The following is a 72,089-nucleotide window of genomic DNA, read 5'->3' on the forward strand; positions in this document are numbered from 1 at the left end:
TAAAGTACATAAAAAAATCCTTAATACAAATATTACGATATAACACAGACAATACATTAATAAAAAATAGTAATTTTATTACCTCGGTTTCGTATATTTCTCTGGCCCATGAGTCTTTGTATCCAAATAGAAATTTTCCTCCATCCGCCGGTAGCCCAAGGATTGTGCCTGCTGGAATACCCTTCTTCTTCAAGTGCTGAGGGACAAGATGTGATGCTTTCTTAGCAATATCCTTCTTTACACCATCTTTTCCTTTTTTGGCTTTTTGGGTACCACTTGGTTGTCCTTCTTCTTCTACTCTTGGCACTGGATCAACTGGTTCAATTTCATGGTGGGGTGTAACTTGTGGAGCAGTTGGTTCTGCACTTTGTTGAGCGGCTTGTTCAACACTTGGTTGCACCCCTTGTTCACTGCCTTGTTGTTCTACACTTTGTTCAGCACTTGGTTGCACTCCTTGTTGACTGCTTTGTTCTTGTAAGATTTGTTGAGCACTTGAATTATCTTTGGCACTCCTTTCCCTCCTAGCACTAGATGTCACTTTCTTCCTCCTTTCTCGACTTTGTCTAAACAACAAAGAAAGGAACAATATTTACAAACTATACAATCAGAAGACAAAGTATGGAAATATAACCTGAATGTACACATTCGGACGTAAGAAGACACATACTGTTCCCAAATACAAAACAATTGAAAGCTAACTAAACATATTTACAACCGAATATGCATCAATTGGAGTTCAGAAGCTCTAAATTTTTCATCCTACACAATCGGAAGACAAAGTACACAACTATAACCCGAATGAACAAATTCGGAAGTAAGAAAACACATATTTTTCCCGAATGAAAAACAATCGGAATATAACTAAACATGTTTACAACCGAATATTCATCAACTGGAGTTCAGAAACTCTAAAATTTTATCCTACACAATCGGAGGTATAAAACATTATATTGTCTTCCGAATAAATACTGGCCCCAAAATGGGATTTTTCCTATATCAGAAATTTTGAGATTTTTTCAATATATATATATATATATTCGGTAATGAGTGTACTTCTGAATACTATGTGTCTACTTAAACATATTCGGGAGCCAAAAAATTCATTAAACTACCGATTATTACCAGTTTGTATCCAGAAAGATATGGCCAACAATATTCGACCGATAACCATCAAATATTTCTCCCGAATACTGTCGATGTTCTTGAGAAATGAAGAACACGACTACATTCGGAAGTAAATAAGCATGAATATCGCCCGAATCTGGATAAATAACCGAAAACCCTTGAATTTTTTTTTCTCGATTCCTCGAATTAAAGCGAAGTAAACCCCAAAAATGATAGATTCTTACCTAATTGGGGCCATTTGAAGTTGACGAAGTGTTTGACTATCGGAATCGCAACCACCGACTTCATCGACGGGTACTTCTTCTTCGCGTTCTTCTTCATTTGCAGCAACAATTTCTTTATTTCTTGCTAAAATCCCAATCTTTGGATCGATACCCCGAGCAACGTTTTTGGTTCTAGGTCTGTGGGTTTCATTTCCCTTATCCATTGTTTTATAAACGAATAGTTTTGATTTTACGATTCGCGGCGATGTTTCGGTTGAACACAAGAACGAGGGAAAGTTTTTTTTTCTTCCACAATCGGAAGATAATATGAAACTGGAAGAAGAAGAAGAGTTGAAATGAGTAGAATTTTTTTTGATTTGGTTTTTATACAGTTTTACCAGAAGGGCATTTATGTAACTTCAATATCATATAGGGTACCCCTTAACTAGAGTCTTTGGCTGGGTATAAATTGAAGACCCCTAAATCCTTTCGGGTGGCCCCTAAAAACGCGAATGTGAAAAACTCTGATGTGAGTAGTTTATCTTAGGATCATCAGAGAATACAAGAACTTCTTTGGAAGATGAAAATTTCTCCTGAGAGACTTCAATGTCACCCTTTTTCCTTTTTGAGGAATAAGTCAAATCAGATTTTATAGATTTATCCGTATAGGATATTACCAGTTGATTTTTTGTCATCAAAGAATGTCATCTTTTAGCTTTTTGACAGATTTGGAAACTGTCTTAATCTCAGAATCATATGAAATCCTTAAGGCATTGTATATGTCTGAAGCTGATTTTGTTTGGAGCTCAGTCCTTTTTTCTTGATCCAAGCTTTTACATAGTTTCTCTTCCAAGGATAGAATCTTCGTGGAAGATGTGATCTTGAGAGAGTCTAATTCTGCTTTCAAGGTAGTCATATCAAGAATGAGTTGATCATTTTCAGCTTTCATGCAACACAAGTCTTCTAGAATCTCTCCTTCTCTTCCTAGTGCAAGAGTAAGTTCAGTTGCACATGAGAGAAATTGTTCACTTAGTTCATTTAGTTGTGATGTTTTTATATTTGCACAATCAATATATTCTTAATCATTATGAAAAGATTTTTCAGAATCTGAATCATTGATCATGATTACAGGGCTTAACTTAACCTCTTCTTGAGAATATTTAGACATATTTTCAGAAGAGCAAGTAGAACTTGTGGAAGAATCCCCTTTTAAACATTTGCTAAAATTAAACCCATTAAGAGACTTGCCCAAATCTTGTGACACGTTAACTGAGTCTATTTTTGGTTTTACTTTTCCTTTTTGTAGACTCATATCTTATAGGTTGGATCACACCAAACACAGATTGTTAGATGTTTTCGTGTTTGCCTGCTCTGATACCAATTGAAAAGACGAGGTTACCCAAATACACCTATAAGTCCTCTTTCGAATGTGATCGTCTATGGACAGAGTCGAGAGAATACAACAATTCGGTCCATACTTCCTGTGATCGTCTATGGATATGAATTCTAGACAATACAACAAAAATTTTACTTGTGTGATTGACCATGGATACAAGATCGAGATGATACGATAACAAAGTGTGTACTTGATAATAGGTTCGGAAATAACCAAAACTCTATAGGATCAATATGAATTATTACGGAGTTAGCATACTTGTGTATTTTACTTAATTATAATAACAATTATAATGCAGAAAACAAAGTAAAAGACACAACAAGATATTGTTAATGAGGAAACCGCAAATGCAGAAAAACCTCGGGACCTAGTCCAGTTTTGAATAATCTCAAAATTAAGCAGCTATACAAAATCTAATACCAACTTCGTATAGTTGAGACCAAGCAGACTACCCCTAGCTACTTAGTTCCCTCAGTATCCTTGCGCCTTCGACTTCTAGAGTCACGCAAGTGAGGATCGTATTCCAAACATCAAAATTGATACTTATGTTTGGACTCTGATCAATCTTGCTAAAAGATAATATGAGTTGTTGACAAAGGCTTTTATGTTTAATCTAATGAACTACTTTGTATGGTTAGATAAATCTATCCAATAACTACCGAATAGTCCAAGTTTAGATTTGCAATCAATCGATAAAGATCTCAACAAGAAACTATTTCGATCTCACGTAACTCATCAATCAGATCTATCAAAGATAAACTGATTCTAGTTGGATCCCATCCGATCAAGGTTTGTGCACTAAATCCACAAGATACGAAAACTAATAATAATTTTCTTCGTCTTCAAATCTTTTATTGCCTTCAAATCCTGCACAACAACAATTGAATCCTCTTGTGATCAATCAAACACAGAACGGAGTCTGTTAACAATGGATTATCACAAGATGTCTTTCGATCTAACAACAGTTATAAAGATCCCGTTGATACTTTGATCCAGTCTGAGTGAATCTTATATCATAAGAGAAGATTCTCAAGAATAAACAAACTAGGTGCAATCAAAGTTTCAACAAACGTTAGTCAATCAAATCAAATCGAAAACTAATAACACTGCAATTATCTAGTTTCCCACCAACGGTACTCGTAGAGCTTCTTGATCCCACATAAGTCTTTAAACGAGCGGTCGTAAGAGATTTCAATTAATTAGAATACTTTCCTCTCTGAATAGACGACTCCACCAGAAACAACAAGAAATGAAGTTTTCCTGGCTCTTAGGATGGTTTGGTAGAAATGCAAACTTAGGTATTTACAGATCAAGGTTCTTTGGAAAAAAAGGAAATTCCAAAACCAAAAATATTCTCAAGATATGCATAAAGTACCTAATTTCAATTTTCCTATTTCCACTTAAATACCAAACCTATATTTTCGAAAACTCTCATAGAAAACTTCTATTATTAGTCTAGCACATTAACTAATAATATTTTCCAGAGGATATGCTTTAATTGTTGGTAATTAAAACATATATTATGAAAATCACAATGAAATGCTTTTCAATTTTTCAGACCACGGATTATCTTGAGTATTAACGAATATCTTTGAACAATAAATGATAAGAGTTAATGCTAGTATTCAAAGTATGTTGAAATCTTTACAACAAACCCTAATTTCGAATCTACACAAGTTCATGAAGAAAATATGTAAATCATGGAAAATCGGATTTGCATCTTGGAATCGTTCTACCACAATTCCAAACAAGTTTAGTATTGGTCCTACCAAAATTCCAAGATTACTATGTGATCGGTCATACCAAGTCAGAATGGTTAGTTGTGATCGGTCATACCAAGTCACATACATGGGTTCAGATCGGTTATTCCAATCACATGGATTGGTTCTACCTAAACATGGTACCTACTTGTTTGTTATTGGTCATACCAGTCACTAGGATCGGTCATACCAATTACAAGGATCGTCAATAACCTCTTATGATCGGTCACACCAATTACCAGAATTTGTCACACCAATTACAAGGATCGATCATGCCATCTCATGGTGATTACTTAGGATCGGTTATACCAATTACCAGAACCGATCACACCAAATCATAATTCTAGGTAATGTGATCGGTTATACCAAGATACATAACCTGAGTTAAGATCGGTTCTACCAACCCACACATATTGGTTATCTAAAGAATATGCAATGAATAGTCGGATCAATATTCCTATTGATTTCCTTTCAATTCATGAAACAAGTTCACGAACTTAGTTCCTTTAAAAATGTAAAACATTGTTTCCTAGGATGAAATCTTCACCATAAACCCATATACATAATCATAAAACTAAATACAAGATTATGTTGATGTCATATCTACGAAGTTCAAAAGATGAGTGTTATACTTCGTAATATAATTCCTTAATACTATGACCATACTAATATGATCATGTCTATCCACTAGAGTATTATTTATATACAGCTTCGTGTGTTATGTTTTCAATATAGCATGACTTGAAAGATAGACTTGAAAGATACGTTAGGAACAAAAACAAGTTCAACTTAATATTACTAACCTCAAGTTGAAGGATGATGTCGTCGTTGTAGTCGTTACTTCTTCTCATTCTTCAGGTCTTCAGAGTAATACTTGTAATCAACATTCCTAGACTTTCTAGTCTAACCTAAACGAAGTTGACTCTATTACTTAATCAAGCGGCTCTAGATGAGTTTTGATACTAAAATATGACAACCAAACTTGACATACCAACGCTTGGTGGATTCAACCGAGTTATGCTCTAACATACATACATATTAATATTAAGCTCTTATGTGCAGAACTATTTTAGGAACTTAAAAGTGTGTGTGAGATTTTTTACAATCTTTTTATGATTTGTTAAACTCTTTCAAAGGGAAAAAGATTCGTGAACTGTTTCATCCAAAGGGTAACACTTCAGTTTGCTACTTTGACTCAATTTTCAAAAGTTCTTACATAACCACTCTAATTTTTGGAAATACCTTGTTGAGTTTACCTTTGAATACCACATACTTGAGTGGAATTTTCTTATTCAAGTCATTCTTGCAATAAAGCATGTCTCCAATGTCTCGCAAAAACATGGATAATGCTATTGGTAATGATTGCAATGGTATTAGGTCAAAAGGGAAGAAGAAAGGAGCTCTTGTTGGATATGAAGTTGAAAATCCTAATACTACTGAATATCATCCTGAAGTAAACTGCCACTTTGCTTATGATAATCAAGAAGAGATGATTTCTGCTAATGTTGTTTATGATTTTCTAAAACAATTTAAATAAGTTAAGATCCAACTTGTTGAAGCCTTGAAGGGTCAAAATATGTTAAGAACGAAGTTAAATATGTCTCATCTGACCTTTTTCTCATGAAATATGATGCCAATGATCTCCTCAATGAAGATAAGCAAAGTTCGTGGATGATATTGAAGACAAACTCAAAGGTCTCAAAAGTAATGATGTCTCCTTCAGCGGTTACTAATTAGGTTTTCCTTTTTGTTTCTAGTTAACTCCTTGTAGGAATTTTATTCTTATTTTTTTAAGGAGGAACACTAGCTTTTGGAGTAGCCTATTTATATGTTCAAAATTAACTACTTCAAATATTATCATCTTATAATGATAAAAGTTTGTTTATTTAAATTTTATTTTGAGGATGATTGCAATACCTAATCTTTATAGATTATTATGTGTATTGCTTATTTTGTGAGATTTGTTTTTTGTTATCATATTTTTGGTGATTAGAACGGATATCTCATATGTTCTAATAGGTTAATCTCTCAACTCTTTGTGTCACTTTCTAAAAAAGGCGTAAACTATTTTGAGAATTGCAATATTGATCCTCCAGCGATTACGCTTTCTTAATATATTGCAAGGATTCCATAAGATGTTCTTAGTTGTCGCATTTCCTCCATGAAATTGTAACTGGCAGGGAATAAGATCGAGAACGTTAATCTTTACGTCCGTACATGGCTAGAGAACATATAATTATTATGTTGAGTCATATCGCTACAATTATGCTCTTTGTTCGTAACTGGCCTAGAGAATAATTTTTGTCGATGATTATTTTTCTCACAGCAGTAATGTTTATTAGTGCCTCTAACATTAAGATCATTGTTTCTAACTTCTTTGTTCGTAACTGGCGAGAAGAGAGAAAATTATTTGGTATATAAATTTACTTGTAAATTTGTTAATATCCAAGAAATCCTTCTCTTATTGTTAGAGAAGGGTTACTGATCATGTTGTTCTTTTGGGAATGATATTTAATGGGGGGAGTTCAATTTGAACTTGTGCTTAATTGATATATCTTTGTGTGGAGTGCGGCTGTGGAATTGTAGGAGATGATTGTACATTTATCTCTCCTTGATGAAGACGCTAAGTTTACTCAAAATAAAAAGTTGATATGTTATCTTTAGTCTCGATAACTCTTTTGTGTAGTTCGTTACGATCCCTTGTTTTTCGCCTTTGCCAATTTTATTGATAAAAAGGGGGAGAATTATTTACTAGTACTCTATTATAACATATGACTTTTCGGAGCATTATGTAAGGAGGAGTGGATTAAAAGCTCTAGGTTTTGCTTATTATGCAAAATAGGTAACTAAAGACTAATGGTGGAACATATCACCGTAATATTGCTTCAAATTTTTGGTACAATTGGACTTTGAGGTAGGTGACAATATTATGCACCGATGTAATAACCATTGAGTAGTCTGACTTTGATATTCTAGAAAATCTCTAAACGAGTATCTCATAAGATGTTATCTCTAAGGATCTTCAACAATAAAGGTGTTGAAATGATCATATGTAGAACCATAGAAGAACTTGAAGAACAAAGAATTCAAGACGGCGTTGAAGATTCAAGAAAATCAAACATGATAGATTTTGAGCTTAAAGGTTTATTTATTTTCAATACATATGTATTGATAGTTTTGTCACTAAAATTAATAAAGGGGAGATTGTTAGAGAACTGCTCGGTCGAACTCGCAATTTTTTTTTATCTCAAGCTTGTTATCAACGTTAGTTACACAAAACTATATCTTGATATCAGACATCACTGGATATCCCTCGAAGATTAAAGACTGGAGATCAGATGAAGACATTTGGAGAACTTATGTGAAAGCTGAACCATCCTATTTACTCATGGTATTTACCATTATATCTTGTGAGACTAGCTTATGATTTTAATAGATTTAATATTGCAAAGAAAAAAATTCATGTCAAGCTTGTTTTCATAAATCTCTCGAAATACGATTCAAGTAATGGATATTCTAGATCTTTAATGATCTTGGTTAAGAACAATTTATTGTTCATGAACTATTTTTGTTTCAATTTTATTATTTGGAAATTACCCAAGCAATGATATTTATTATCTATGGAAATTGGGAATGTTTCGAATTGTTTAAAGGGTAGGTACGCATATCCAGTACGTGTACCCTAAGGTTCTGAGTTTGTGAATGGAAAGGAGGTACGCATAACGCGTACTTCTGGGATTTTGTTTCGTTAATGGCTAAGGGTACACATACCCAGTATGTGTACCCAAACGGTCGGAGTCGACGGACTGGTCTATAGGTATGTGTACCCCTACACATACCTACCCAGTACCGAACAAAGCAGATGCTCATAATCTATCTTCACAAATATATATGTTAGACATTGCTACAACTCTCATAAACACTTCTAAGACAACTTTATTCACTAAATCAATATGTCTTTGTGAATCATGGTTTAAGTCTTGAGTGTTGAAAGTTCAAAAGGCATATTTTCCAACATAAACTATCATTGTACACGTTCCAGAATCATGTGTCATATTATATACTCTTCCATGTAATTTCAAGGCGGACTTATCACGTGCTTACATGAATTCCTAATAAGAATTTCATACAAACTGAAAAAGTGTATGCTTGAATCTCAAGTTTTCTTATCTTGAATTCAAAGCTACCTAGAGCCTTAAGAATCTATAAATAGAGAGACTCTTGCAACATGATTTCTCAATCCATAACACTTCTTGTGTCCTACTTGCGAAGTTAGAGTCGTCCCTTATAACCTAGGTTATTGGTAAACCGTATTCTAGGTTATGACTTAAAGACTTCACTTAGGGATTCGTAAAGCCATGTCAGATATCTTTTACCTGACAGTTCTTGTATTATGATTTTGTTCTTATTGATTGTGAAGGCTTCCGTAATCTCAAATCGGGAAAGAGATAGATAGAAATCGCAAAGTTCTCTTCACCTCAGACTTTGCGATTCCTCAAGATAGAAATCTAAACTCTTCTTCTTTGATTTATTTGGATTGTTCTTGAGAGGTGGTTAGTAATCCAGGCTTCTCAGCTAACTAAGTGTAAGTTTTCCGGATTCGTGAGGTTTGTTGGGCTTTATCTAGTGCAAACAGATTAACAAACCTAGATCGAAAGATCAAAAATGGAAATCAAATAGGCTTATTTGTTAGAGACAGATTGGTATCAAAAGTATTCACTTAGGTTGAAGCAATTTTTAGGCCGTAAAGGACGTCTGAAAGGCGAGGGTACCCAAATATACCTCAAGCTAAAACTTTTCCTACCTATAAGTCCTTTCTCCGAAAGTGATTGTCTATGGACTGAGTCGAGAGAATACAACTAATCGGTTCCCACTTCGTGTGATCGTCTATGGATACGAGATCGATACAATACAACAACGAAGTATGTTTACTTAATATAAAGGTTCGGACTTAACCAAACACAATATGATTGCTTATCAAGTAAATAGGAATTAACGTTTGTGTAATTTACTTTAATTATAATAAAACAATTATAAAGCGAAAAATAAAAGTAAATGACACAGCAAGATTTTGTTAACGAGGAAACCGCAAATGCAAAAAAAAAAACCCGGGACCTAGTCCAGAATTGAATACTCTCAGGATTATGCCGCTACACAAAATTACACCTAACTTCGTATAGTTGAGACAAAGTACCTAACTCTATAGTATACCTAGTTCCGTCTGTATTCCCACGCCTCCGACTTGTGAATAAGTCACGTACTTGGAAAAATCCCTTTGGTTCGTATTCTAAACAGTAAAGGAACAAGAAATCTGTTTGGTATCAACTCTATTCAACCAAGTGATATGAGTCAGACAAAGGCTCTTCCGTTTATCTCAACATAAACTCCTTCGTCGGGTCTAGATCTATCTTATGTTCAATCACCCAAAGGTAATCGGTTAAGATTAAGCCAACAACACCTTTAATCCGAATAATCGTGTTGATGCCGATCTACTCAATTAATCAATCCAATCTACCACAAGGATAAACCGATTATTAATTGGATCCTCTTTTCCCAAACAAGTATTGAGCACACCAAAGATTATAAAACCCAAGTCAGAACTTCAATATCTTCTTTGTCTTCAAATCTTCTTAAATCTTCAATAAACACCTGCACACAATCACTTGAATCTCTTGTGATCAATCATGCACAGAACGGAGTCTGTTAACAATGGATTATCACAAGATCGTCTTTAGAACTAACAACAATCTAAAGATCCCTGCCGAAACTCTAAACTAGTTTGAATGAATCTTATATCATAAGAAAATATTCTCAAGAATAAACAAACTAGGTGCAATCAGATTTCAACCACCGTTAGTCAATCAAATCAATCGAAAGCAAAGATAAACCACAATTATCTAGTTTCCCACCAACGGGTCGTGCTAGAGCTTCTTAATCCCAAAAAAGACTTTAAAACGAGCTGCCTTAAGAGATTTCACCTAATTAGATTACTCTACTCTCTGATAGGAGGCTACACCAGTAACAAAGACAAAAAATGAAGTCTGTTGTTACGAAGGATTAGTTTGCTAGAAAGGAAAACTTCGTGTATTTATAGACAAGGAAGTTTGGACACCAAGGAATTTCCAAAACCGAAAATATTCTCAAGATATTCATAAATGCACAGATTCGGTTTTCATAATTCTTGCAAATGCTCTGTCCAAAAATACAATCGAAATCTCTTGGAAAATCTAATTAGTAAATGCACATTACTAATTCCATAATTTCCCTACAAATTTAAATTAATAACCTTAGTTAAAAGATTCTTAACTTACTTATGTTTCGATCCTGGGATTCTCTTCGCTTAGCCTTTAAGGAATATCTTTGAACAATTATAGAAATAAGCATTCACAGCACGTGTTCAAAGTTTTTCGACATCTTTACTTTGTAAGTTCTCTTTCACACTTACAATCTTGAAACCGATTTTCCACACTTCCAAACAAGTTTAGAATTGGTTCATCATACTTTCAAGAACTATGTGATTGATCAAACCAACATTCAATCACAATCATGGGTTTACGGTTCTACCAAAACAAGTTTCGGTTCTACCTCCATGTGAGTACTACGCATAGTCACACTAGCTTCCCAAAGATTCGGTTGACTAGGTACTAGGATCGGTTCCCCACATATATATGGTATTAAACTCATATGTGTTGCACATGTACATATGATCAGTTCCCCTTTCTGCTATAAACCTTGATGCATCCCATACAAGGATCGGTTCCTTATTGCACTGCACCCCTTAGGTTCGGTTTCATTTCCCTCACTAGGATCGATTCCCTACCCCCAACAAGGATCGGTTCCCTTTCCCCAAGGCACATACAATCCGATCATACCAGGTGATTACTTAAATTGGTTTTACTAATGAAAGTTATACCAATACAAAAGTCAGGACTTTGTGAATAGTTCTACCAAGAACACAACAATTTGTGAGCGTTTATATTCTATCACACATATTGGTTGTTCATAAGATATGCAATGAATAAAAAAACCAATAACTCCCGACAATTTCCTTTTTGGTCCACAAACAAGTTTATGAACTTACTTCCTTAGAACACATGTAAACATTGTTCCCTAGGATGAAATCCTAACCTTATACCCATACATAATCACAATAGCATTCAAACGATTATGGCGATGTCTTATCTACAAAGTTTAATGGTTAAGCAATAAACCTCGTATTGTATTCCTTAATACTCTGTCTATCTAGAGTTCAAATATGCTTCGCAGTTATGTTTTCAATATGCACGACTTGAAAGATACGTTAGGGAATGAAACAGTTCAAGTCAAATATCACTAACCTCAAGTGGAAGGATGATTGTTGTCGTTGTAGCTCCTTGCTTCTTCACATCTTCAAGACTTCGCAATACTTGTAATGTCTCATATCCTGATACTTTCAAGCTAACCTATACGAAGTTTAACTCTAGTACATAATCAAGCGACTCTTAACATGAGTTTTTATTCACTAAAATATGACAACCAAACTTGAAATACCAACGCTTGGTGGGTTCAACCGAGCAATGCTCTAACAACGTCAGCTAAGGGAATCGATTGCATAGAGTCTTGCGAGGTTCAACAGATGTAAGGAGCACGACTGCAGCTGAATTACTCAGAGGGGTAACTCCGTCTTAAATGCATTCCAGTCGAAAGTCTATTAGTAGGCTAGTATCTGTAGCGGCTTAATACAATTTGGTGTACGAAGCTAGATGAGGTCCTGGGCTTTTTCTGCAGGTGCAGTTTTTCTCGTTAACAAAACTTATAGTGTCTTGTGTTTTTTATTTTCCGCATTATATTTATCTTTAAAATAAGAATAGCATAAGTAGTACGTAATCAATCTAGATAGTTTAAGTCCTTATTGATTAAGATCAAAAACAAGTTGTTGAATTCGTATCCTGAAATATAGATTGCATGTTTCTTACTTGTTGGAATTCAGATCCTCTTGATTTGGATATGACTAGATTGATCTTGGATATTGATTTGTGAGATCTTCCAAGGACTCTTACATACAATCAGGTTCACGGACTTTGTGTCTAGACATATTGTTTGTGGAAGAGATAAAAGAAAACTCTATATACATATTGTTCAGGGATTTTTAATTTAGATCTACTTGCAATTGTATTAGGTTTTGTCCATAAAGGTTGTCGAACAAAAAAATTGGTGGTGTACTTGGTACCCTCTCTTTTTGGCAATGCCTTTAGATTTTGTCTTTCATAACAGGATGAAACATCTGGAAATTGACTTATTCTTAGAGAGTTGGTTCACAACAACACGGTGTAAGCATGATATATCTCCATTGTCCTTCAGCTTGGTGATCTTTGTACAAAAATCTTAGCTACTCGTAGATTTGTTTTTCTAAAGAATAAGCTTCGAGTAATTGGGTTTCTAAAGCCTGAGAGAGGATAATATAAGAAATGATTTGTTACAGTATTATTATTCCACTAGTCTGTTGTAACAGTTAACTCTCTAACACTTGTCAGAATCTTGTTGCTTATTGTATCTGTCATTTTTCTCTTTTAGAACTCTTTTAACTATTTCAAACTATAACTATTTAACCGTTTCAAACTCTAACTATAATAAACATTTTTAAGTGTTGTTTTGAAACCTCCATGGTTTGAGGCGTAAGGATTTTATCTAAGGCATATCGATTTCTTCATCTACCCAATAGAGAAAGATAAGGGGTGTTCAAAGTGTATTAAAATACTAAAGTACCCTATACACAAACTTAATAATTCTATTATTTAAAACAAATACAAAAACCTAAATCATTTCTATTAACAATATTTAATCAAAACTTAATTTTTTTTCAATTTCCATCATAATAAAAAACTAAAACCTAATTACGAACAATAATTCAATTCTCTATTTTTTTGGGGTTTTGAAACAATATTTCAGCAACAATCGATTCAAGTGGTTGAGTTAAATCCCTTTAATCCGTTCCTTCTAAGAGATTCATCAATGATTTAACTATAAATCTCTGAAATTTCCTCATCAAATTATCTGAAAATCAACCAGAATCGGTTTATGCGTGTATTAGCGTAAGCCGATTGTGGTTGATGTTACAACGAATCGGTATTTTTTTTACACCTACATTAACCGATTATGGGTTAATGTTCTTCGTGTTTGATGAACATCAATCACAATCAGTTTACGGTAATGCATATATCAACCGATTCGTTAACCATGCCTGAGTTTTTGCACGATTCCTGAAATTTACAGTCGGTCTATGTTCTTTTTACAAGTGCACGAACGCATACTGATTCTGGATTGAGATTTAAAAAAAAAAATCAAACTTTTTACATATTTTGATGATGATTTAAAATTAGTTGATTTCTAAGTTTACATGATTAAACATCAAATAATCACCCGAACTAATTAATCAGAGATAAATTTATCATTAAGTAAAATAGTTGGATAAGGAGTTTTATATTTTACTTCAAATTATCTGTTTTTGTCACGTACTAATCGGCCTCAAATATAATGCCTAAGCGTTGAACTAGGGAAGTTTTGAAAACTTGTAAATATAGGCGTCCGCTGCTTGACCCTTTTGGCAAACAACAATTACTGTTCTACCGCAGAAATGCGAAGGGACCTAGATTCTTGGTATAACTGACGGGTCGCGGTGTGCAGAAGAAAAGTACTATTTTGAGTCAAGCTAATGACTTCTAAAATGTTTAAACCCATGCTTTCATTAATTGTTAAAGAACTTAAAGCATTATATTCTTTCATTAGGTTAACAAGGTATTTGGATTCGTCCTAATTAATTAAACTAATGTAATAAGATCCCAAATTCCTATGCCTCCTCTATGTTTACGTATGTCTGGTTAGAGTGCGTGGCTGTAGGATGTTCCCGCACGATTTACAACTAACCCATGCATCAAGAAACTTGTGCCCTACTTCACACAAACATTCATTCATTTGTAAGTTGTGTTTTGCTCTATAAAACTATGTCGGTTTATGCTGAACCAGTAATGTACAACGTGCAACACACGGAATAGACTTGTACCTTAGTTCTTCCTGAACTCTTTCAATCTACCAACTCGCCTTCACTAATTAATGAGACCCGCTAGAGAACGCGCCACTTGCTTGTATTCTAGTAGTATTATTTTTGCTAACGAAGTTGGTAAGGAAACGCTCAGCTCTATCCGGTCTCTTTGGGTTTTCACGAGATGACAAGAGTTTATGAGAAATATTCACTTGACAAACTACACACTGTCTACAAATGTATGAGAAAATGAGCCACCAGCCTAGCTAGCTATAGGGTAGAGAGAGAGAATCACGAGATGTTAAGAATTCATATGGATTATGGAGTCAGGTGTGGGAATCTCTTGACTTGGTCCTCGTTCGAGGCACAACTCATTTCCATTCTGTAAATAAAATTCTTTTTTGGTAGGATATCAGAATCATCCACATACATACAGTTCACAGTAGAGCCACAACAAGGACTGGACTGAACTTGAAACTGACGCATCATATCATCTTCACTGTCCCTCAACTTACCAAAGTGACTTTTTCCTTCGTTTCATCTTTTAGTTTTAAACACAAACACAGAGTAGTAGTACTGCCCAAAGCCAAAAACCAAATTACCGAACAACACTGCCGTTCTTTGTAATATTAACCTCTACCTCTCGGAAGCCATTATATCAATATACAGTATTATATATGTAGGCCTTGGAAATAAAATACAGTATTAATACACATGTTACTCCTCAAATTCTGTCTCGTCCTACCCTTTGTTCAAGTGAATCAGGGAAAGGAGTCCCCTCGAACTTTGTTTAAGATGCAATATAAAATTTGAGGAAAATGTTTAAATTTCAGGACAAGGTATGGAATGAAATGGCTCAATAAGCAAGCACCATTTAGACCAATTCAGTTACATATATGAAAAGTATACGGACTTTCCCAACACATCTATTGCAATGAGAATATCAGAGTAAAAAAACAACAGTGATATGAACCCATATAAGACACCAATGCGACACATGCATATGAAGTACCAATTTTATGTAACAAAAAACCATATAAGTTCTTCTACTCGTGAACGGTATAACAAAAAACCAGTATGGTTTGGTATATCAAGTAAAATGTACAACCCGCGGGAACTGAAATATAAGAACTAATGGTTATTATAGTGCAAACTTAGCTAGTAAATGATGAAAAACACTTGCTAAATTCATTGAAAAAACAACTAGCGAGACAAGTTAATTCATCTATGTCCTTAAACTGTAACTGCTTGACATTGTAAGGCAACTTGAATCTGCTGCAGCCCTATATTAAGTTTTCTATTCCAAAACAGAAGATAAGTATGCAAAAGCCAGAGATAAATATTAATCAAACTCCTCATCTAACACCTAACGTTAGAGTTTAGAAACTGAAAGCTATCCCCTGATATAATTTGAAACACATTTCTTTTGAGTCACCGAACATTTTGCCTTAACGAAGAGAAAGCCTCGACCGTAGCTTTTAACAATTAACGTCTTTTCTTGCCCGCCTTTCCACCGCTGGATTTTGATGGCGAGGCAACCAGGTATATGAATGAGACCACAATGGTGAGGACAGAAACAAGTGATCCGTATTTTGCCAATAATCTCTGCATGATAAAGAGAAAAGTTTTAAGTACAAAACAAGCATGGTACTATATTAACTCTAAATGACAAAGCTATAATATTCCCCATATGCATGATGTCTGAACTAATTTTCATTATACTACCAAGTTTCATGGGGTGCCCTCATCACGGATAACTCAATGTCATCTCAGTGATCTTACACCACGTAGGGCAGAGTAAAACCCATATCCCATAGAAGTAAACATGTTACTTTTACAGTTTACACCCAGTATTCAAGCTTATATGTAAAGAAGAGGAGTTATCTGGTGCTCAGAACCCAATGGTAGATCAAATTAACATGAGAGGACTATCTTCCATCCCCCCAAAGCCCAAACTATCCAAATAAATCCATTCTGGGTGAAAATGAGGAACAGGTCTCTACACATATCCAGCTACATCAATAAATTTTATCTCAACCAATGGGCAATGATCTGGACTGGACTCTGAAGGAATAAAATTTACAATTAACTATGCTACTGACCAGAGCAGACAAGTTCAAATTTATATATTTTGATTGTTCTTTACATATAAAACAAGAATGTATATTTAAGCAAAGTTGGTATAATTCCTCACCTTTGCCTGAGAATGCGCCCCCACCGAAAAAAGACCCATGGAGCAAAAGATAAAAAGTCAGTCAAATGAAGAATTATGCTTTACTTTTACCTTTTTTTTTAAATGTAGGGGAGCTTACCCATTCAAACTTCTTCTCTGGAGGTCTATCAGCAAGAATTTCCAAAGGCAGGATGGGGGATGAGAACGCCTCCTACAAGCAGACATATTATTATTGAAGTTTATGAGTACCCAAAAAAAAAATCCCCAGTTAAACCATAAAATTGTACAAATATTGCATCTGGTAATGTGCAAACCTGTAGAGATGCCTTCGTAGGAGTTCTGAATTTTATGACAGCAGGGGAGGCATGGTATACGCCTTTCACATTGGACTCCAGAACAAAAGAGTGAGAAACAACAGAACCACTGCAACATTATGTAAATTTGTTTCAATTCAGATATTAAAATAAGAAGATATTTATATATATATATATATACATAAATGAAACATGTCAAAAGGGTTATTGGCATTAGAAGAAGATGGAACTTACACATCGAGCTTTTCCCATGACTTGGAAGTGTTCCCGCTGACTAAGTTGAAGATTGATGGTGACCACTCGCCATCAGTAAGACTTACATCATAAGCAGTCCTGAAAGGGTTTCCAGTCCAACCATGAGATTTCAAATACCAACGAAAACTTCATAAACAACTAAACCTTAGTATATATCACATATTAAGACAAGGTTCAAAATCGGTACCTCAGCACACACTTGAAGTTTTAAAAGATGAAAGAAGTAAAAAACACATCAATAGTTGATTAAACAATTCAGAGTACTACATAGACAATTACTTCATTAGAACCATCAGTGTTTAACTAACATTAGTAGTTTAAACATATTAAGGTTCACACTAGTAATAGGGACTGTGGAAGCAACAAACCGGGCAAAAAGCATCAAAAGAGAAATTTTAATAATTTAGATTTAATAAGGCAACGCCAAAAACAATAAGATTGAATGGAGCAGTAAGACAACATAAAGCTGACCACCACCACCAGCAACAACAACACCACGGCACCACCAACCCCAGAAACACTAAGATTGGTCACAAACTTAGCAAAGGCCACAGTAAACATTGCAAAAGTTCAATATATATAATAGTTCATAAACTCGTATCCAGAATTCTATTTGATAGATCTGTATTACTGTGTATTTTCACCATCCTAGCTAGCAGTATCAAACCATTGCAAATTTTCACAAATTTACATGTGTAAACCACTCCGAACATGCAAATTGCTCCCTATATAACAAACAGGCCTCAGAGACTCATGCAGACAATACCTTAACTCTAAAGTCACCATAACCTCATGCTCATGCTCACATTACACATTTTCATTTGCCTAATAGATCTAAAAATCAATGCATGAATCTTTGTAATCAAACTGAATCACCGTAATTACAAACTGAATCAAGATACAACAATTTCAACATCAAGTATCAAACAAGCATAACAATTCACGTTCGCAGATGAAGACAGTACGTTCATGCAATCACATAAACAATAATTTTCAAAGTCAATAAAAGTCGACATATGGAAAATCTCAAATCGAAGAAGTCAAAATCAAATCTATAATTCATCATGAAATTCAACATCAATAATGAAGATCAGATCAATAAATGAAGAAATACATACGCGGATCCTTGATTATAGATATCGATGGAGACAGAAATACGTTCAATTCCAGATTTGAGCCTATTGAGACTAACTTTCTTGTTTGCAACGATGAAAGGAGAATCACTACTTGCAAAAGTAGCAGAAATGGACAACAAACACATCATAACTGAGATTGCAGCCATCATCTTTGAATTCATCGTGCCTGAGTTTTTCTTCTTCGTAAAATTTTCAGATCGAAGAAAAATTTTAAGCAACGAAGAGAAAAACTAGGGTTTATAAATGTCCTAGACGAATCTTGACTATTACTTTCGAATATGGGCCGGTTCATTATCTGGGTCAAGAAAACGTGCAAGCAACTAGTACTATATTCTTTTATTAGTATTTGTATTAATTTTTGTTGCAAGGCTTTGACCCATATGTGTTTGGCTCATTTATATGTAGTCGGGGTTTACTCACTAGCCAGCCTAGACTATAAATAGAGGTTTATTCGTTCTTCTGTAATACGGAGTACTACAAATCTATCTCTAATAAATAGCAGTTTTTTTTTTTTTTTTTTTTTTTTTTTTTTTTTGAAGCATAGCTCTTTTTTTTTTTCTGTTCTTCCTAGTATTTATTTCTACCTTTTTCTGTTTTTCCATATTCTGGATATACTACAGTACTTTATCAGCAAGACTCTATTAATTGTGCAAAAAAAAATTAATTATCGTTCGAGATCGGTGATGGACTACTTCTTGAACACTGGCGTGGTTTTGATTTTATTGTTTTCGTATATATTATGAATGTGTTACCAAGTATTCCCCTTTAATAAAAGAATTTTATATTATATTCATAGTATATACTAGGGTTCCACGGATGTATGATTATCAAACATAGAGATTTCAATGTTAGATTGTCATGAAAGTTTAATATGTTAAAATTTTAAATAAATCAGAATACGATGCCATCTCCAAAAATGGATTTTAATGAAACTGTCCACGTTCAGGAAAACCCTAGTTTAATATATTTGCCGTAACATTTTAATGAATCTGGTGTAAATCATGATTGGGTAAATAACGAAACTTTTCAGTTCTAGGGTTATTATTACGTTTTGGTCCTATGTGGTGATTTTATTATCAATGGGCATGAGTAATTCATATCTAATGGACCATCTATGTGCACTTTTATTGTAGTCAACCAAATGGACTCAACCTTGACCAAATAGCTGGTCGTGCTTTGACTAAACTAACTCGATCCGAATTTGACCTTTTGAACTCATAATTACTTGAGTACCATTAAAGGGTCTATAATATGAAAGTCATCAATGTGTACAAGGATTATCCTTCAATCATAAAAACCTTATATTAATGACGATGCATTATTCAAAAGATGAAGGCATAGCTTCTATATTTCTAGGATGACATATGGACTTAAGACCATGTAATGCTTTGAAGGAAGTTTGTCGAAACATTAATTTTTCCCAAAACTTGAATGTTCACTAGGACGTAATCTACTTGTTAGACTATAATGAGTCAATAACTTCAACAATGATATGTTGCAATTACCAGCACACCTCAACTTTTGTGGAAAGAAACTCATAAAAGTTGTCATGAGTCAAAAGGGACTTTCCGTTTTTATTTATTTTTCTACTTCATCCATGATTATAAGGAAACAACAGGTTAAAATATAATGTCAAGAGATCCACTATCTTTTGTGAGCTATTCAACCTATTGTAAGTGGTTAGGAGGCATGTGAAATTCTCTTAATCCACAATGTCATATCTGTTGGGATAAAGAAATTTCTCAACTTAAGCTAACTATGGCAAGGCCAAATATGGAAAAAACCTTAAAGAATAGAGGGTTAGACGTGTTAAATCATACCCGTGTTGGTATAATAAAACATGTGAAAGAAAACACATATATCATAGTAGATGATGTGAATATTTTTCTAATACAAGAGCTGAGATGTAATTCTGACTCCAATAGTAATGATATAAAGTAAATATATCTACTGAATGTGGGACATAGATGTAATACGAGTATCATATATTAATAGTCAACTACAAGAGATATAGGGGGTTTAAAGGAAAACAAACTAACTATATTCTTAGAGAATGTGATACCCTAGACATCAAACTCAATAGCAACAAGAACTTCGCACAGTCAATACACTTTCCCAGAGCACTTGAGATACACTCTAAAGAACTTGAGTTGTAAGGATTATTCGTCCATTATGATGAAAAGTATATCATCTTAATAAACTGTAACACTTTAAAATAAATGAGATAAATCTTTCTTGGTTACGTAATAAGGATACACCAGTTATTACATGAAACCTTTAAGGAAATATACTTATACACAACTACTTGTTGAATCGTTTCCTTATATAGTACCATGCGATGAAAATTTATGGGAGCTCTGTAAGAACCAAAAACTAATCACACCTTGTTAAGTTCATATACTTTCTTATCCTAGGAGTAGTTGAGCTCCTATCTTGAGACAAAAGAATTATTCTAATAATTCGCATTCATATCCTACAAGGAGTATTCCTAAAAGGAACAATGATAAAAAGGGTAATGCCTTTATTACAAAGGAGGTGTGGGGATTAGGTTTCCCAGTTGCTAGATTTCTCCTTTATATAGCCTTTCAAATCATGGTTCGCTAAGTTAGCATAGAAACAAAGTATTCCATATTCACCATTAGATGAATATCTGGTTTAAGAAACAAGTTAAGTCTGCTTGAAACCAAAGCAATATCTCTCCAGCATAGATGGTCTTAGCTTGTCACACACAAATGAATATACTTTCATTTAGATATGGGCAACCGTACCTGAATGTGTATATTGAGTTGGCTCAATAATAGTTAACCAAAGTTAGCCATATGAACACTCTTTCCTCAAGCACATTCATATAACACATCTAGATCAACTATGATGATCAATCAATCATGAAAGATAATCAAATGAATATAATTATGTTTCATAGAGTTGTTCAATTATTGACAATCACATAGAAGTATATATGATCCAATTGAAGAAAAATCAGAATGATTCGTAATGTACAAAGTACAAGAATCGGTTCATGAATATTAAGTCGCGGTCTGCAAAGATTGCATTCCTTATTTCATAAATGTATTTGTTCATGAGTATGTAAACATATCCAATTAAGCCTAGGAACGCATCGCCGGTAGAAGGGACGAGACGACCGGTGCACACCCAAAGGGCGGAACGGACGACCTAACCCAAAGTCCTACTACGAACTTTTTTTTCGGCATCACTGGATAACAACCACGTGAGGATGGCCAATGCCAGAGACCCGTATTGCATCATTTTTCCCAATGATGCTTCATCTCTGTCCCTTTGGTACATATGTTGCTGCGAGAAATTTTTGGCACCTGGTGAGTGTCAATTGCCTCCCTAATCCTAATTTGTAGAAATGTAAATAAGACATATATAGGGAGGGGACGTCGGCTGAGAACAAAAATGCAAGGTTGATTTGCATTTCCTAAGGAAAGTGAATGGTGCGATACTTTGGCCTGCTTTTATGCATGCTAAATTCGATTTAGAGAATTGATTGGCATCACTGGCTAACATCCACGTGAGTAAGGCCAATGTCGGAGACCCATATTGCATCATTTGGCCCGATGGTGCTTCATCTCTGTCCCTTTGGTGCATATGTTGATGCGAGAAATTTTTGGCACCTGGTGAGTCGTAATTCCCTCCCTTTTCCTAATTTGTAGAAATGTCAATAAGACATATATAAGGAGGGGACGTTGGTTGAGAAAAAAATGGGAAAAAGGGAGGAGATTTCCACTCACCAGGTGCCAAAAATTTCTTGCAGCAACATATGTACAAAAGGGACAGAGATGAAGCACCATCAGGCCAAATGATGCAATATGGGTCACGGGCATTGGCCTTACTCACGTGGTTGTTAGCCAGTAATGCCAATTAATTCGCTAAATCGAATTTAGCATGCATAAAAGCAGGCCAAAGCATCGCGCCATTCGCTTCCCTTAGGAAATGCAAAACAACCTTGCATTTTTGTTATCAGCCCGACGTCTCCTCTCTATATATGTCTTATTGACATTTCTACAAATTAGGATTAGGGAGGGGATTGACACTCACCGGGTGCCAAAAATTTCTCGCAACAACATATGCACCAAAGGGACATAAATGAAGCATCATTGGGACAAATGATGCAATATGGGTCTCCGGCTTTGGCCTTACTCACGTGGCTGTCAGCCAGTGATGCCAATTAATTCTCCAAATCGCATTTAGCATGCATAAAAGCAGGCCAAAGCATCACGCCATTCACTTCCCTTACGAAATGCAAAGCAACCTTGCATTTTTTTCTTTGCCGACGTCCCCTCCCTATAAATGTCTTATTGACATTTCTACAATTAGGGAGGGGATTGACACTCACCAGGTGCCAAAAATTTCTCGCAGCAACATATGCACCAGTTGCATAATCATTGCGCATCACGGCTCTTCCAAATGTCATGTTGCACAATCATTTCTTATCCTAGAAGTAGTTGCAATGATTTGTCTGAGACAGTCATTTGATGTAGACTCGGAATGTTTCGTATTGATCAAACGATCACTTGAAAATTGCTTATAAGATAATAATTTGGATGAGACAACTATTGTCGTCTTCTAAGGATGTTTTAATGATTGAAATGGGAGTGTAGAACAATTGTCTGGATATAGCACAATATGTATACCGGTATGCAAACTGTTGTGGTATGATTTAGGTTCGGAAACCGAGTTTGCATACCAGTATGCGAAAGGTTTTACCTGAGTTAGGTCCGGGACGACAGTATGCGTACCCGTTTGCGAACTGTCAGAAAAGACCAAAGTCTGGAACTTAAGTTTGCATACCCGTTTCCCAACTAAGTTGGTTTAAGTTCTAAAATCGGTTAAGTATGATTTCGTACTGATGAAAAAATATATATATAAATTAAGGAACGCAATCTTTGCAAACCGTGGCTTAATGTTCATGAATTGATTCTCTTTAATCGATCCGATTTTGTTTCGATTGTGTCTTGTATACTTCTATGAGAATGTAAACAATCGAAAAACTTTATGAGTAACACAATTAGATTCATTTGATTATCATTTGATCTAGAAGTGTTACATTAATAGAAAAGTGTTCATATGACTAACTTTGGTTAACTAGTGTTGAGCCAACTCAATATACACGTTTAGGTACGGTTATCCATATCTAAATGAAAGTAGATTTAATTTGTGTGTATCAAGATGAGACCATATAATGGTGGAGATATATTGCTTTGGTTTTAAGCAAACTTAGATTGAATCTTAAATCAGGATTTCATCTAATGGTGAATATTGATTGCGTTGTTTCAAAGCTATCAAACCCTGATTTGAAGAATATATAAGAGAGAAATCTAGCAACTGGGAAACCTAATCCCCACACCTCATGTGTAATACTAGTTGCGTACTAGATTCGATTCTCCTTTAACTTGGGTTTTTCCTAAAACCATTATAGGTTAACAACTTAAAGACTTCATTGGGATTCTGAAGCCAGACCCAACTATTTTCTTTGTAGTTGTGTGTTCTGATCTTACTTGTTGTATCGTATTGAGTACTATCTTATCTAATATTGGCTCGAGATTTATCTCTGATATGTAATATATAAAAAGTAATCACAAAGCTCTTTGTCTCATTCTTTGTGATTCCACAATAACTTGTTCTACTACCATATAGTTAAGTTATTATGAGGTGATTGATATTTCTAGGACGTTCTTCGGGAATATAAGACCGGCTTATTAATTGGTTTCTGTTCACCTTGATTTATCAAAAGACGGAACAAAAACTTCATAGGTATTTCTGTGGGAGACAGATTTATCTATCAGAATAGACTTTTCTGTGGGAGCAGATTTGTTTATAAAGTCTTCAACTTTGGGTCGTAGCAACTCTTAGTTGTGGGTGAGATTAGCCAAGGGAATCAAGTGCGTAGAGTCCTGTTGGGATTCAGAGGCGTAAGGAACGCGACTGTACCTTAATCGGTGTGAGACTTGGTTAGGGCTCAACTACATTCCAGTCCGAAGTTAACTTGTAGTACACTAGTATGTGTAGCGGCTTAATACAATGTGGCGTTCAAATCTGGACTAGGTCCTGGGTTTTTTCTGCATTTGCGGTTTCTTCGTTAACAAAACTTCTGGTGTTTGTGTTATTTCTTTTTCGCATTATATTTGTTTATATAATTGAAATATCACAGGTTGTGTAGTTCAATCAATTGGTAAATTCGACCTTTAGTTGTTGATTGAAATTGATTGACACTTGAACATTGGTCTTTGGTACCGTTCAAGTTATTTCTCATATCAATCGGGATCACAAATTTCTATTTGTTCGACTGCAGATTGTATTGAGAAATAGAGATACAACTGTTGGATATATTTCCTTGATTGAGTCTGTTAGAGCATAGCTCGGTTGAATCCACCAAGCGTTGGTATGTCAAGTTTGGTTGTTATATTTTAGTGAACCAAAACTCATTTAAAGAATCGCTTGATTATCTACTAGAGTCAACTTCGTATAGGTTAGCTTGAAAGTATTAGGATATGAGACATTACAAGTATTGCGAAGACTTGAAGAAGTGAAGAAGTAAGGAGCTACAACGACAACATCATCCTTCCGCTTGAGGTTAGTGATATTTGACTTGAACTGTTTCATTCCCTAACGTATCTTTCAAGTCGTGCATATTGAAAACATAACTGCAAAGCATGAATGATTACACTCTAGTTAGACGTAGTATTAAGGAATACAATACGAAGTATAACACTGATCTTTTGAACTTCGTATATAAGACATCTACATAATTATTTGAATTCTATTGTGATTATGTATGGGTATGAGGTGAATATTTAATCCTAGGAAACAATGTTTTACATTAGTTTAAAGGAAGTAAATTCATGAACTTGTATCGTGAATCGAAAGGGAAATCTCTAAGCTTATTGGTATTGTTATTCCTTGCATATCTTTTGAACTACCAATATGTGTGATTAGTATAACCGCTCATAACTTATTTATGTTCTTGGTAAAACTATTCACAAGGCATGACTTTTGTATTGGTATGACTTTTATTAGTGAAACCGATCTTAAGTAATCACCTGAGATGGTATGATCGATTTAGTTTTATTGGTATGACCAACTCTAGGCAAAGGGGAACCGATCCTATGAAGAGGTGCAACCGATCACAAGAGGGGAATCGATCCTTGTAAGAGGTACAACACGTTTTTAGTAGATGGGGGAACCGATCCTATGAACATGTGCAACAAGTTTTTAGTGAAAGGGGAACCGATCCTATGGACATGTGCAGCAAATACAAGTATTTACCATAAGTATGTGGGGAACCGATCCTAGTACCTAGTCAACCGAATTTTTGGAAAGCTAGTGTTACTATGCACAATACTCACATGGAGGTAGAACTGAAACTTGTTTTGGTAGAATCGTGAAACCCATAATTTGTGATTGAGTGTTCTTAATCAATCACATAGTTCTTGAAAGTCAGATGAACCAATTCTAAACTTGTTTGGAAGTGTGGAAAATCGGTTTCAAGATTGTAAGTATGAAAGAGGACTTACAAAGTAAAGATGTCGACATACTTTGAACATGTGCAGTAACGCTTATATTTAGTTGTTCAAAGATATTCCTTTATAGATAAAGGAAAATATCGGATCGAAAAATAAGTTGAGAATCTTTTAATTAAGGTTTTTAATTTTATTTTTGGAAAATGAAAATTGGTAATGTGCATTTACTAATTGGAAATTTTCTTAGAGATATTCGGTCAATGTTTCGACAAAGCATTTCCAGGAATTATGGAAACCGAATCTGGAATATATTGCATATCTTGATAATATTTTCGTTTTGGAAATTCCTTGGTGTCCAAACTTCCTTGGTCTATAAATACCAAAGTTTGCATTTCCAGCAAACTAATCCTCAGAGCTAGCAAAACTACCTAGTTGTGTTGTTACTGGTGGAGCCGCCTATTCGGAGAGGAAAGTAACCTAATTAGGCGAAATCTCTTACGACCGCTCAGTTTAAAGACTTCTTTTGGATTGAGAAGCTCTATTAATACCGTTGGTGGGAAACTAGATAATTGCGGTTTATTATTAGTTTTCGATTGATTTGTTTGACTAACGGGATGTTGAACTTTGATTGCACCTAGTTTGTTTATGCTTGAGAATCTTCTCTTCTGATATAAGATTCACTCAAACTAGATCGAAGTTTCGACGAGTATCTTTAGACTATTTGTAGATATAAACACGTCTTGTGATAATCCATTGTTAACAGACTCCGTTCTGTGCGTCATTGACCACAAGAGATTCAAGTTGACTGTGTGCAGGTGTTTATTGAAGATCTAAGAAGATTTGAAGACAAAGAAGACTTTGAAGATTTCTGATTTGGGTTCATAATCTTTGGTGTGCACAATACTTGTTTCGGTTAAAGAGGATACAACTATAATCAGTTTATCCTTGTGGTAGATTGGATTGATTAGTTGAGTATATCGGCATCAATACGTTTCTTTGTGATCCAAGGTACTGATTGCAAAATCTCAACGATTACTTCGGTAATTGTTAGTAGATAGATCTAAGGACCTGACAAAGGATTTTATTGGGATAAATGGAAGATCCTTTTGTCGAACTCACATCACTTGGTTGAAAAGAGTTGATACCAAACATATTTGTTGTTCCTTTACTTTTTGGAATACAAACCAAAGGAATTGTTCCAAGTACGTGACTTATTTACAAGTTGGATACGTGGGAATACATACGGAACTAGGTGAACTATAGGTTTAGTTGCTTGGTCTCAACTATACAAAGTTGGTTTGATTTTGTATAGCGGCTTAATCCTGAGAGTATTCAATTCTGGACAAGGTCCCGGGGTTTTTCTGCATTTGCGGTTTCCTCGTTAACAAAATCTTGTTGTGTCTTTTACTTTTCTATTTCCGCAATTATAATTGTTTTTATTATAATTAAAAGTAAAATACATAAACGGTAATTACTATTTACTTGATAGTAATCCTATTGTGTTTGGTTAAGTCCGAAGCTCTTATCAAGTAAACATACTTCGTTGTTGTATTGTCTCGATCTCGTATCCATAGACGATCACACGAAGTGTGAACCGATTAGTTGTATTGTCTCGACGCAGTCCATAGACAATCACTTTCGGAGAAAGGACTTATATGTGGAAAAGTTTTAGATTGAGGTATATTTGGGTACCCTCGTCTTTTCAATTGGTATCAGAGCAGGCAAACACGAAAAGATCTAACAATATGTGTTTGGTGAGATCCAACCTATAAGAAATTGAATCCATGTCTGATTCAGTTAGCGTTATGCAAGAGTATGTGTTAGAGCACTGCTCGGTCGAACTCGCATGCGTTGCTATCTCAAGCATGTTTGTCAATGTTAGTGATCAAAACTATAAGTCTTGATTTCTAGTCTACTATTAGCTAAGTCTCGGACTAGGATAGAAAGTATAGTTGAGCTCAAGACTCCATGGAGATCATCATACAAAGACGAAGAACTACTCAAGGAACTGGTGGAACTTCATCGACTAAAAGGTATGTGGAGACTTGAACTTATCTATCACTCAAAAGTCTATCTACTCTATCTCCTATCTTGAGATAAAAGTCGTTTTGTTATATAGACTTTGATTATACACATTTGCTATTTCGAGCCGAGTTTATCTCGCTTATCTATTTCTCGAAATATGTGTGGGTAAGATTTTTTTTTTGTCCAAATTCATCTTTAGTAGTGACGAAAGTCATGTTAAGTTTCAATCACTTGAAAATGGCTTTGACGAGAAATGGTTTGTGAACAACAACTATATAACGTCCTCTAAGAATGTTTCAATGATTGAAATGAAAGTTTAGATTATATAACCATTGTTGGATATAATCATTGTGTGGTAACTCATACATGTATAAGTCCTTATTCCTTGAACCAAAGTATGCGTACTTTGCTGCTCAGAAAAACCGGAACAAAGTCCGCTAACCCAGTCCGCGTACTGTCGGAGGTTCTCTTCCCGAGAAAATCTGCTGGAGTTTGTGAATTTTTTACAAACATATTCCGGGTACTTAAGTCTGCGTACTTAAGTTGGTTATTTTCTAAAAACGATTATTCGTGAACTTAAACTTATATAAACTACGGAATGCAAGTTTGCAAACCGTGGCTATAAAGTTCATGAATCGATTCGAGTGAATCAAATCGTTTTTGTTTCAATTGTGTCTATTATAAAGATCTAAGCAATTGAACAACTCTCTAACTAGTTCATTTGAGTCATTTGAACTAGTTGTGGTAAAGAAGAATATGGTTGACATGAAAGTGCTCATATGGCTAACCATTTGGTTAACTACTGTTGAACCAACTAGATTCATAGACACATTTTTGTGTCTAAGTTGTCCTCAATTTTCTATATTATTGGTACTCGATTTCGTACTTATTATGGTGTTTTCTGTATTTGTAGGTATTTTTGGGCAATAAACATTTTTGGAAAATTCATCTCGAAAAGTTGCTCGGGGCACCCCGGAGGATATTTGCTATACGGACCCCAGATTTGGCTAAGGAGCACCCATGGCTATGTGTAGCCCAAATTCATCCACATCACCCATTTTCTATCGGCACCCCCACTCTGGTTAAGGGGCCACCCTTCTTCTTCATTTGAATTCGAAAAATTGCGGGAAATAATGGCCAACAGAAAAACAAATTTCTGGTTCGAGTTTTAGGATGATTTAGCGAGACTCAATGGCTAGGTCTGCAGAGGAAGACTTGATTGGGCTTATCAGGCTTGGTAAAGGCATTTGGTTCGGTGGAATTTGGTTAGATAAACCGAGAGAAGGAAACAGAGTGCCACGAGTTTTAGTCAGTCCATTCCGAGTTCTATGTGTGTGATCGAGAGATTTTATTGTGCCTGCTCCATGTTATACCACTTCTGGATGATGACTCAACGTGTTGGGCATCTTATGTCACGAGAAAACAGCATGTGGAGTTAAATCTGGGAAGAAAATATTCCCGAGAATATTTTTCTTCAAAGCCAAGTAATGGAAGATTATATGCAGTTATGATGGGAGATTTGGGCGCAGTGAGGTTATATAAGTCGTTGAGGGTCGGCAGAGGGGGCACGGAGAGTTTGGGAGATTATAGAGCATCACAGAGTCGAGAAAATCAAGTTCCAGAAATATTTTTCTGATGCTGCTCATCTGAAGAACACGAAGAACAGACCATCCAAGACAGTCGTTTTTCAACAGTGGAAACGACACACAGGCGTGGGTCGAGAATCAGCTACAGTATTGTTATATCGTTCTTTTCAGTTTGTAACACATATAACTGTTACAAACTCGGTTTTATCATTGTTTCTCCCATTTCATCATTTGTACACCACGTTTGAGCAATAAAAAATGAATTTTGAGAGACTCAATGGCTGGGTCTGCAGAGGAAGACTTGATTGGGCTTATCAGGCTTGGTAAAGGCATTTGGTTCGGTGGAATTTGGTTAGATAAACCGAGAGAAGGAAACAGAGTGCCACGGGTTTTTAGTCAGTCCATTCCGAGTTCTATGTGTGTGATCGAGAGATTTTATTGTGCCTGCTCCATGTTATACCACTTCTGGATGATTACTCAACGTGTTGGGTGTCTTATGTCACGAGAAAACAGCATGTGGAGTTAAATCTGGGAAGAAAATATTCCCGAGAATATTTTTCTTCAAAGCCGAGTAATGGAAGATTATATGCAGTTATGATGGGAGATTTGGGCGCAGTGAGGTTATATAAGTCGTTGAGGGTCGGCAGAGGGGGCACAGAGAGTTTGGGAGATTATAGAGCATCACAGAGTCGAGAAAATCAAGTTCCAGAAATATTTTTCTGATGCTGCTCATCTGAAGAACACGAAGAACAGACCATCCAAGACAGTCGTTTTTCAACAGTGGAAACGACACACAGGCGTGAGTCGAGAATCAGCGACAGTATTGTTATATCGTTCTTTTCAGTTTGTAACACATATAACTGTTACAAACCCGGTTTTATCATTGTTTCTCCCATTTCATCATTTGTACACCACGTTTGAGCAATAAAAAATGAATTTTGAGCGTGTTTTCCTAATGATGAGCTAAACCCAATCCTTGGGGCGACAGAGGAGGCCATTCTTTCAAGAATTATGTGGTAATATTTATTTTATAAATTTATGCAATTTTTTTATATGATTAATTGCATTGATAAAAAAAATAAATTAAATGATTCTTATTAATCAAATGTGTTTTCTCTTGATGATGCATGCTTATTTTTAGACTCTTGATGCGTTATACTTGCGACTAACATTTGATATTTTGGGAATCTGATTTTGGCAATGCTTTAGAATCGAATCAATTGTTTAAATTGCATGATATAAATTAATTTAGAACCACATAAGTATTGATGAATGGTGAAATCCTAGCTCCAGCCTCTCCATAATTTTCACAACATATCAACATTTATTTGCTTTAAAATTAAGTCTAAAATCTATTGCTTTCACAAGTCTCAACGAACCTACTACCACAAAACAACTTGAAATCACATCAATTTTTGGCGCCGCCGACGAGGACCTGTCTTTAGGCTAGAGTTTTTAGATATTTTTTTTTAGGTTTTTATTTGTTTTTCATTTTTATTTTATTTGTTTTTCTTTACGTTTTTGGGTTTTTATCTTTTCCTTACAGATTTTGGAGTTTTGGGCAAAAGAAAAATTTGCCAAAGTTTTTGGTGAATAATTAAAGATTTGGAGTAAAAGCAAAGCGAAGGGAGCGAAAGAAAAGGAGAATAAAAATTAGTTACAAAAAGAGAGAGAGAGACAATTTTTTTTTATTTTTTAGAATTTCTTTTAGATTATCTTTTTCTTTTGCACTTTATTTTTGGACTTTGGGACTTTTTTTTAAACCCTACGGAAGGGTAGTTTAAATATCAACTGTTTGCAGAGAAGGACGGCGATTACGATATCGCCTCGGCCCCTCGGGTTCGTACATGACATATGAGTCGTGGCCCGATTCGACTTCAGCGATTCATCCCCCGTCTGGTACGGGAGGTAAGTTTGTCGAAACACTCGCGAATCCCCTGTCAGCGAGTTATTGTATTCCTTCGTTTGCATATATGCTGAGGATTTGAAAACGACTGCTTTAATTTCCTAGTAAAGGGCAAGGACTGGCCATACAAGATAAGGGTTCGGATTTCATCACCGTTCCCTTCTTGCCCGCCTTAGGAAAACGAAACCAAACGCGAACCAAAGCCTAAAATTTGACTTGAACGAGACCTATAGGGTAACGAGCTTAATAGGAAAGTCATTCGAAAAATACTGGTTACTCTTTTAAGCATGCTTCAAAGTTCATGATGGTTTCTGCGAGTTGAATACGCCGCTTTGTAACACCGATGAGGCCTTGGGTATCAAAGCTCCACTGAGCTTCCCTCGTCTCGATTCAAATTACTTAAACTCGGATTGATTCCAGAGGGGTTTTCTTAAATTGTAACGAATTCCCTTTCGAAGGATTAGAAGTTGTTCTAGAAATAATCTAATTGGAGCCATCATGCTTTTTGTTTGCTAGAAATCAGTAGGTTTGTTGTGGTGGAGTCAGCCTTGTTTGTGTTTGCATAGAACTTCCCTTCTTTTTAGGATTTCTTTTTTTTTTCTTTTTTTTTTTCTAGTGTATTCCCAAGGTTATTAAAGAGCGGGCTTGGAAAAGAAACACTCTAGGTCGTTTGATTAGTAATAAACCTAGTAGTTCTTCTTGTGAAGGCGGGGAGCTCGAAGACTCTTCTTTTGAGAGCCTTGTTTTTGGAAACTTCAGTTTTGAGAATCCGTCTCTTCGTGAGGAAAATACCCCTAGTACTTCAGCTGAGCCAGCAATGGCAACTTTGAACGATTACATGTTCCCAACTAGGTCCACCCGAGCTTCGTGCATTAAATTACCAGCCACTACGGCTAATTTCGAGATAAAATCTAGTATTCTTCAGATGATCCCTATATTCTTAGGGAAAGATGATGAGAACCCTTATTTTCATATTAGGGACTTTGAGGAAATTTTTGGGACAATTAGAATAAAAGACCTTACTGATGAAGTCTTGAAACTTAAGATGTTTCCCTTTTCCTTGAGAGATAAAGCCAAGACCTGGATGAACAACCTACTATCTGAATCCATTAAAACATAGCAAGAACTTATTGCTGCTTTCTATATGAAATTCTACCCTAAGCATAAAACTGCGTATGTTAGGCAGAAAATTAGTGCTAATGTGCAACAAGAGGGAGAGTCTCTTTATAGGTTTTTAGAGAGATTCAATGATTTCCTATCTCAGTGTCCTCACCATGGATTTGATAAGATGAAACTCGTAGAGATTATTTATGATGGTTTAGACTATTCAACCAAAGTCATGGTTGAGTTTATGTGCGCTGGTGAGTTCACTAGTAAAAGTGTTGATGATGCTTTTACCTTCTTAGGAGCTGTCGCTGAAAAATCCCAACAGTGGGAGTCTTGTGTTGAAACCCCAAAAAGACTATTGGTCAATATAAGTAGCACCAATGTGGTAGATACAAGCTTCGGGTCTGATGCTAAGTTTGCTGCTTTGTCTAGAAGGTTAGAAGCTTTGGAATCGAAGCATCCTAAACATAGGTCTCTTGTTGAACCTGATGATAGGTTTAGAGCCTCTCAAGTGTCTAGTTGTGGAGTAGAACCCAATAACTCGTTTTGGGAAGGTCATGTTAGTGAAGAGCAATCACATGATGTCTATAACAATGCTAGGTTTGAGAACCGTCAAAAGTTTGACCCATACTCAGAGACTTACAACCCTGGTTGGAGAAACCATCCTAATTTTTCTTGGTCTAAGGGTCAGAATTAAGGACAGTCTAATAATTCTCAGCCTCCCCCAGGTTTTTATGCTAAGAACTCTTCAGGTCAACCCCAGTTTCAGAATGAGAAAAAGATCTCCACCTTAGAAGAAACCCTTACTATGTTAGCAAAGAACCATGAGATGTTATCAAAGAACCACTGTGGTTTTCAAGAAGAAACCAGGCAGAATTTTAAGAATAATTCCCAATCTCTTGCTAACTTAGAACTTCAAGTCGGCCAAATAGCTAAGTTTCTTAGTGAAAGAGAAGATGGAAGATTCCCTAGTCAAACTTATCCTAACCCTAAAGGAGATAAATCGTACAATCATGTGAATTCTATAACAACCCTTAGGAGTGGAAAGAAAGTTGACAATAAGGTTGCCATGCCTGATAGTGAACATGTTGTAGTTCACCCTTCTGAGCCAGAAAATGAGGAGACTGATAGAGTCTCCAAAGAGACCAATGAGGGTCCTGATGAGCCCGGCTTTGTTCCCAGAGCCCCGTTCTCCCATCTGCTAGTTCTAACTAAGAGGGAGTCCAACTTTAATGATATATTGGAGGTTTTTAAGCAGGTTACTATCAACCTCCCATTGTTAGATACGATTAAGTAGATTCCCGCTTATGCCAAGTTTCTTAAGGATATGTGTACGCGAAAGCGAAAACTTAGTGTCCAGAAGAAAGCCTTCCTAGCTAGTCATGTGAGTTCTATTATTCAGAATACCACCACTCCTAAGTATAAAGACCTAGGGTCCCCTACTATTTATTGCACAATAGGTAAATACCATGTCGAGAAAGCTTTGCTTGACTTAGGAGCCAGTGTGAACTTACTGTCATACCATGTGTACCTTAAGCTAGGACTTGGTGAGATGAAACCTACCCAGATGACACTTCAGTTAGCTTATAGGTCCGTTAAAATTCCTCGTGGTGTGATCGAGGATGTTCTTATTGAGGTCGAAAAGTTTATTTATCCAGTGGATTTTGTTATCCTAGATATCCAACCTGTCCCTGACCCAGAGAACCAAATACCAGTGATTTTAGGTCGCCCGTTTTTAGCTACATCCAATGCGATCATTAACTGTCGAAATGGTATTATGAATTTGTCTTTTGGTAATATGACTATTGAGCTGAACATTTTTAATATTAGTAAGCTACCCTCTGAACTAGATAACTCGAGCATAGAAGAGGTGAACATGATAGGAACATTAGTCGAGGAGTCATTACCAAACACTTTGTTAGGAGATCCATTAGAGAAATGCCTAGCCCACTTTGGGATTGATTTTGATGATGACGATGTGATTAATGAGGTGAATGCTTTGTTAGATTCAACCCCTTTGATAGACACTAGTAATGGCTGAAAACCTAAGTTCGAAACTCTACCCATTTCTGAGTCTACCCTAGTTCCTTCGTTAGAAAAGCCTCCTAATTTGGACCTTAAACCATTACCAGATTCCCTGAAGTATGTGTTTTTAGGCCCATCTGAAACTTTACCTGTGATTATAGCATCCGACTTGGATAGTGATCAGGAAAGTAGGCTAGTGACCGTCCTTCAGAATAACAAGGAAGCTTTAGGGTAGACCATAGCATGCATTAAGGGTATAAGTCCTACTGATTGTATGCATCATATATATTTAGAGAGTGGCACCAAACCTTCTAGGGAGATGCAACGTCGACTGAACCCTAATATGAAAGAAGTGGTTCGAACCGAGGTTCTTAAGCTGTTAGATGCGGGCATTATCTACCCCATTTCAGACAGTAAGTGGGTCAGCCCAGTTCAGGTTGTTCCCAAGAAATCCGGTATTACTATAGTCCAGAATCATAACAATAATTAAATCCCAACCCGGGTGACCACGGGTTGGCGTGTCTGTATTAACTATAGGAAATTGAACAAGGTCACTAGGAAGGACCACTTTCCCCTTCCCTTCATTGACCAAATGCTAGAGAGATTAGCTGGACGTAGCCATTATTTCTTTTTAGATGGATACTGCGGTTATAATCAGGTTGTTATTGCCCCAGAAGACCAAAAGAAAACCACTTTTACCTATCCCTTTGGTACCTTTGCGTATAGACGCATGCCTTTCGGGCTATGTAATGCCCCTGCGACCTTTCAGCGTTGTATGTGAGCATATTTTCTGACATGGTAGAACGGTTCTTAGAGGTCTTTATGGATGATTTTTCAGTGTTTGGTTCGTCTTTCGATGAGTGCTTGCATCATTTGTCATTAGTTTTGACTAGGTGTAAGGAAAAGAATTTAGTGCTTAATTGGGAGAAATGTCACTTCATGGTTCGTTCAGGAATTGTTCTAGGGCATATCGTATCTTCGAAGGGTATAGAGGTAGATAGAGCCAAAGTTGACCTTATTAAAACTTTACAGGTCCCAAAAACCGTAAGAGATATTAGGTCATTCTTAGGGCATGCAGGTTTTTATCGTCGATTCATTAAGGATTTTAGCTTGATTTCTAGACCTCTTTGCAATTTGCTTGCAAAAGACGTTAAGTTTGTCTTTGATGATGCTTGTTTAGAGGCTTTTGAGAAGCTTAAGAATTTACTCACTACCGCCCCCATAGTCCAGGCACCCAACTGGAACCTACCCTTTGAGATCATGTGTGATGCTTCAGATTATGCTATTGGTGTTGTGCTAGGTCAGCGAGAAAATAAGTTACTTCATGTGATTTACTATGCTAGCAAAACTCTGAATGATGCCCAGTTGAACTATACCACTACGGAGAAGGAACTATTAGCTATTGTGTTTGCCTTAGACAAGTTTAGATCCTACCTCTTAGGTTCTAAGGTCATAATCTTTACTGATCATGCTGCTTTGAAGTATCTTCTTTCCAAGAAGGATACTAAACCTAGATTGATTAGATGGATCCTATTGTTGCAGGAATTTTCCTTAGACATTAGAGATAAAAAAAGGTGCAGAAAATGTAGTAGCAGACCACTTGTCTAGGCTTGTTGTGGATACCCTTAATGATTCTCCTCCTGTTAGGGATAGTTTTCCTGATGAACAACTGTTCTTTGTTACCCAAGCACCTTGGTATGCGAATATAGTGAATTATCTTGTTACTGGTCGAATGCCCCAACATTGGGGTAAACAAGATCGTTCTAGGTTTTTAGCCGAGGTGAAGCACTTCTTTTGGGATGATCCTTATTTGTTTAAGTATTGTCCAGACCAGATTATTAGGAGATGTATACCTGAGAGTGACCAGTCCAGTATTATTTCCTTTTGTCATGATCATGCTTGTGGGGGTCACTTTAGTGCTAAGAAGACTGCTGCTAAATATTGCAGTGTGGATTCTATTGGCCTTCGTTGTTTAAAGACTCCCAGTCACTGTGTTACTTGTGAGCGTTGCCAGAAATTAGGAACCATTTCCCGTAGGAACATGATGCCCTTGAACCCTATTTTAGTTGTTGAGGTCTTTGATGTGTGGGGTATTGACTTTATGGGTCCGTTTCCTAATTCTTTTGGTAACCTTTACATCCTTGTCGCTGTAGACTATGTCTCTAAGTGGATTGAGGCGGTTGCGTGTAAACCAATGACCATAGGGTTGTGATTGAGTTCTTGAAAATAATATACTTACACGTTTTGGTACACCGCGAGCTATAATTAGTGATGGAGGGTCGCACTTTTGTAATGGACCTTTTAGGCTTTTGATGAAGAAATATGGTATTACACATAAGGTAGCTACCCCATATCATCCACAGACTAGTGGTCAGGTAGAGGTTTCCAATAGGGGATAAAAGCGTATATTAGAGAAAACAGTTAATCCTAATCGGAAAGACTGGTCGTCTAGGCTTACTGATGCCTTATGGGCTTACCGTACTGCGTTTAAGACCCCCATTGGAATGTCGCCTTATCGGCTTGTGTATGGAAGGCATGTCATTTACCTGTTGAGTTAGAACATAGAGCTTATTGGGCTGTTAAGCAGCTAAATTTTTCACTTGACAAGGCAGGAGCCCATAGGAAACTCCCTCAATGAGTTGGAAGAGATTCGTATAGATGCTTACGATAGTGCGAAGGAGTATAAGAACAAAATGAAACTTGTGCATGATAGAATATTTTAAGAAGTCATTTTCTCCAGGTCAAAAAGTTCTTCTGTATGATACCCGCTTGCATCTTTTCCCTGGGAAGTTACGTTCTCGGTGGACGGGTCCTTTTATTGTTCGCACTGTCTTTCCTCATGGAGCTGTTGAGATCGAGACACCAGATGGTAGTAGTTCTTCGAAGGTTAACGGTCAGAGATTGAAACCCTTTTTAGAGCCCTTTCCTACAGGTGATGTTGAGGAGGTCCCTCTGGAGGACCCTGTTTACCCTTGATTGACCATCGAGGCGATTGTATGTTGTATATTAGTTTTTGATTTCTCTCTTCACCCAGGTACTATCTTTCCGACTTCTCTCTTTACTGATTCCTCATGTTACTTTGCTTTTTGGTATTGCTCTTTCATTAGAAACATTGAGGACAATGTTAGATTTAAGTTTGGGGGTGGGGAAGAAACTTTTTGTTAGCTTTTAGTTGCAATAAATAAACTCCAGAGCCTAGAAATTTATGCTTATTAAGGTTGGCACTAACCAATCTAAGTGGATGGGAACATCTTGGTTGTAGGAGTTGAGGAACCAATCTGATTAGATGGAAACATCTAAAGAGTCTATTCATAAAAGCACAGAGCTCAGGTGTTAGAATTAAAAAAAAACATGGTAGTTTCGCCATAACTCGTTGAATCCTAATCCCTTCTGTTTTTATTTCTTAAGTGATTTGGTGGGGCACACGACTCAAGTTGTTACCATTGCTAGGTGAAATAGGTGATTGAGATACAAAAAAAAAAATTTGAGACCAGACCATCAGACCAACCGGAATAAATTCAATAAAGTCGACCACTGGTGCCCTTGTATATGCCAGTTGTGTTGACCTAGAGTTAGGTTTATCGACCACTGGTCCCTTGTATATGCCAGTGTGTTGATATTAGTCAGACCGGTATCTCAGTCCATTAGGATAGGTTCATCTTGGCAGAGGCCTTCAGACAGATATGGGAAACACCGTTCACTTTAACCATCTATTTTTTCTCTTTATCCATCTTCTTGATCTTTTCATGTGATTGGTTGACTCCGGTTATGATGTCCAGAAACTATCTGAGTAGAGCTCTGTCACTTATATATGAATTTTAGTATGCTGAGTGCAAACTCGTGTACAACAATTGGAATCTCGCATCAGGGTACTTCCTCCTATAGTCAATGTTTGTATGCCAACCAAGGAGATTCTTTAGTGCCTTTCAAGGTTCTGCGTAGATAGCTAGGGTCTGGAGTAAAGGTTTTGTGGGTACACCTCTAGTAAACCCTCCGTAGACAACACTCCACCGCTAGGGACACCTAGCGGTTTAACGGCTTGCTGCACGTGCTCGGTGTAGTCATTTTATTTTCTAGATTAGATTTGCTCGAGGACTAGAAAATAATAAGTTTGGGGGTATTTGATAGACACATTTTTGTGTCTAAGCTCTCCTCAATTTTCTGTATTGTTGGTACTCGATTTCGTACTTATTATGGTGTTTTCTGTATTTGTAGGTATTTTTGGGAAATAAACATTTTTGGAAAATTCGGCTCGAAAAGTTGCTCGGGGCACCCCGGAGGACATTTGTTCTACGGACCCAGATTTGGCTAAGGAGCACCCATGGCTATGTGTAGCCCAAATTCATCCACATCACCCATTTTCTATCGGCACCCCCACTCTGGTTAGGGGGGCACCCTTCTTCTTCATTTGAATTCGAAAAATTGCGGGAAATAATGGCCAGCAGAAGAACAAATTTCTGGTTCGAGTTTTGGGATGATTTAGCGAGACTCAATGGCTGGGTCTGCAGGGGAAGACTTGATTGGGCTTATCAGGCTTGGTAACAGCCTTTGGTTTGGTTGAATTTGGTTAGATAGACCGAGATAAGAAAACAGAGTGCCACGGGTTTTAGTCAGTCCATTCCGAGTTCTATGTGTGTGATCGAGAGATTTTATTGTGCCTGCTCCATGTTATACCACTTCTGGATGATGACTCAACGTGTTGGGTGTCTTATATCACGAGAAAACAACATGTGGAGTTAAATCTGGGAAGAAAAATATTCCCGAGAATATTTTTCTTCAAAGCCGAGTAATGGAATATTATATGCAGTTATGATGGGAGATTTGGGCGCAGTGAGGTTATATAAGTCGTTGAGGGTCAGTAGAGGGGCACGAAGAGTTTGGTAGATTATAAAGCATCACAGAGTGGAGAAAATCAAGTTCCAGAAATATTTTTCTGTTGCTGCTCATCTGAAGAACACGAAGAACATACCATCCAAGACAGTCGTTTTTCAACAGTGGAAACGACACACAGGCGTGGGTCGAGAATCAGCGACAGTATTGTTCTATCGTTCTTTTCAGTTTGTAACACATATAACTGTTACAAACCCGGTTTTATCATTGTTTCTCCCATTTCATCATTTGTACACCATCTTTGAGCAATAAAAAAAATGAATTTTGAGCGTGTTTTCCTAATGATGAGCTAAACCCAATCCTTGGGGCGACGGAGGAAGCCATTCTTTCAAGAATTATGTGGTAATATTTATTTTATAAATTTATGCAATATTTTTATATGATTAATTGCATTGATTAAAATAAATTTAATGATTCTTATTAATCAAATGTGTTTTCTCTTGATGATGCATGCTTAGTTTTAGACTCTTGATGCGTTATACTTGCGACTAACATTTGATATTTTGGGAATCTGATTTTGGAAATATTTTAGAATCGAACCAATTGTTTAAATTGCATGATATAAATTAATTTAGAACCACATAAGTATTGATGAATGGTGAAATCCTAACTCCAGCCTCTCCATAATTTTCACAACATATCAACATTTATTTTCTTTAAAATTAAGTCTAAAATCTATTGCTTTCACAAGTCTCAACGAACCTACTACTACAAAACAACTTGAAATCACATCATAGATGTACATGTTTGGGTACGGTTACACAAACCTAGATAAACGTGCATTTCATTTGTGTGTAACAAGCTAAGTTTCGATATAACGGTTGAAATATATTAGCTTGAATCTAATCAGGTTTTCATATAATGGTGAATATTGAATGCTTTGTTACTAAGCTAACATTGATTGCAAACCCTGATTTGAAAGACTATATAAGAGAGAACTCTAGCAACTGGGAAACCTAATACCCACACCTCCTGTGTGATACTAGTTGTATTAGATAGAGTCGATTCTCCTTTAACCTTAGGTTTCTATCGAGACTCTATAGGTTAACGACTTGAAGACTTCATTGGGATTGTGAACCCAGACCGATACTACTTTCTCGTAGTTGTGTGATCTGATCTTGCTGTTTCTATCGTACTAAGTACAATCGTAAGGATTGACTTGAGATTGATTTCTCCGATAGGCAAGATATAAAAGTAGTCACAAACATCTTCGTCTCATCGTTTGTGATTCTACAATATCTAGTATCGCTATCATACGATTTAGATTATTATGAGGTGATTGATAATACTGAGCTGTTCTTCGGGAATATAAGTCTGGTTTATCAATTGGTTCCTGTTCACCTTGATTTATCAAAATACGGAACAAAAACTCATAGGTATTTCTGTGGGAGACATATTTATCTATTACCGTAGACTTTTCTGTGTGATACAGATTTGTTTATTAAAGTCTTTGACTTTGGGTCGTAGCAACTCTTAGTTGTGGGTGAGATCAGCTAAGGGAATCAAGTGCGTAGTATCCTACTGGGATCAGAGACGTAGTAGCGCAACCGTACCTTGGATCATTGTGAGATTGATTTGGGTTCAACTGCAGTACAGACCGAAGTTAGTTTGTAGTATGCTAATGTCTGTAGCGGCTTAATAAAGTGTGTGTTCAATCTGGACTAGGTCCCGGGGTTTTTCTGCATTTGCGGTTTCCTCGTTAACAAAACTTATGATGTCTGTGTTATTTCATTTCCGCATTATATTTTGTTATATAATTGAAATATCACAGGTTGTGCATTTGAATCAATCAATTAGGAAGAGTTTTGTTAGAGGGAGAGCAAAAAGTGATCCAAGGAGAGCGAAAATCGGTGTTAACAATGTCGGGTCGGTAATTTGGACGAATCTTACAGAGAGTCGAGTTTTTTTTTTCCAGACCAATATACCCCTGTTCTCCTTGATCAGTGAGGATAAAAAAATTACTGCTCGGGTTTTGACCTTAAACCCTAGCAACAATCCGTGTTCTTCTTCAAAGTCCCAAATAGTTTTGTATGGCTGCTCACTCTGTTTTGTTTTCTGTTTTTAAGATTGTATTTTGTGTTGTTTTGTTGTGCAATTGATGATAAAACAAACAACCACATCATAAATCATTTTTAACGATAAACAACCGTGGATTCATTTTGTGAATCTCTTGAGGATATATGTGCACTTCGAGTTCAAATCATTTTTAGGGGTTTCAATTTTTAGCTTAAATTTTTTATTATTTTCGATCAATTTGTCATTTCCAATGATTTTATGTTTTTGTTTAAAACTTATTTATTGTTGGATTTGATTAACATTTGATTGGAAATCAATCAAAGAAAAAAGAAACAGATAAAACTTCTCCTTGAAAAAACCAATAAATTGCTCGGATTTTGAATTCAAAATTTCTCATTATTTTCTCTTAATTTCGACCACTGCTATTACAACTGCTGGCCGATCAAGTTCTCGATTGGTTTTGTTCCAAACATCCGGTGTTAAGATTTTGATTTCCAAAATTTCTAACAATTGGTTTTGTGAGCGTGTAAATACAGAGTGTGCCAGTAAGGATTTTTTGGTCAGAGTTAATTAAACTTGTCGAGTCGACCTGGTTAGCGAGTCGACACCTTTTTTCGCTCTCCTCGGATCATTTTTTGCTCTCCTTTTAACAAAAGTCATTGGGAAATCCAAATTTTGGTTGTTGATTGAAATTGATTGATACTTGAACATTGGTATTTGGTACCTTTCAAGTGATTTCTCTTGTATTCAATTAGACTCGTAGATTTTTGTTTGCTTGAGTAAGTATTGAATCAAGAAAGAGAGATATAACTCTTTGATATACTTTTATTAAGATTGAGTCTGACTGTCAAGTTGATTCTCTTAAAAGTATATTGGAGTTAATCCATACAGATTGCTAATCGAAATATTGGGTGTGGTTGTTAGACTCCCGCTTTTTCAGTATGAATACTCGAAAGTTGAAGATGTTACTACTTCGTTGACTCATGATCCAGGGGTTGCGAAAACATCTATGTCTATATCTGATGAAACAGAAGATGCTGATAAAGAGGTGATAAAACTCCTAAAGCCTATAAAATCTCTGTCTTCTAAAGTGCTGATATTAAAGACGGAGTCAAATTTTCTTAAACAAGAGATCAGAGATAAAGACATTCAACTGAATAGTCTGGCCAAAGAGAATATGGATCTCACTGTCAAACTAGAAGCTCTTGGTAAATCTCTTACTTTTGATAAAGAGACACGTCATATGACTATGACTAATGATGCTGTTGTGATTTCTTCTGATAATGAGGAAACTAAAAGTCCTTGCTCAACTTTTACAGATTGTGATAAAACTGGTTTAGTCACGTCTAAAACAGATCAAGATGATGGTAGTTTGCCTAACCACATCAAGTCGGAAGAGGATGAGAAACCATCTTCTATATCTACTGATGATCAAACGAAATCTTGTGCAAAGGAAACTTTGAACCGATTCCGTGTATGTGATCTCAAGGAATACAACTTTCGGTCACTTGACAAGAAACTTATACTTCTTCAACATATTGTGGTAAAAATATTGAAAGAAGTTTCTTATCTTAAAAAACTGAAAGATTATTTCTCAGTAGAAAGACTGATTATACCACTACCCGACAAGATCAACTCAAAAGAATCAGAGGAAATAGTTGATAATCACTTCTGGAAAAAGGTTCCTCCTCACCCATATCGAAACAATTCTTGTTTTGGTAAAAAAAACTCCAGAAGAAAGGGAAAGAGAGAATCTCTGCCTCCAATAACTCGCAGTATCTCAAAGGCTAATAAAGAGGAAGCGCAAAAGGTTAAAGATTGTCAAGGAATCAATATAGAGAGGAAGAAAAAAAAACATATCAAATATCATGTCCGATTATGATTATGATAGTTCAGTTGGATCACAATATGAGTCATGTCTGTTGGCTTACAACCTACAAGATCCAACCAAAACCAAGTGGATTCATTCTGATAGTATGACTCACTATATCCAAGGTTTTGAAGAACTGGAAACCAATCTTGTTTATGACTGTTCGACATCAAGATTTGGTAAAAGAAAAGATTCAAGGAACAAGAGGAGTTCTTGCTGAACTCAAGGTTCTAATTGAATAACTTGAAGAACAAGAAGTGGTTGCATACGAGTCTCTTGAGACATGCTTCAAAAGTTTGAACACTGAAGAAACCTCAGTGAACAACAAGAGAACCACTAGAGATTAAATTATATATGTTGTAATACTTAATCCAGGAAAATAGACATTAGTTTTTTATTTCTTTCAATAAAGTCTATTATGAATAAAATTATCTTATTATGAATGAAATTATTTGATTTATAATTTTCTTGTGATAGTTTATGTTTACATAGCCTATGCTTGAATGCTTTATCTTATTGCTATGTATGTATATGGGATGTTTGATTTCGGTTTTCCAACATTGATATTCTATCTCATATGTTGTGAAACCTTATGGTTTGGGACCTTTGGGTGACTTTTTGGTTTAGCAGGATTAAGTTCTAGCCCATGTTGGTAGGCTTTATAAAAGGATCATGAGGGGTTCTGATTGAAACAATATGTTGAATCGTTTGGTTTGGCATAAAAGCATATGTGTTTCGTGGTTTCAACTTTTGATTGCAATAGTTAAAACCGGTTTTCAACCTTTCTCTGGTAAAGGTTGGTTGTTGTTATTCTTTTGTGTTGCATAAGGATGACAACATAATGATATTTCGATATCAATTCTCCCTAGAAGAAGATGCAAACATATTGGAGAAGAGGATGCGAAATTTGAGGTAACGACTTTGTTAGATAATCGTTTTCCTGTTTAAGAAAAGCCTGCGTTTATTGCGTATATTTATTGCTTTTGCTTAACAAAATTTCGGTACAATTGATGTTTTATTCCATTATTTGTGTATGGATGTTGATAGACACATTTTTGTGTCTAATTTTTCCTCAATGTCCGTATTGTTGGAACTCTATTTTTGTACTAATATTGTGTTTTTATGTATTTTTAGGAAATAAACATTTTTGGAAAATTCGGCTCGAAAAGTTGATTTTGGCACCTTCGGAGGACAAGTGTTATTCGGACTCTCGCTTTTGGATAAGGGGTAACTTAATTACTAAGGGGCACCCCCATGTCACCCCCAAGGCAGCTGCTATTCGCACCCCAGTTCTGGTTAGGGGGAGGACATCTTCTTCCCAAAATTGTTCTTGAACTTCGGTGACTAGGGTTGAGGATTTGAAGTTGTTCCAGTGAGATTCAATGGCCCAAATTAAATGGGTTTATTCCTAGGGACTAGATAGAGCTGGTATGGGTGTTGGATTCGGTCAAAATTGGTTAGATAACCGGTGGGAATCAAATCAGGGAAGATATTCTAAAATAGGAAAAATATTTTATTCTTGGAATTCTTGGATGGAAGAGACGTGCATGGGTTGATGTTATTGGCTGGAAACAATCCCTACAGCTCAAGGATGACGCGTGAGAAGAGATAAAACAGGGAACAATCCGTAACAAATTAGAGAATTAAAGAAAAAATATTTCGGAATATTTTCTTTAATGGCCGTATATTCTTGGAATTATTACGAGGATTTGAGTGACCTGTTGTGTATAAATAGGTCCCTAATGTCGAGAAGGAGGAGCGAGCGAAGTTTAGAGAGAATTGGGAGAGGTTTAGAGCACTACAGAGCAAGAAAATTAAAGTTGCAGAGATTCTGGTTCTGCTGCTGCTGCTGCTCGAGGAGGAAGAAGAAGAGGAAGAACATACTACCAAAGGCAGTCGTTTACCAACAAAGACAACGACTGTCGTTCGTGGGTCATAGTTTTTCAACCACAACTGCACTTTATCTCTATCGTTGATTCTGGACGCCTTCTGTGGGTCGCAGAATCCTGTTTTATATCATTTTCTTGTCTTTCTCTTCATTGTAAAACACTTTTGAGCATCAATGAAATATTTTGAGAGGTTTCCCAACATGATGAGCGGCTAAAATACCTGGTGATTGAGGCAATGGAGGATCTATTCACTCATGTTTGATTGGTAATATTTTTATTTATAATTTCGTTAATTATTTATTTTATTTAATTCACTTGGATAAAAATATTAAAAAAAAGGGATAAAATGGTTTTCTTAATTATTTGTGAATCAGTTTGATGTTTTATGCTTAGAATATATTCTTTAATAAATCATGCTTAAGGATTACAACTTAATATTTGGACACCTTTTAAATTAAAAAGTGATTTAATAAGAAAAAGAGCTTAATAATAATATCTGAAATATTATTTATAACCAATCAACTTGAAGTAATAGTGAATCCTGAGCCTTAATCTTTCTAAAATCTTGACATTACTATTAATTTCCTTCATTTATTTATTTGTTTAAATCTTAAAAAAAAAAAAGAGTTACCTTCACAAGTTCGAAAAGAACCCAGTTTTCACCACTATCTACAACAACATTTGAAAATACATCAAATTTTTGGCGCCGCCGACGCGGATTTGTGCTTAGGTAGAACTTTTAGGTTTTTATTATTTTTTTATTATTTTCATTTGTTCCTCTTTACGTTTCTGTGTTTGTGTCTTTGATTTGCAGGTTTGAAGATTGGACACTAAGGACTTGGAACAAAGCTCAAAGCTAAAAGAAAAGAAAAAAAAGAAGACAAATAATTTTTTAGGATTTAGTTTTTTTTTTTTTTTTTTTTTTTTTAATTTTTAATTTTTTTTTAGAATTGTATTAGGAAATTTTTGTAATATTTTTGCACTTTACTTTGGACTTTGGACTGTGACGTTGGACATTTTTAAGTTATTTTTACCCTACGGAAGGGTACCTTAAATACAAATTGTGTGCAGGGAAGGACGACGATTACGATATCGTCTCGGCCCCTCGGGTTCTTACATGACATAGGAGTCGTGGCCCGAGTCGACTTCAACGATTCATCCCCCGTCTGGTACGGGAGGTAAGTCCATCGAAACACTCGCGAATCCCCTGCAAGCGAGTTATTGTACTCCTTAAGGTGCTAATTTTTTGAGGACGAACCAGACTGTCTTTATTTTCCTAGTAAAGGGCAAGGCCTGGCCTAAACAAGATAAGGGTTCGGATTTCATCACCGCTCCCTTCTTGCCCGCTTTAGGAGAACAAAACCTAACGCGAACCCAAGCTTTAAAATCTGATAAGAAAGAGACCTATAGGGTATCGAGCTTGTTAGGAAAAAATTTCGAAGGATATTGGTTATTCTTTTAGCATACTTCGAAGTTCATGACGGTTTCTGTGAGTTGAATGCGTGACTGCGCCGCCTTGTACTGCGGTGAGGCCTTGGGTATCAAAGCTCCACTAAGCTTCCCTCGCCTCGATTCAAATTACTTTGACTCGGATTGATTCCAGAGGGGTTTTCTTAAATTGTAACGAATTCCCTTTCGAGATATAAAAGCTAGTCTAGAAACAATCTAAGTGAGCCATCATGCTTGTTGTTTGCTAGAAATCTCTAGGTTTGCTGTGGTAAAGTCGAGTCAGCCTGCTGTGTGATTGCTATAACCTTCCTGTTAGGATTTTTATTTCTTTTTGATTTTTTTAGTGTATGCCCGATTTTGTTAATAGGGCTTGGAAAAGAGATACTCTAGGTCGATTGATTAGCGAAAAACCTAGTAGTTCTTCTGATATAAGCAGGGAGATCGAAGATTGTTCTTTTGAGAGCCCTGTTTTTGGAAACTTCAGTTTTAAGAATCTGTCTCTTCGTGAGGAAAGTACCCCTAGTACTTCTGATGTGCCACCGATGGCAACTTTGAAAGATTACATGTTCCCAACTAGGTCCAACCGAGCTTCGTGCATTAAATTGCCAGCCACTACGGCTAATTTCGAGATAAAACCTAGTATTCTTCAGATGATCCTTATATTCTTAGGAAAAGATGATGAGAACCCTTATTTCCATATTAGGGACTTTGAGGAAATTTGTGGGACAATTAGAATAAAAGACCTTACTGATGAAGTCTTGAAACTTAAGATGTTTCCCTTTTCCTTGAGAGATAAAGCCAAGACCTGGCTGAACAACCTACCATCTGAATCCATAGAAACATGGCAGGAACTTATCGCTGCCTTCTATATGAAGTTCTACCCTAAGCATAAAACTGCAGCTGTTAGGCAGAACATTAGTACTAGTGTGCAACAAGAGGGAGAGTCTCTTTATAGGTTTTTAGAGAGATTCAATGATCTCATATCCCAGTGTCCTCACCATGGATTTGATAAGATGAAACTTGTAGAGATTATTTATAATGGTTTAGACTATTCGACCAAAGCCATGGTCGAGTCTATGTGCGCTGGTGAGTTCACTAGTAAAAATGCTGATGATGCTTTTACCTTCTTAGGAGCTATCGCTGAGAAATTCCAACAATGGGAGTCTTGTGCGGAACCCCCTAAAAGACTCTTAGTCAATAGAAGTAGCACCAATATGGTAGATACAAATTTTGCGTCAGATGCCAAGTTTGCTGCTTTATCTAGAAGGTTAGAAGCATTAGAAATGGGTCAACCTAAAAATAAGTCCCTTGTTGAACCTAATAGAGCCTCTCAAATCTCTAGTTGTGGAATAGAGCCCGATAACTCATTTTGGGAAGGTCAGGTTAGTGAAGAGCAATCTCATGCTGTCTATAACAATGCTAGGTTTGAGAACCTTCAGAAGTTTGACCCCTACTCAGAGACCTACAACCCTGGTTGGAGAAACCATCCTAATTTCTCTTGGTCTAAGGGCCATAATCAAGGTCAGTCTAGTAATTTTCATCCTCCCCCAGGTTTTGGTTATACTAAGAATTCTTCAGGTCAGACCCAGAACCCATCTGAGAATAGAATAACTAGCTTAGAGGAATCCCTTAGTATTTTAAGAAAGAGCCAGGAGATGCTATCACAAATCCAGGAAATGTTAGTAAAAATCCAGGGTAATTTTCAAGAGGAAACCAAACAGAATTTTAAGAATAGTGCCCAGTATTTTGCTAAATTAGAACTTCAAGTCGGCCAAATAGCTAAGTATATTAATGAGAGAGAGGAAGGAAGGTTCCCTAGTCATACTGATCCTAACCCTAGAGGAGAGAAATCCTACAGTCATGTTAACTCTGTTACGACCCTTAGGAGTGGAAGGAAAGTTGATAATAAGGTCGACATACCTGAAAGTGAACATGCTGTAGTTCACCCTTATGAGCCAGAAAATGAGGAGACTGATAGAGTCTCCAAAGAGACCAATGAGGATCCTGATGAGCCCGTATTTGTTCCCAGAGCCCCGTTCCCCCAGCTGCTAGTTTCGACTAAGAGGGAGTCCAACTTTAATGATATATTGGAGGTTTTTAAGCAGGTTAATATCAACCTTCCATTATTAGATGCAATTAGGCAGATTCCCTTTTATGCCAAGTTCCTTAAGGACTTGTGTACGCGAAAGCGTAAGCTCAGTGTCCAGAAGAAAGCCTTCATAGCTAGTCATGTGAGTTCTATTATTCAGAATACCACTACTCCTAAGTATAAAGACCCAGGGTCCCCTACCATTGCTTTTACAATAGGTAAGTACCGTGTTGAGAAAGCATTGCTTGACTTAGGAGCCAGTGTGAACTTACTGCCATACCATGTGTACCTTAAGCTAGGACTTGGTGAGATGAAACCTACCCAGATAACACTTCAGTTAGCTGATAGGTCCGTTAAAGTTCCTCGTGGTGTGATCGAGGATGTTCTCATAGAGGTTGACAAGTTTATTTATCCAGTGGATTTTGTTATCCTAGATACCCAACCTGTCCCTGACCCAGAGAACCAAATACCAGTGGTTTTAGGTCGCCCGTTTTTAGCTACATCCAATGCGATCATTAACTGTCTAAATGGTATTATGAATTTGTCTTTTGGTAATATGACTATTGAGCTGAATATTTTTAATGTCAATAATCTACATTCTGAGCTAGATGACACGTGCATTGAAGAGGTCAACATGATAGGAACCTTAGTTCCGAAGTCTGTACCAAACACCGAATCGGAAGATCCATTAGAGAGTTGTCTAGCCCGTTTTAGCATGGATTTCGATGATGATAGCAACATTGAACAAGTAAATGCTTTGTTGGATTCTATTCCTATGTTAGATACCGATAGATGGAAATCTAGGTTTGAACCATTACTAGCTACCGAATCTACCTTAAGCCCTTATTTCGAAGAGCCTAAAGATCATCCTAAGTTGGACCCCAATTATTCATTTGTAGGCCCATCTGAGATTTTGCCCATAACTTCCGATTTGGATAGTGATCATGAGATTAGGCCAGTAACCGTGCTTCAACACAATAAGGAAACTCTAGGGATGACCATAGAGGATATGAAACATATAAGTCCTATAGCTAGTATACCTCAAAATAATTTAGAGGATGAACCACCTGATTATAACTTAGAGAAAGCAATTGACCTTTTTCAGGAACCGGATGGTCTAGAAATTAGGAATATTGTGACTAATTTATCTAGAGACACCCAAAACTCTAAGTTTGGGGGTAGTGAACTAGAAGAAGCTCTAGAGTATTTTAAATACTCTCCGGATCCGGAAATTCAAGCCATAGTTAAAGGTCTTACGGAGAATAGTGATTACCCTAAATTTGGGGGTAGAGATTGTCAATTATCCCCAGTAGAAGTCCCTAACTTGGGACTCAAGCCTAGTGCATCTGAGGTATCGCTTGAGTCTATTCAGACTCCACAACCTGATCCGCCTGATACTGTTCAGGAGGAAATCCATATATTAGAAACCCGTTTTTCGGATGAATCTATTTTTCAAGACACTCTTATGAATCCCAACTGGAGGCTCTGGATAGATCCGGTTGTCTTGTAAGAAACCTTAGATGAGGATGTGCTCCTTCTGTTCATTTTTCTGAACCAGTGCAGTTGTCTCATATTGGTGTTAGCTCTATTTGGTATTATGGACCCACAACTTCTTCGGCTATTGGTATATGACTTTGGAAGGTGAAGATCCTTTTTGAGGTATTCGATGTCTGGCTGAAGACTTTAAACTTAGCACTTCTTGGGAGGTAACCCAATCTCATGCAACACGGTAATATCCTTCCTTAACTCTTTTGCTTCAAATAGTAACCATTTCTCCTTGTTCATGCTTTTAATTTCATCTTTAGAACATTGAGGACAATGTTAGATTTAAGTTTGGGGGTGGGGAAGAAACTTTTTGTTAGCTTTTAGTTGCAATAAATAAACTCCAGAGCCTAGAAATTTAAGCGTATTCAGGATGGCACTAACTAATCTAAGTGGACAGAAGCATCTTGGTTGTAGGAGTTGAGGAACCAATCTGAATAGATGGAAACATCTAAAGAGTCTATTCATAAAAGCACAGAGCTCAGGTGTTAGAAATAACATGATAGTTTCACCATATCTCGTTGTCCTTTTCACTTCTATTTTTATTTTATTTTGTTTTTAAACTATGTACTCTAAGTGATTAGGTGGGGCTCACGATTCAAGTTGTTACCAATGCTAGGGTGAATTAGAGTGATTGAGATATAAAAAAAAAATTGAGACCAAACCATTTGACCAAAAGGAATAAATTCAATAAAGTCGACCATTGGTACCCTTGTATATGCCAGTTGTGTTGACCTAGAGTTAGGTTATCGACCACTGGTTCCCTTGTATATGCCAGTGTGTTGATATTAGTCAGACTAGTATCTCAATCCATTAGGATAGGTTCATTTTGGCGGAGGCCTTCAGACAGATATGGGAAACTCCGTTCACTTAGTAAACATCAAAACCATCTATGTTTTTATATATCCATCTCTTAATCTTTCCATGTGATTAGTTTGACTCCGAATATGATGTCCATAGTGCAACTATCTGAGTTGAGCTCTGTCACTTATATATGAATTTTAGTATGCTTGAGTGCAAACTCGTGTACATCAATTGGAATTTCGCATCAGGGTACTTCCTCTTGTAGTCAATAAGTATGCCAACCAAGGAGATTATTTAGTGCCTTCCAAGGTTCGTTGTAGATAGCTAGGGTCTGGAGTATAAAGGTTTTGTGGGTACACCTCTGGTAAACCCTCCGGAGACAACACTCCGCCACTAGGGCCACCTAGTGGTTTAACGGCTTGCTGCACGTGCTAAGTGTAGTCTTTTTACTTTCTAGATTAGATTTGCTCGAGGACTAGAAAATAATAAGTTTGGGGGTATTTGATAGACACATTTTTGTGTCTAATTTGTCCTCAATGTCCGTATTGTTGGAACTCTATTTTTGTACTAATATTGTGTTTTTATGTATTTTTAGGAAATAAACATTTTTGGAAAATTCGGCTCGAAAAGTTGATTTTGGCACCCCCGGAGGACAAGTGTTATTCGGACTCTCGCTTTTGGATAAGGGGTAACCTAATTACTAAGGGGCTACCCCAGGTCACCCCCAAGGCAGCTGTTATTCGCACCCCAGTTCTGGTTAGGGGGAGGACATCTTCTTCCCAAATTCAAAAACCAAAAATTGGCGGGAAAAATTGTTCTTGAACTGCCGTGACTAGGGTTGAGGATTTGAAGGTGTTCCAGTGAGATTAAATGGCCCAAATTAAATGGGTTTGTTCCTAGGGCCTAGATAGAGCTGGTATGGGTGTTGGATTCGGTCAAAATTGGTTAGATAACCGGTGGGAATCAAATCAGGGAAGATATTCTAAAATAGGAAAAATATTCTATTCTTGGAATTCTTGGATGGAAGAGAGGTGCATGGGTTGATGCTATTGGCTGGAAACAATCCCTACAGCTCAAGGATGATGCGTGAGAAGAGATAAAACACGAAATAATCCGTAACAAATCAGAGAATTAAAGAAAAAATATTTCGGAATATTTTCTTTAATGGCCGGATATTCTTGGAATTATTACGAGGATTTGAGTGACCTGTTGTGTATAAATAGGTCCCTAATGTCGAGAAGGAGGAGCGAGCGAAGTTTAGAGAGAATTGGGAGAGGTTTAGAGCACTACAGAGCAAGAAAATTAAAGTTGCAGAGACTCTGGTTCTGCTGCTGCTGCTGCTGCTCGAGGAGGAAGAAGAAGAGGAAGAACAGACTACCAAAGGCAGTCGTTTACCAACAAAGACAACGACTGTCGTTCGTGGGTCATAGTTTTTCAACGACAACAACACTTTATCTCTATCGTTGATTCTAGACGCCTTCTGTGGGTCGCAGAATCCTGTTTTATATCATTTTCTTGTCTTTCTCTTCATTGTAAAACACTTTTGAGCATCAATGAAATATTTTGAGAGGTTTTCCAACATGATGAGCGGCTAAAATACCTGGTGATTGAGGAAATGGAGGATCTATTCACTCATGTTTGATTGGTAATATTTTTATTTATAATTTCGTTAATTGTTTATTTTATTTAATTCACTTGGATAAAAATATTAAAAAAAAGGGATAAAATGGTTTTCTTAATTATTTGTGAATCAGTTTGATGTTTTATGCTTAGAATATATTGTTTGATAAATCATGCTTAAGGATTACAACTTAATATTTGGACATCTTTTAAATTAAAAAGTGATTTAATAAGAAAAAGAGCTTAATAATAATTTCTGAAATATTATTTATAACCAATCAACTTGAAGTAATAGTGAATCCTGAGCCTTAATCTTTCTAAAATCTTGACATTACTATTAATTTCCTTCATTTATTTATTTGTTTAAATCTTAAAAAAAAAAAGAGTTACCTTCACAAGTTCGAAAAGAACCCAGTTTTCACCACTATCTACAACAACATTTGAAAATACATCAGATGTGTGTGTGATTCAATTGTTTCTGGTTAAGAAAAACTATTGTTATCTTGCTTTATTGTTTGGTATCAATCATTTAGACTTAAAAAATTTCGGTGCAATTTCGGTGCTTTACTGCCTATGTTGTTTCAATTGCTTCCGGTTGAGGTGAATAATTATGCAAGTTGATTTATTTGGTTTGTATGAATTGTTTATGGCTTAACGAAAGAAAAGGTTTACGGGATGAATTGTTTAGTCCAATTCGATTCCGGATAATAGAAACTAAGTTAATTCTGACCTTAGTTAGACTTATCAAAGTGGAGGTTTCGGTTATTCAAGTCTAATCGAATGCCTTAACAAGAAATGCTAGTTAACTAACCTAATACTTGTATTGTTTAAAAGCTAAATGTCTAAGTTATATGGATAATTAGAACCTGATGAGAAAAATAGAGTTATCTTTATTTTGGTCTTATCGAGCAAGCGATTGTATTTGTACAATCGGTTTAGCAAAGGAACTAAGGTGCTTAGTCGATTTTTGGTTTGCTAAACTATTAGGGAAAATTGCTTCGGGAAATTATTTCCTTGGTAACATATCAAAACAAAATTACTTTGTAGGTTTGGTTTTGGTATTGGTTATCAAAAATGGTGGTGGAACCCTCGTGCTTAACTCTTATAGGTTTGCAAGTCTATTTTGAGATTTGTAAGATCCTTTCGATTTGTCCTTCATTTGCTCGTACCTTTGTCATTTTGTGAAAAAAAGGGGGAGAAATATATGGAGTAAATATGTGATACTAGTATTGATTTATATTGATTGGTATCACTAAGGGAAAGGACATTGGTGCTTAAACGTTTATCTAACGAAAGAGTAAAGCATAGACTAAGGGGGAGTAGCATATCATATGATACTTGTAGTTATATGGACTAAAAAGGAATAACAAAGACGCGCGGATTGATAAAATATACCTATCTTACCTTTAGGGGGAGTATTAGCTTTGTTATTATAATATCAACAACGGTATTTATGGATTGAATGTATACAAGTTATTTTGCTGTTGAATTTTGGAATCAAGCGTATGTGTAATGAATTATTGTAATTTGTTTATCCATATGATGTAAGAGTTTTGTCACTAAAATTGACAAATGGGGAGATTGTTAGAGCATAGCTCGGTTGAACCCACCAAGCGTTGGTATGTCAAGTTTGGTTGTCATATTTTAGTGAACCAAAACTCATTTAAAGAGTCGCTTGATTATGTACTAGAGCCAACTTCGTATAGTTTAGCTTGAAAGTAATAGGATATGAGACATTACAAGTATTGCGAAGACTTGAAGAAGTGAAGAAGTAAGGAGCTACAACGACAACATCATCCTTCCACTTGAGGTAGTGATATTTGACTTGAACTATTTCATTCCCTAACATATCTTTCAAGTCGTGCATATGGAAAACATAACTGCGAAGCATGAATGATTACACTCTAGTTAGACGTGGTATTAAGGAATACAATACGAAGTATAACACTTATCTTTTGAACTTCGTATATAAGACATCGACATAATCGTTTGAGTGCTATTGTGATTATGTATGGGTATGAGGTGAAGATTTCATCCTAGGAAACAATGTTTTACATTAGTTTAAATGCAGTAAATTCATGAACTTGTTTCGTGAATCGAAAGGGAAATCGCTAGGCTTATCGGTATTGTTATTCATTGCATATCTTTTGAACTACCAATATGTGTGATTAGTATAACCGCTCATGACTTGTTTATGTTCTTGATAAAACTATTCACAAGGCCTAACTTTTGTATTGGTATGACTTTTATTAGTGAAACCGATCTTAAGTAATCACCTGAGATGGTATGATCGATTTAGTGTTATTGGTATGACCAACTCTAGGCATAGGGGAACCGATCCTATGAAGAGGTGCAACCGATCACAAGAGGGGAATCGATCCTTGTAAGAGGTGCAACACGTTTTTAGTAGATGTGGGAATCGATCCTATGAACATGTGCAACAAGTTTTTAGTGAAAGGGGAACCGATCTTATGGACATGTGCAGCAAATACAAGTAGTTACCATAAGTATATGGGGAACCGATCCTAGTACCTAGTCAACCGAATTTTTGGAAAGCTAGTGTGACTATGCACAGTACTCACATGGAGGTGGAACCGAAACTTGTTTTGGTAGAACCGTGAAACCCATGATTTGTGATTGAGTGTTCTTAATCAATCACATAGTTCTTGAAAGTCAGATGAACCAATTCTAAACTTGTTTGGAAGTGTGGAAAATTGGTTTCAAGATTGTAAGTATGAAAGAGGACTTACAAAGCAAAGATGTCGACATACTTTGAACATGTGCAGTAACGCTTATCTTTAATTGTTCAAAGATATTCCTTAATAGCTAAAGGAAAATCCCGGATCAAAAAATAAGTTGAGAATCTTTTAATCAATGTTTTTAATTTTATTTTTGGAAAATGAAAATTGGTAATGTTCATTTACTAATTGGAGATTTTCTAAGAGATTTTCGGTCAATGTTTGGACAAAGCATTTCCAGGAATTATATAAACCGAATATGGAATATATTGCACTTCTTGAGAATATTTTCAGTTTTGGAAATTCCTTGGTGTCCAAACTTCCTTGGTCTATAAATACCAAAGTTTGCATTTCTAGCAAGCTAATCCTCCAAGCCAGCAAAACTACCTAGTTGCGTTGTTACTGGTGGAGCCGCCTATTTGGAGAGGAAACTAACCTAATTAGGCGAAATCTCTTACGAACGCTCAGTTTAAAGACTTCTTTGGGATTGAGAATCTCTATTAGTACGTTGGTGGGAAACTAGATAATTGCGGTTTATTATTAGTTTTCGATTGATTTGATTGACTAGCGGTTGTTGAACTTTGATTGCACCTAGTTTGTTTATGCTTGAGAATATTCTCTTCTGATATGAGATTCACTCAAACTAGATCGAAGTTTCGACGGGGATCTTTAGACTGTTTGTAGATCTAAACACGTCTTGTGATAATCCGTTGTTAACAGACTCCGTTATGTGCGTGCTTGATCACAAGAGATTTAAGTTGATTGTGTGCAGGTGTTTATTGAAGATCTAAGAAGATTTGAAGACAAAGAAGACTTTGAAGATTTCTGATTTGGGTTCATAATCTTTGGTGTGCACAATACATGTTTCTGTTAAAGAGGATCCAACTATAATCAGTTTATCCTTGTGGTAGATTGGATTGATTAGTTGAGTAGATCCGCATTAATACGTTTCTTTGTGATTCAAGGTATTGATTGCAAAATCCAGACGATTACTTCGGTAATTGTTAGTAGATAGATCTAAGGACCTGACAAAGGAGTTTATTGGGATAAACGGAAGACCCTTTTGTCGAACTCACATCACTTGGTTGAAAAGAATTGATACCAAGCAGATTTGTTGTTTCTTTACTATTTGGTATACGAACCAAAGGAATTATTCCAAGTACGTGACTTATTTACAAGTTGGAGGCGTGGGAATACAGACAGAACTAGGTGAACTATAAGTTTAATTGCTTGGTATCAACTATACAAAGTTGGTTTGATTTTGTATATCGGCTTAATCCTGAGAGTGTTCAATTCTCGACAAGGTCCCGCGGTTTTTCTGCATTTGCGGTTTCCTCGTTAACAAAATCTTTCTATGTATTTTACTTTTCTATTTCCGCAATTATAACAGTTTTTATTATAATTAGAAGTAAAATACACAAACGTTAATTCCTATTTACTTGATAGTAATCCTATTGTGTTTGGTTAAGTCTGAACCTCTTATCAAGTAAACATACTTCGTTATTGTATTGTCTCAATATCGTATCCATAGACGATCACACGAAGTGTGAAAGATTAGTTGTATTGTCTCGACTCAGTCCATAGACAATCACTTTCGGAAAAAGGACTTATAGGTGGAAAAGTTTTAGATTGAGGTATACTTGGGTACCCTCGTATTTTCGGAGTCTGACTGTCTAGTTGATTCTCACGTAATTATATTGGAGTTGTCCATACAGATTGCCGAACGAAATATTGGGTGTGGTTGTTAGACCCCCGCTTTTTCAATTGTATCAGAGCAGGAAAACACGCTAAGACTTCATAAGTCTGAGAAATCTGATTATTATGGACGATTCTATCTCTAATAACGTACCATGTCAGAAGTTACCAGATGTTTTTCAAAGCTTGCATTCACCTGAGAGAAATGTCACATCTAAGTCAATATCTAAACATTCTCTTGATGCAGAAACTTTTGATTGGAAATACGCCTAAAAGAACAGTTGGATGAATTTTCTTATGAAGGAGATTCAGATATTGATATAGATGTTGATGAGGAAGTCTCAGAGTATGTTAAGCTTTTGGATTCGTTGGAAAAGAAGAAGATGAAAACTTCTCATGTCGCACCTCTTCTGACTCCTATCTGTCGATAAAACAAGAAATCGAAAAGGATTTACGGAGGTATTTATGTTTCGAATCACTCTTGCGAATCGATCCTCAAAGATTCTGAGGAGAACCTGAGTAGAAAGTCACTTGAGTGTGATAATATTTATCAAAAGTACTTCTTGCTGGAAGAGAAACTTGCAGAAACTGAAACAAGGATTAACTGCCAGCAAGTAAGATTTGATGACAGAGAAAGCACTTATCTTGCTCGAGAAAAACGCCTTGAGGATGATTTAACTGTTGCTCTTGATAAAATCAAGATATTGGAAGATGGCTTGAAAAAGTTCAATACTAGTTCAAACAAATTAACCAAAATGATAGGAGCAAGTAAAAATCATCGTGATACACGAGGATTGGGATATAAGGGAATATATGCTCCAAGTACTAGCAAAGAGGTAAAATTTGTCGAGGCTATTGGTTATTCTCAACAAAAGGTTTCCACTGATGGAAAAAGTGAAATACCATCACTGGCAGTTAAGGTTCGAAAGAGCAAAGTTTATCAACCTCCAAAAAACAGCACATACGAATCTGGGTAAGAACATTCTTTATATTTGTCATATTGTGGAAATAAAGGTCACCTAGAAAGGAGATGTCGTTTTCGCATAAGGAATGAGAAACTTCATGATGTTCTTGTTTGGGAATCACAAGAAGTTGTGAAACCAAGGTCATATGTTAAGGATAATCCCCTTAACATTACAGGTTATAACTATCCAACCTTTAGGAAAAGGAATCAGTGCTGTGATAAACCTAGATTTGCTTATAAACGTCATACAAAGTCTTTTCATTATCAAAAGGATAACTTTGTAAAGACGAAGACAAGATCTGATGCTCCCAATTGGAGAAATACTAACTTGCAAAAGAATAGTCAAACTAATTCTCTTCCGAGAATTCTAGAAGAGGGTAATGGAAAAAAGGTTCTAGTTGTTCCTAAGCGCACTCAGAAGTGGAAACCAAAGAAAGTAAATGATGCCTTGAGTATGAAAAGGAATGATCTCCCAGAAAATTCCATGACTATGGAGAAGGCAGTATCCATGATGTTGGAACTTAAAAAGTTCTTTGGAAAGATGGATTTGGATGTGAAAGATTCTAAAAGCGATCTCTTTCATGATAATCCAAAAGTGAAACAGATAAGCCAAAAACTATAGATGGTGAAAAATCCATAGTTGTGGAAAAATCTGTTTCAGTCACTTGTGGTGAGCAAGACATTGTTCACCTCAACAAAACTTGATTGCGTTGTAAGTACATTCTCACCAAGTATGCCCTGCAATGTAAACGGTGAGGGAAGCACGATAATTGGATCTTGAATCTTTAATGAGGAATTCCCTGCTATTGTGTTAGGTATGATTTTGAATCTTTGGTAAGGTTGTAGGGTTCAATTGGATTTTTCCTAAAAAGGTAAGTCTCTAAACTTGAGCAAGATTTACGATTTTATTATTGCTTAAAGTGCTTATCATGATCCATGTACCTTGTGTATCGTTCATGTCTACCTAACTTGATTTGTGTTTAAGGTTCTTAAATGTTTAGGTTCGAAAATAGTAGTTTAGGATGTTTGGTCTTCATGGTACACATACCAGGTATGCATACCATCATTTAAAATTAAAATCCAGGGACTTCAGTTCGCATACTGGTTTGCAAACAACTCCAAGTAACGAATCTCGTTTGCAAACCGGTTTGCGAAACTTTTTTTGTCTTCGGTATTCGATAAAAAGTTTATTTTGGTCGCAACTTCTTCGTACGAACTCGAAATCTCATTATTTTTGCATTCTTTTCCTATTTGAATTATATTCAAAATAGCGATAAAAAATCCTGGATTTGGATGAGTTAATATTGGTCTTTGTCCCGTCTCTTGTTTTTGATTGTTTGCTCCGTTTCGTCGCACTTGTGCCACTTCTTTTGGACTTGGGCACTTGGATTCTTTGAGTACCTCTATTCTAAGCTCATTTGTATCTTTTTAAGAATGTTGTTGGTGAATCACAAAGAAGAAAGTTCAAAAATGGGCAGTAGTACGCGTTATTCTGGGATTCTTGAATGTTCACAATCCTCTTATGTGAACTACAGTGCATGGTCGTTAGTGACTTTGTATTTTCTTCTTTGTTAAGAAAATATTTTTATACGCCTTTGGTAGCCATTCTTGGTGTAAATTTGTGCGAAAAAGATTGATTCTACCTTCTAAGGGAAAATCATCTTGTATGTTCTTTACGAGTTTGGAAGATGATTCTTGCAGTATTTAATCTTTTTGATTTCATATATTGCAAAAATAGTATGGGATATGTGTATTTACGTCATGACTATGGTTATCTCATATATGTCAAAAGTTAAGTCTATTATGTCTCTATGCAAATATTGATAAAAGATATAGTGAACTTTTGAATATTCCGCAATATTGATCTTCCCTAATCCACTTCTATGTGAAAGTACTGTATGGATCCGTAAGTTTTCTTATGTTGAGCATTTCCGACTAAATCAATCTTTAAGGTTCTCTTATGGTTAATTTATTCGAGTTTTCTGGACACAAATTCATGTTTCATGTGATTTGTTAATGTCCAAAGAAATCCGTATTTTCTCATAAAAGTAAGGTCGCTCTTGTTGTTCTTTTGAGAATGACATTTTATAGGGGAGAGTTCTTAATCAAACTTGTGCTTAATTTCCAAATCTTCATGGGGAGTGCGGCTGAGGAATATTGTTGGAGTTTTCTTGTATCTTTATAAACTACTTGATGAATACACTAAGTTTCGACTATGTGAAATCATCGAAACCAAGTTGATATGTTCTCTTTTAGTTATGAAGTGTCTTTATGAGAATTTCATTATGATCCCGTTAGTTTTCGTACCTTTGCCAATTTATATTGACAAAAGGGGGAGAATTATTTTGTAGTTCACACTACATACATATGGTTTACGGATCATTATGTAAGGGAAGTGGTTTTCATTGTGAGATGAAGTATTGACTAAGGGAGAGTGATAAATATCACCGTAGTATTATTGTCAAAGTTGTGATACAATTGAACTTTAATGTTGTGTAATAATACCATGACACTGTATAACAATATTTGAGAACAACTGTTTTCGTATTTTTATGGCTACGGATCTTCAACAACATTGATGCTGAGTCAAACACATTCAGAATCACTGAAATTCTTGGAGCGGCGAAGAATTCAAGAAATTATTGTTTTATATTTTTTGTATTAATTTTAAAAATTAATTGTTCATCAACTCATCATCTAAATTCATCGTCATGGAAGCTAAATTATTTTATTTTTCAGTTGTTTGTTAAAGCGTCTTAGTGAGATTGGGTTTTTTTGAAACGTTTGCTAACACAAAAAGAAACAGGGACTTTTAATCCCCTCCTTTACTATAGTTTATATATTTTGTATTAATTTTAAAAATTAATTGTTCATCAACTCATCATATGAATTACATGTGGAACAATTGGTTAATTTTTACATCGTAGAACATGTAGAAACATACACGATAGATTATTTTATATATGTTGTGCTTCTTTAACTACTAGATCCATACTTCCAAGCCTCCAGATGTCTTCTAGACGATTCAAGAAATCTTTTATTAACTGTTTTATAAATTGTTGAATCCAAGTGTAAAATAAATTAAATTCATGGATCGTTATTTTCAATAGTGTTGATGGTGGATTTTCAACAAAGGTCAAAACCATAAAATCATGATGCATGTTTTTGACACGGCTTTCAGGCATAAACCGAAAAATATTTTACGAAGCCATGATGAACATGTATGTCGAAAGGCCTCCACTAGATTAGTGTTCGATCCCTGACATTTCATCGTGCCCTCTATGTAGAATAACATAATTGGGCGGTTCTCCGTAAGATTGAGAGCATTAACGCCTTCAGGACGTCGGTGATACTCACTGTTCCCTGACTACATGAGAGAGACCCCCCTCTACATAGAAGAACGATTGGGCGTTTCTCCGTAAGATTGAGAGCAATAACGCCTTCAGGACGTCAGTGACACTTGCTGTTCCCTGAATATGTAGAGAGACCGTGTATAGACCCAGGCGGTTCTCCGTAATATTGAGAGCAGTAACGCCTTCAGGACTTCGGCAACACTTGCTGTTTCCTGACTATGCACCTCAGAACGGGTATGACGCTTTAACTGGCTAATATCCCTTCTGAAATAGATTAATTTTACCGTGACATTCACCACTGAATTCCTAGAAGATAATCTATTGTATCTCATTACTCCGATTTCATGATCGAATCCACGGTTGATTTCATGAAATGGTAATAGATAATCTCATTACTCCGATTTCATGATCGAATCCACGGATGATCTCATGGGATGGTAATAACTACTTTCATTAATCCGATTATGTGGTCGAATCCACGATCCCATGGAATGGTAATACCTATTTTATTATTATTACGAATTCATGGTCGAATCCACAGCTGATCCTATGGATTTATAATAAAAAAAACTACTCACTTTTATTACTCAGTTTCATGAATCACTCTCCACTGAATTTCATAAATTAGTAATAAATACTCAATAATCGGGCATCTGGACTATTACTGAGTAATCCCCATAAAATGGTGCAAGTGTACTCCACCATGATGCACGAACGAGCATCCAAAATATGGACAAACGAGGAATCTTACACGAAATAGGAGAGAGAAAATAATAACATTAAAATAATAGAGAAGCGCCCATGGGCCGGGCCCACCGGCCGGCCGTGCCTTAGCTGTGGCCGGTCCCATGCTTCCTCCATTACTTTTCCTTATTTTTTTATTTTCATGAACTCATGAAGGCTCCTCCATTCTAATAACTTTCCTTGTTTGAGCAAAACTCATGGTTTCTCCATATTTTCGTGGTTTCATGAAAAATAATAATATAAAAGAGGAAAAGGTGTCGCCGGATCGGGCAACTTAGCCGGACGGCCATACCCTAGACGTGGCCGGTCCCAAACCTTGCAATCCCTAATCTTTCATAAATTGTTATTTCTCTCATCTCATGAAACTTCCCTGTTTCAGCAAAAATCATGGTTTCTCCATATTTTCTCAAATATTGCGCAAACCACAGAAAGGCCCAAAGTCAACATGGTCACATGACCGACTAGGCTACTCACGAAAATATATTAAAATATTTTTATTTTAATATTCACAAAATATTGATCAAACGGGCATACTTTCTCATTCGAGCAAAATCGAGAATTTCACTCAAAGATCGAACTCTTCTGAAAATCCAAGATATTGCTCAAACGCACATCAAAAAACGCTGAAACTTTCAGGATTGAGACACGGGCATTATGGTGACACGTTCATTCTCCTTTGACCGACCATGTTTGGCTCTAAGGCTTGCAATGAGCCGGTACCACACGTTTTCACACTTTTGACCTAATTTGCGCAATCACTCATATTGGGTCCAAACTCTTCACGACCAAATCGGGGTTTGTGCAAACGCCCATCAGTTGTACCACGACCACCAAGGGCCAGTCTCACGCCATCTTGGTTGATCCCTCATTTTTCCATAATTAGGTTTTATCACCTAATGCTCAATGGAGCACTATTGACGAAACCGACATTCAATCGTCATTCTTTCACCAACTGGTCAACCCAGGACCCGCTCACTCGAGTAATTGGGAATCACATGGACGTCCATAATTCCATGTGGTCGGTCCCCTCTCACCCAGTGACCTATTATCAGCAATTCATCAATTAATGAACAATTGATCAAAAATTAGGGTTTCGAACAAACGCTCAACAAATCATCATTCTGAGCAAGTTCAAAACACCAATAAATTTATGTTGATCCACCAATCAACATATGGATTAATTATATAATATTTGGTAGTCTACCAATATTTTAATTAATATTTTACTGGATCACGCACCAATAAATAATTCGTCGAATTGAGCAATACTTGCTCAGTCGCTCAAATATTGATCCAACTATCAATATTCAGTAATTTATCAGTAATCCGTCGAATTGAGCAATTTTTGCTCAATTGCTCGAATATTGATCTATCAATATTCAGTAATTCGTCGAATTGAGCAATACTTGCTCAATTGCCCAACTATCAATATTCAGTAATTCACAATACTTGCTCAATTGCTCGAATATTGATCCAGCTATCAATATTCAGTAATTCGTCAGATTGAGCAATACTTGCTCAGTCGCTCAAATATTGATCAGTAATTCATCACTGAATCTACAAGATTTCTTGTACGTGGAATTTCAATATCATTCAAACTAGTCTTAACATATATGTTCAATCCGTGAATCGCTGGGCATTCATCACTCATGCTCGATTCAATAAAACCTAGACTCACTGTCTAATCAGTCTACAATTGACTAATTAATCCACGTCTGTCATGCAGACTCCACGATTCGTGAGACATCATTCACATCATATGGGGGATATCAATTAGGGTTTTTGTCTGGCGGTCTACGGCACGTGGATTCATCCACGATGATAAACGTGAGTAAGTCGTGCAACGGTTGAAGGAGTTAACAAAGTAGTGAGTAGACGGTTAACCAAGTCTCCGCACGACCTGGAACTGGTTTCACGACGATCTTCCACTTTTCCACTCTTTCACTCAAGAAACCGTTATACTTGCAGGGATCAGTGTGTTCATCATTCTGGCAATATAAATAAGTCAAAAATCGAGGACAACAAAAAACAGGATCATCATTCGTCAACAACTCGATTAAAACTTATTCACAGAACTCAACTTCAGCAGTTCATCACTTTGAAGAAACCTTCAACACATCTACAATCCTTGATCATCATTGATCCCACACAATTCTCAGCTTTCCTCCTACAGATCAAACCATCTCCCTCTTTGTGTCTGAATTGACTCTGGAACGACCATTGACTTGGTTTAGGCCGAAGTCCTACAGATTGATCTCTCGAATCTAAGCACACCCTTTGCAGTGCATCTGTGTGAGGTTGAACAGTTTGCTCGGTTGAGTAGTCTCGACAACACGCTCGTCTCTTCAATTCTCTGAAAAACCAGCGTACCGTTTTTCCCCAGCTACAGATTGGCGACCGCAGTGGGAGATTAATCTCTCGGTTGCGATCTCACGTTTTCACAAGATGGTTGGTCTTAGGTCAGGTTCAGTTACTAATCCTAACACAAACAATGCTAGCACTAGCAACAATGGTGTTATTCCAGAAACCACTCCCGCTTACAACACCGGTGGTGTCGATAACACTCCTCCTCAAACCAACGTCGGAAGTAATCCTCTCTTTGGCAGGTCTCCTGAAGAAATCATAGAAAATACTCCTACCAAAACTGATCTCATGAAGATTCAGGAAGTTCTTGCCAGGAATCAGGTAGATATGGCAACAACACAGAAGGAACTATGCGCTCATCTCAAAGACGTCACAGACAAGTTCTCACCTGCACAGACTCCGTTCCAGCCCCATTTGGAGAAAGAGAAAGCCAAACAAACAGACCCCGAAGTCTCTCCAATTCATGTGGTGGATGATGAAGTCTGCAAAGCTGCAGAAAATCCACCAGAGAAGTCTGCAGGCTTCATCACCCGTGAATACCTGGAACGCTTTATGGAAGATCGAGGAAAATACAAAACACCATATGTTCACCGTCATCAACCTCCGTATCATGCTTCTACGCAAAAGATTCCTCTCCCGAAGGGCTACACCTCTCCAACAACGTTCACACTGTACAACGGAACGGGGAATGCTCGAGAACATGTCTCTCGATTCCTGGAAGCACTAGGCGAGCACGAACACAACCATGTCGTCCGTATGAAGGAATTCTCGAAATCCCTGACAGGACGAGCATACACATGGTACAACAACATTGCACCTGGGAGCATCGCTGGCTGGGGAGAGATGATTAACGCATTCTACCGAAAATACTTCTTCGTCTCAGAGCAGATTACTCTCTCTGAATTAGGATGAATGTCCCAGAAGAACAATGAACATCCGAGTGACTATGTGAAGAAGTTCAGAGTCCAAGCTTTGGATTGTCATGACCCGAATATCACTGAACAACAACTGGTGGACTTGTACATCAGCAGAATGATACCGATCTACAGAGCCTTGCTAGAAAATCTCTGGTTCCAGACTTTCTCAGAGCTTCATGAAGCAGCCATACGATCAGCGACTACTGCACATGCTTTACTGGAAAGAGAAAGACCTAGACTGGGAACTTCGTGATACTCAGCGTCTCTTCAACAGATAATACAACCTCCAACCTTCCATGAACGTTGTTTCCGAAGGAAACAAAAGGAAATCCGAAGCACCACAACAGAAGCATACTTCTCCAATCTCTCAGGATCCTTCGGAAGTGCAAAAAAAGGATAACCAATCCTGAAATGTACAAACCTCAACCCGATATCAACGAACGGAGAAATGATCAAACAGACTCAACTTATCTCTTCTCATGAAGGAGTGATCGACTTACTGGAAGTTTGGGTTCAAGATGGTGCAATCAAATTGTTGTTCATCAGGAGACATCCAACTGAAGAAGAACTGAATAATCCCAGGTACTGCTGCCTTCATAAGCTCACCAATCATCCAACAAGTGACTGCAATATTTTAAAAGAGAAGGTTGATCCATAATATCTTCAACTGGGGACTGAAGGAGTACACAAGAATCCTCTTCCAGTCAGAACCTTTACATTCTCTGAACAACCAGTCAAAGAAGCGGTTTAATCGTTGATTGAGCATATCTGTGAATTGCTCTATCTGTCTAAGGCACGGAGGAAAGACATATTCACATCACCAAATTACATTGTGTCAGAAGTCTGTCCATCCCGAAAATACTTCTTGAACCTTCATCCACAATGAGATGCACGACTAGGGACTAGTTACCTCAGTCCATCTCAGAGGAAATGAATCCGTAAGAATGTTGATCGATGCTGACACCGGCATCAACATCATTCCACTGAAAAACCCTCGGAGCCGCAGGCATCACTCGATAAGAAGCTATTCATGATCCCATCTCAATCAGATACCTTGAAGGATCAGTCGGAAATATTTATGGCTACATCACTCTCAAAGTGGACATAAGTTCAACCTGGACAGAAACCAAGTTTCAAATAATCAGGATGATCCAGAATATGACATGTTCTTCAGACAAGCGTGGATCCATGCTGACAGAGCGCCTTTGGTTGCACATCTCTACAATGAAAAAATTTCTGATCCAGAAGATTTTACAGACATTCCATCCTCAGAGCACTTGGAGGAATTTCAAACTTTGACGATATTGAAGCAAGAACCTGCAAAATATGTATAGACATTCATCAAGAGGTTCCGCACTCAGGAAAGTCTCATTCCTCCCATGTCTATGTCATTTATTTCCTCACATGCTATCCTGGCATGGGGACTCAATCCTGCTAGCAACTCTGCAAGACGTTATGAATGGTAATTTCACCGCATTAGTATTTTACCAAGTGGTTGAATCTGACATTTCTCTGAATCGAGCACCGAGACATTTATTACTGAGATGATGTCCAAGCATGGCAAAGAATACTTTGGATGTTTCTCCATAGCCTTGCAGGAGTGTCCATGTGCATAAAATCAGAAAACTCTGATGTCTGCACAAGTGTTGAATCCTACTACCGCAACGAAAAGAATGCTGAATCAACAGAAGATACTCAGGGCCGAGACGATCAAAGCTAAGACATTTGATGCTTAAGGGATATGACGCTTAAACGCTCAAGCCTCTAATAATCCTTCAAATTGTACTCCCAATCAAAGAGTACACCTTCTATAATGACTCATCTAGCTTCAGCACAAATATCTCAACGGTGACACACTGATTCAATACCGACACGATCAAAGTGCTATAGTCGATAAGTCTTCATTATCCCATGATAATACTTCTGGAGAAGATGAAGAATCATTTATCGATGGCACAAACTCCTTCGACATACTGGGGACTTTATCTTATTTAATGAATTTCGCTGCTTCTATCTGCCCCAACAACATGAATTCCTTGACAAATACACTTCGCGGCTCACTGGATGGAGGAGCAACACTATGTCGATAATCATGGTTCTAGCCTTTTCGGTATCTGGAAAAACTCTATCCATAGTATCTGCATCAACAAGAATTTCTGTAGAAAACTCCATCCATGGTCTCAGCACCAACAACGGTCTCAAGAGCACCATCCTCATGATAGGGATTCATCAACTATCCGTTCTCTGAAGTGTTACTCGATGGATCGTACTTCTTCAAGCCCTAATAATTCATATCAATATGTGTAGACGCGAAAACATGTTAACATGAGCGTCTTCCAAAAATCTTGCACGATGGATGGGCACAAGCCAAAGTATTCTACAAAATGTTCTCATCACCTCTACAAAGGAGATACAACACATTTCAGGCCATGGGTTTACAAAAACGTACCAATGGGTGAGGAATGTGACAATTCTTCCTCAACAAAAAATGTTTTTTTATGTCTCTGCTACAACATACCAAAAGGGCACATCAATCGGACATACGAGCTGAAAGTCATGGCCTTTACCGTTAGGTCTACGAAATCTGAAAAATTTGTATGGGATTACAAATTACAAATGTGCACGCTTCATTGGATGATCTATACAACTCCAAATTGAGTGATTCTTTTCTCATGTGATACTCAGTCTCTTAGCTTCAAAATTTGGGGTCAAGCATCGAATTCCGACGTCGTATGAGGTTCCTACAGTTTCCAGAGCATACAACATGCAAGCATCAATTCTTAGACGGTATTCATAACTTCCACAGTCGATCGGTGTCCACCAGGTCATTCCGCTAAGTTCTTCATCAAGGTACCTCCAACTTCGGCCACCTAGGTTTTAACATCAATTTTTCTACCTGGGTCCTCTATCTAGTCTTGCCAGAAGAAGGGAAAATGAAAAGAGAGATTTAACAAAACACCAGGGACTGACGGTCCACTGATCATGGCGATGAGTTTCACAGTCCAAGACTCGTGACACCAGACTCTCGTGCGCTGATCATTCTTCATAAAAGGAATGCTGCCACCAGGACATGCAATCATGGTCATTACATCACCCCCTCTTGAGAGCAACCTCAGTGATGATCCCGTGACCAGGGTTTCGGAAGTGATGTTTCTACGACTGACATAAACAAGATGGAACTGCAAGCACCATGCTCATGTATCAATCAAGGGGTCCTGATATCAAATGAATAAATGACATCAAAATCCTTCACCAACCGTTCACGACACAAGCGAATGGTCTAAACACACAACATAAGTGTTTTACAACAAGCCCGTCTAAGATAATTTTACGTTGCCTGTATAAGATGACAAACTGGGAGCAATCGGTGAAGAATCTAGGGATGGGTCATAAACCATTCTCTTCGTATGGATGTTCTCTACAACATATCAAAATTTCATAACAATCAAATGAACGATCAAGGAGATGTTGCCAAAATATTGGACAACATACAATCTGAAAAAGTTCTGAATGTCTCCTGGAAGTTTACTGTTTCGACTTTTTCAGGCCCTAAACATGCTCAAAAATCAAAAAGCTTCTTCGAAAGCCTAGGAAATTTCCTGGGCTTGAAGATACATATGCAGACCGCAAAAATCCGATTCCGGACGAGGATTCTACAGTGTTTATACTAAAAGGCTGAAGTCTGAAATTTTCTGGTGACATATTTCAGCAAAATTACTCGTATACTCACATGGATTCTCATTCATTCATTCATAGATCAGCAATTTCATACTTCCATGAAGAAATTACAAGAGATGTACTTACCAGGGGAGTCTCTGAATCATTTGAGGGCTCGACTATGCCGGAATCTCCATTGGCAATGCTGTTATCTCTATTCGGTTCGGGATTTCAGGAATTATCCATATTCCCATGTTCCAAAGAAGAGTGCGATTCATCAACATGATGCGTATTCTACAATAATTTCTTCCTGGATTCACCAACAACAATTATTATTATTTCATTCAAGGAGATGCAACGATCACCGAAAGAGATACTACATCGACTTCTTCACCAGTGTTGGATTCCTGGATTGCTTGCCCGGGAAAAAGTTGAAGACCGTCATAGAGCAAAAGTCTGAAAAGAAATAACAAACCTTGGTCTCGTGATCCTAATTGCACGGGTAGAGAAAAGTCATGACATAAGGAGCGCTAACAACTCACCAAAGAAACGGCTGGGGATTGCACGTCATTTGCTAACATCTTGTAGTCCTTACTGCTGGGTTCTCCGCTCCCGTAGACTTTCTTCCATTTCCGTGGATCTCACTATACGATCATCCTGTGGTAAAGCTAATGAAATAACCAGAAGTGCAACTCGGTATGAAGGATCTCTCACCATTGCTCAGAGGTCCCAGAAGTACCATTTCTGAAAGTTGCATCCATAGAGATGTCATCTCTGGAAACACCATCTTTGGAAGTATAATCATGGGAGTCAGTCATTCTTGCAAAGTGGCTACTTCAGAACATCGTTCATACAAAGCGCAGGACTCAACAAAACAATTATTCATGGAATAAAGGTGCTCACAACAGCGTCTACAGAATGGTAACCATCCAACTCTTACCTATTTACAATTTCACTAGCTGTAGTGATTACTATCTCGAGAATTTGTTCGCTCCTTCAAACCTGCAAAGACGAACAAAATTCGTTATTCAAAACCGTACGTGATTTTCATGAAACTGTGAGCAATTCACGAAACTTCCATCATGAGAACAATTCACATTATTTTCACCGTGTGAGCGACTTCTATCGAGTGAACACTCATTAGTTTTGTGCATACACTACCAGATCACAAAATCCATACAAACAGTATTTTATCAAAAATTGTTTACTTCTATTAATTGCTGAAAATCAAAAATTTAATTTCACATCAATTTTCACTATGTCAACATTCACTGATTTTTCAAAAATTGGACAAACGTCCATTCTACAATTATGAAAATTCACATACAAACATTTTTTTCACCGTGAATAATTGTCTACTTTCAACAATTGTTCAAAATCAAAAATTGATGTTACAAAAAAAAATATTTTTCAACGTGAAACTCGCGTAACTTGAAAATATATGTATATATTTTTGCTCCCTCTCGCGAACATCCGTCTTTGAAACGAGAAGTGTATTTTCAAAAATTTATGAAACCTCACATATCGAAAATAAATGTTTTCATGAAAGCTCATAGATAAAAAATTTATTACTAACAGACGCACGTCTATTAAAAAAAAAAGCTTTTCTCTCGTACGAGCATCCACCTTTGAAACGAGAGTTTACTCCCTTTTGTGAAATCTCACATACTTAAAAATAAAATTTTGGCTTTCTTGAAATCGCATAGACAAAATTTTTATCACTATATTTTGTTTGTTTCTTAACTAACGAACGAATGAACATCTGTTCTTAAAACAAGGATTTCTTTTTGGGCTCGGGCCCGCAAACATTAAACCGACCAAAACAGGATGCCCGACCGTCCAAATCATCAGTGCCTCATCTCACAGGATGACACTACATCATTCAGGGTCCTTACCTGAGCATTTGCTTGTACATGACACCATTGGAGCAAATCGAGGATTCTGGAAATACCTTTGTACACTGAGTTCAACCACCGATCTCATCGACTGAATATCACCATTTAATGCATACCGCGGAACGTGATTCTCCCTCACTAAGCAGGGGACTTAATGTTGATGGTGGATTTTCAACAAAGGTCAAAACCGTAAAATCATGATGCATGTTCTTGACACGGCTTTCAGGCATGCAACAATTCATATTTTATGAAGCCATGATGAACATGTATGTCGAAAGGCCTCCACTAGCTTAGTGTTCGATCCCTGACATTTCATCGTGCCCTCTATGTAGAATAACATAATTGGGCGGTTCTCCGTAAGATTGAGAGCATTAACGCCTTCAGGACGTCGGTGATACTCACTGTTCCCTGACTACATGAGAGAGACCCCCCTCTACATAGAAGAACGATTGGGCGTTTCTCCGTAAGATTGAGAGCAATAACGCCTTCAGGACGTCAGTGACACTTGTTGTTCCCTGACTATGTAGAGAGACCGTGTATAGACCCAGGCGGTTCTCCGTAAGATTGAGAGCAATAACGCCTTCAGGACTTCGGAAACACTTGATGTTTCCAGACTATGCACCTCGGAACGAGTATGACGCTTTAACTGGCTAATATCCCTTCTGCAATAGATTAATTTTACCGTGACATTCACCACTGAATTCCTAGAAGATAATCTATTTTATCTCATTACTCCGATTTCATGATCGAATCCACGGTTGATTTCATGAAATGGTAATAGATAATCTCATTACTCCGATTTCATGATCGAATCCACGGCTGATCTCATGGGATGGTAATAACTACTTTCATTAATCCGATTATGTGGTCGAATCCACGATCCCATGGAATGGTAATACCTATTTTATTATTATTACGAATTCATGGTCGAATCCACAGTTAATCCTACGGATTGATAATAAAAAACTACTTACTTTTATTACTCAGTTTCATGAATCATTCTCCACTGAATTTCATAAATTAGTAATAAATACTCAACAATCGGGCATCTGGACTATTACTGAGTAAGCCCCATAAAAT

General features: G+C 36.7%; 1 protein-coding gene across 1 annotated transcript; it reads right to left on the reverse strand.

The window, feature by feature from the left end:
* Window positions 1-15,564: 15,564 nt before the first annotated feature.
* LOC113362807 (translocon-associated protein subunit beta-like) lies at window positions 15,565-18,609 on the reverse strand. Its single transcript, XM_026605302.1, has 6 exons — window positions 18,363-18,609; window positions 17,224-17,322; window positions 16,990-17,098; window positions 16,815-16,886; window positions 16,697-16,702; window positions 15,565-16,107 (listed from the first exon to the last, which is right to left on the reverse strand). The coding sequence occupies exons 1-6, from the start codon at window positions 18,539-18,541 to the stop codon at window positions 15,988-15,990; spliced, it is 585 nt and encodes a 194-aa protein (XP_026461087.1). The 5' UTR covers window positions 18,542-18,609; the 3' UTR covers window positions 15,565-15,987.
* Between the last annotated feature and the right edge of the window lie 53,480 nt (window positions 18,610-72,089).

This window comes from Papaver somniferum, chromosome 4 (genome assembly GCF_003573695.1).
Source record: "Papaver somniferum cultivar HN1 chromosome 4, ASM357369v1, whole genome shotgun sequence".
NCBI classification, from domain to species: Eukaryota; Viridiplantae; Streptophyta; class Magnoliopsida; order Ranunculales; family Papaveraceae; genus Papaver; species Papaver somniferum.

What these genes read in the sequence shown, in the direction of transcription:
- LOC113362807 (XM_026605302.1), bottom strand. Translation starts at nt 18,541, where the DNA reads ATGAATTCAAAGATGATGGCTGCAATCTCAGTTATGATGTGTTTGTTG. An exon ending in ATCTATAATCAAGGATCCGC is followed by an intron (nt 17,323 to 18,362) that starts GTATGTATTTCT and finishes AAACCCTTTCAG; the next exon opens with GACTGCTTATGATGTAAGTC. An exon ending in TCATGGGAAAAGCTCGATGT is followed by an intron (nt 17,099 to 17,223) that starts GTAAGTTCCATC and finishes ATAATGTTGCAG; the next exon opens with TGGTTCTGTTGTTTCTCACT.